Genomic DNA, 55,737 nt, shown 5'->3' with positions numbered 1-55,737 from the left:
TATGATAGCAAAGGAATGGCAAACTATGCACTAATCATTATGGTTTACCATACATTTAACATATTTGCATTACCAATCAACTAAAATCCTTTCTAGTGATTGACAATACGTATAGTCACATGATTGTCCCTTTTCCGGCCCCTTTACAACCTTTTCCCCTCTGAGGTTTTCTTTAGCCTCGTTGCTCAAAATCATTTTATTTCAATGTAGTAAAACCACAGAGATATAAACTAATTTTCATAGAACACTCTCAGAATATAAATACACATCATACAGCAATCACACAATGCATACACACAAAACACATATTTTCACTTTTGGAAAAGAAAGTTATTTCTAAAACTTCAAATGTAAACAAAGTCTAATACTCATAATCCTAATTAAACACAATGCACTTCACAAATAATTTCCTACTTCATAGTGAAATATAGTTACTTATGGTTTAATATGAGTTTTTTGCCCCATTCTTACAAAGTGGTAAGAACTTGTTTTTTTCTACAATCCCCAACCACACAAAGGCCACACATTGTCACACATCCTCCTAGATCCCTCTGCTCTACTGCGGAAATATTATACAATAAATTGCTCAAATGATAATTTCTGTGTGAGGAACTATGTTAAGTTGCAAGAGAAGACATGGAGCAGAGGTTTTTCAAAATACATAGGCCCCAAAGGAATAAAAAACATACACACACATAGGAGAACAGATGCTTGTTATAACATGGAGATGTTGATGTAAATAGGCATAGCTTTGTTTGCTTTGAAGCGGATATAACTGTCCAAGTTGTATTTGCTTTAGTTGGTTTTTGAGTATAGGTTATTGATTGGTTTCTTCTCAAGACATGAGCATCATGTGTCCTTCTTTATGGCACTTCTTTGAGCTGGGTGTGTTATAAATGTTTATGGTTGTCTATATTGAGTCGTGGCCACCAAGGCTAGATAATAGTCTGTGATCTGGTTTGTGCTGTGTAATTGTATTCATGTTGAGATAAGGGATAAGGCATAGGTGATGTTTGTGTGACCTTTGTATAAGGGTGGTTTCTTATGTTTATAGAAAACGGAGAAAAGTAACTCTGTTTTGATAATCTTCCATTTGCTGTGTGGAATGCTATTAGTGAGGAGGCTTACATTCTATTCTATTCGTCCAGAGATAGAAGGGGGAGGTTGTAACTAAACTAGACCCGAGCTCGGGAAGAATTTTACTTCGGAGTCACGTGAGTGACTACGTGAAGACCCCGCTCGTCCGCATGCACGTCATTATCGTCGCTCGCATGGCGAAGCACCGGACTGGCAGGCATGTCGCTCCTGCCAGCAGTAAGTTTAAACTACAGGTAAGTTTACTATTTTTCACCTGCTTTTGATTCCCTGCAGGAAGCTCTTTTTCAGAGGTTTCCTGTCGGTACTTCGCGAAGGTCAACGGGAAACCAGCTACGGGCTGTGGGGAGACCCCGGTTCCAACGCGGAAGCGGGTAGCTGGCGAATGTTGGGTTCACGATCCCAGTCACTGACAAGACGATCAGTGACTTCCAGACGCTGTGGTTCCCGGGTGGGGACATCCAGCAGCAATGCGGTGCCCAGACCTCAGTGGGCCCCAGGATATGGGGTAAAACTGACCAGAACAGTCCAGCCTTAGTGCCGGGAGGGTTCACCTCCGGTAATGTCGAAAAGTTTGCAGGTTTGGCCAGGATGGAGCTCCTTATGGAGAGGATGCTCCATCTAGATACACTAGCAGGAGTTGTTTCAGCGTGGGCCTATGGGAGAGCTCATGCCAGCAGCAACCATGTGGACTTAGGCTGCTTCATGTTGATCCTAGTCTATGGCAGCGCGCGGCGCGATGGGAGAAGCCCGCACCAGCAGCGCCTTGCACGGCTGCTTAATGTTCAATGCAAGTCTGTGGCGGCGCCGCCTATGCAGGAGCCCGCGCAAGCAGCGCCTTGGACAGGGCTGCTTAATGTTGATGCCTAGTCTATGGCAGCGCCGGCCTATGGGAGAGCCCGCGCCAGCAGCACCTTGGACAGGGCTGCTTAATGTCTCCCTCTTGGAGGAGGAGAGCATGCCGGTCAGTGGTAAATCTGACGCCGAGTCTGAGCGTATAGCCGTGGATCTACACAAGGGATGAAGGGTACGAGTCAGAGGTACCATTCCTGGCAGCAAGGTTTGCCATCCCAACACAAGCAGTGAACACCGCTATCAGGGGGACATTGGAGCCAGCCGCAGAATCTTCTATTCAGGTAAGACCTATTCAACAGGCAATACCTGGAGAACGAAGCACAAGCTATTGGACCAATCAAGGCCAACAACGAGCAAAGCTTCATTGTTTCGGCAGCAATGCACCCCACGTCTTCATCAGCAGTAAGCGGTTCGCTGAAGCTGGTGGCAGCATGAAAGCTGGCCAGAGGTTCCACGTACTCTACCAGTTCTATTCTACAACTAAGGGACCACTTACAAGTGATAATATTTACACTTGGTTGTACAATACACAAATGATTAAGACATTATATTTACATAGAGGCATCTAACCATGAAATGGACAATACTAGCATTCCAAGCAGGTTGGAATTGGGCCAGAAATTGTGTTTTGAGGCAGGCTCAGTAATTTTGGCCAGGATTGCCTTCGAGACAGGCTCAGAGTTGTCTTTCGAGGCAGGCTCAGAATTGTGGCCAGAATTGTCTTTCGAGACAGGCTCAGAATTATGGCCAGAGTTGTCTTTTAAGACAGGTCAGAATTATCAGATAGGCTCAGTATTATGGCCAGGATTGTCTTGCAAGACAGGCTCTGAAATCGGGCCAGAGTTGTCGTGCAGGCACGAATGATGGCAGGTGTGGCCTGTTCGTTATGAAAAATGGCTGATTGACAACTGGTTTCATAAGGTGTTCCCGTTACAGTGATCATCAGAGATATTTGGAGGAGACAAATGCCTATGATGAGGCAATAATGTCAGTATGATGTCTTGTCTGAGTGATATTTTTAACGCTGTATTTGCTAAAATCCACTGTTTCAGTCTCAAACTATATTGAGAAATTGGGCTCCTCTATCCAGTTAAAATTAAGTTGTTACCAATAGACTTGGTCATTGGGATATACCTTTAGCTATTCATTGGCCTATGACTCTGCCCTGGGCAACAGATTGGAGTTAATAGAAACCTGTAACAGCGTTGGTGTTATAAAGCAGCCTTCTATTCATTAAGACTAATTGGCAATATAATGGCTGTGATTCAGCTGTGCAAGTGGGAGGAACTGACACCATGCCAAATGGCAAACTCTAAAGTGCCATGTACGTCATTGTACCTATGTACATACACACCTATGCTGTTACCAGCAGAAGCTACCAAGTCACAATGAATGACAAACCGTATTCAGCATTGGTCCAGTAGTTTGGTCAGTAAAAATTTCAGTTATATTGCAAACTGATGCTAATGGCCCTAACGTGGGAAATTGCAAATGTCATCACAATTTGGAGGTGGAGAAGATTTGCATGAGTTACCAATTCTTCAGTTATTGGTATCAACTATCCATAGACCCTACATGCATTCTATGGGTTAAAGAGTGATTGAGCGAATATGCATAATCTACATGCTCAACTTCAGGTTGATACACTATGATGGTGGCATATGTTAGTCACATGGGTGCAATCAAGTAAAAGTATCCTGTAATAGCTTATCTAATCTCATTTGCCACCGGCGTATCATCAAGTACAGCTCAATGACAACATAGAATGGGTGTTGGATCACACAGTATTTATGAAATTCTGGCTCAATGGAACACCGAATAGCGATATGTTGGTTTTCATACTTATTCACAGGATGCAAAAATGTGTGGCATAAACAGTGGCGAAAGATACATTCTTGCTACAAGGAGAAGGAATGATCTTTTATGTCTTCCTCCATTTTGCCTCATCAGTCGGGTCTTCAAATAAAGTCATCAAGATCCTGTTTTAAGTTTTTCCTACTGTCTGGTTGGCCTATGCAGCTTTGAGTCTCAATTTGTCGGGAATAATAATACAACCTTATACGGTTATTCTAAACGTAAACTTTGCTGGTTCAGCCTGTGACTCAGAAAATCAGCTTGTGCTTGATAAAATCAATTTATGTTTGCAGATTCTGAATAGACTGCCCCTACAGCTTGGGTTGTCACACCTATCCTTGTATGTGTTCACTCCAGAGTGCTGTGATAGCACCAAAAAGCAGTACATTTCTTTTTCAGGAGATGGGAAGCATTTAGTTAATGCTCATGTTGCATTTAAAACGGTACAGATTACTGACGTCTTGGAGTTCATTTTAAATGGTCTTTTGACAATAATTGAGATATAGGGCCATTAATGTGCCAACGTGCCTTCCCATCATATTTGCTGCAGCAAACGAGACCCACTCTGTCGGCTTCACCCCGGATATCGAGTTTGTAAAGTATATCTTTAGCACAAGTTCTCCCAGGACAAGTACAATGCAGTATGGGATATTAACATTGTGTTAACACTATTTCACCAGCTACATTATTAGGTTTGGCCGTATCTCATCAGGTGGTTATCCTCCTGGCGCTGGTTTTGCGCAACAGGTTCAGTTCCTTTTATGCTTATAATCACTTAAGCAGTGCAGAAGGGGTGTCAGGTCTCAAAATAGTTCAAGACATACCCAGGGACCTTTGGTTATGTGAAGGCACACATATACAACAATACGTCAAGGTCACCAAGAGCCTTTGAGACTCTGAACTAGCATTGCTTGTTAGTTACAAAAAACGTTATAAGAACGTATCCGGTCAGACCATTTCCAGGTGATAATGCGGGGATTGATTTGTGCAGGGAGTAGATACTGATTTCCAGATCTCACTCCACCAGGGCTGCTATAACATCAGCAGCAAGGGTTATTTACGTTCCGCTGGACCACATCCTAGCGGCTGCAGCATGGTTAAATGAACTAATTCCAAACATTTTATAATAACCCATTGCCAGACCAGGTGTATTTGTCAACACTATTTTACGTTTTATTTATAGTTTCCACCCGGATGAGAGGTGTTACTATTATTATTACTTCAATTACAGCATCAGCATGTTTTAAATCTATGCCACGACTGTATACATTATGAATGTTTCCCTCATCTGTCAATGAAGCAGTTGAGGTTGTGTAGACTCGTTTCTCACGGCATGAAATCACAGAGCTTTGAAATCTCACGTAGTCGCTCACGTGACTCCGAAGTAAAATAATAAGAATAAACGAGAGCTTACCAGTTTGAAGTTTGATCTACATTTTATGAGTACTTACGATGAGAGATTACGTGCCCTCCGCTCCCAACCCTCAGTAAGGTAATCTGGTAGTTCTAGTCTTCTCTAATCTTACTATGTCACTTCAATTACTGTTATCTGTGATTTCACAACGCTGCTTTGAAGATTGACGCGCATGCGGACGAGCAGGGTCTTCACGTAATCCCTCATCGTAATTCCTCATAAAATAAAGATCAAACTTCAAACTAGTAAGTTCTCATTTAATCTTACTATTGTGACATTGTCAAGTGTGACAATGTGTGGCCTTTGTGTGGTTGGGGATTGTAGAAATAACATAAGTTCTTACCGCTTTGTAAGAATGGGGCAAAACTCATATTTAATCCATAAGCAATTGTATGGTAACTATGAAATAGGGAAATTATTTGTGAAGTGTATTGTGTTTAATTAGGATTGTGAGTATTAGACTTTGTTTAAATCTGAAGTTTTAGAAATAACTTTCTTTTCCAAAAGTGAAAATATATGTTTTGTGTGTATGTATTGACAAACCAATATGTGTGATTGCTGTCAGAATAAAGAATTAATTTTAGCAGCAATGGTTTTCTCGAATTGGACTTACAAAAGCACTTGTTTAAAACTACAACACTACCCAGAGGCCTACCCTTTAATGTGTAGGTCCTGCCCTTGTTCAACGTCCCAAAATGCCGCCCACAACCCACCTGGCCAATCGATCCAGATCCTGCTGCAATCGTTCACAACCAGAGAATTTATCCTCTTCTTCTGGCAGCTGAACCATATGTAAAACTTCCACTTTGCTGTTCAAACTGCTCTTCTTGATTGGGACATCTCTTGAAAAGATTAAAAATTATTTTAATGTGGTTACAGTTAAGAGCAGCGTTTGTCTCATGAAATACAAATGCACACATTTGATTACGAATCACTCGACTCATGGAATGTAAAGAAGTGGTATCGCCAATGGCCATGGGAACACTTCCTGAAACATGGTGGGTTTGGTAAATAGCAATGATCAGTCTTTTGGTTGTCTTATCAGCAGAAGTTGGATTATAATGGATGAACGAAGATTAATGCAGCGGATGTGGCGGAGTTGTTAGATTTGCTTACATCGTGGCTGACTGTTTTCCCCTTACTCCAAAGTAGAAACCTCGCCTCTCACCCACATAGAGTCATAGAGTGATACAGTGTGGAAACAGGCCCTTCGGCCCAACTTGCCCAAACCAGCCAACAATGTCCCAGCTACACTAGTCCCACTTGCCTGCACTTGGTCCATATCCCTCCAAACCTGTCCTATCCATGTACCTGTCTAACTGTCACTCAAACGATGGGACAGTCCCAGCCTCAATGACCTCCTCTGGAAGCTTGTGGGGATTGGACACACATGTACAAAGGGGGGGGGGGGGGGTCTGGAGACACAGGGAGCATAGTAGGGAACTGTGTGTGTTAGGTCATCCCCAAGACCTACAGAACAGAATGGGAATGACAGTGATTGTGGAGCCACATTTACAGATGAAGAAACCTAGTGGGTTCAAAGGGAGAAACAAGAAACTGCAGCCGGTGCTGGTTACAAAAAGGAAGACAAAAAGTGCCTGGAGTAACTCAGCGGATCAGGCAGCATCTCTGGAAAACATGGATAGGTGAAGATTCTGGTTGGGACCTTTCTTCAGACTGATTGTGGTTGGGATGGAGAAAGCTGGAGAGGTGGAGGGCAAAGCCTGGCGAGTGATAGGTGGATACATGTAAGGGGATGTTTGATAGGCAGATCACAGGGACCTTCCTGACCTTTCTGTCCTGGGCCTCCTCCATTGGCAGAGTGTGGCCACAAGTGATTTGGAGGAACAGCACCTGATATTTCGCTGGGATAGCTTACAACTCAGCAGCATGAACATTGATTGACTAATTTTTATGTTATCTTCTACATCCACTCCACTCCACTCCACTCCCCTCCCCTCCCCGTCTCCACTGGGGTGTAAGCTGCCCGAGCGAAATATGAGGTGCTCTTCCTCCAATTTGCGTTTGGCCCCACTCTGACAATGGAGGAGGCCCAGGACAGAAAGGTCAGCGTGGGAGTGGGAGGGGGATTTGTGCTGCACAGCTGCTGCATGGTTCCATGGATGTTGGTTCCTGCAAGATGGCAGCTCACTGGGAGGCCCTGCACTGCCTGGTTCTTACAGATGAGCATCATCAGTTCCCACTGCCCACCTCACCCCAGCTCCCGAGTGCAAAGGTGAGCCTCAGCCACACGGGGTCAAACATCTAATGCATGACCAGGGGATGTCAGTGTGTGAAAATGGAGTAGTGTGAGTGTGGTCTGCTTCACAGAGTGGGAACCATGGTGATGGTGGGGCCACATTTCCCCCAGTGTTTGTCAGGTGGGTGCCAGAGGGAAGCAGATGGAATAATGGGAGAGGGCGGTGGTGGTCTTGGGCACCGTGACCATGGTAGAGACCCCGGTCAATAAGGGGGAGGGAGCCTCCCTCTAACCCTATCCAATCCATGTACTTGTCTAAACGTTGCGATGGTACCTGCCTCAACTACCTCCATTCCACACAGCCACCACCCTTTGTGTAAAAAAGTTACCCCTCAAGTTCCTATTAAATATTTTCCTCCCTCTCCTTAAACCTATGTCCTCTGCTTCACGATTCCCCCACTCTGGGCATGAGACTCCATCTATCCCTCTCATGATATTGTACACCTCTATACGATCACCTCTCATCCTCCCATGCTCCAGGAAATAGGGGCCAAGCCTGAACCTCTCTCTTTAGATCTGACCCTAGAGCCCGGGCCAACATCTTCGTCAAACTTCTCTGCATCTTTTCCAGCTTGACAACATTTTTCGTATAACATGTAAACCGAAAACTGAACACAAAATTCTAAATGCGGCCTCACCAAATTCTTACACTACTTAGTTTAGTTCAGTTGAGAGATACAGCGGGGAAACAGGCTCTTCGGCCCACTGAGTCTGCGCCGACCAGCAATCCCCGCACACTAACACTATCCTACACACACTAGGGACAATTTACAATTATGCCAAGCTGATTAAGTGATAAACCTGTACTGAAATACAAATAAAGACTTTAAACCCAAGCACCCAGTGAATTAGAATTGATGAGTGAACATTAACATCCATCCGAAGAAGGGTCTCGACCCGAAACACTCCTTCGCTCCATAGATGCTGCCTCACCCACTGAGTTTTGCCAGCATTTTTGTCTACCTTCGATTTTTCCAGCATCTGTAGTTCTTTCTTAAACATCACCTCTTGATGATGGGAGAGGGAAGAATTCAATTCAATTCAACATTGAGTCAATAGAAGGGAGGTTGGTTTGTGTGATGGTCTGGGCAGCGTCCACAATTCTCCGCAAATTTCAGCAAATTCTCAGCCGATTGCAACGAGACCTGGATGTGCTTGTACATCAGTCACTGAAAGCAAGCAGGCAGTGAAGAAAGCTAATAGCATGTTGGCCTTCATTGCGAGTGGATTTGAGTTTAGGAGCAAGGGGGTCCTACTGCAGTTGTATGGGGCCCTGGTGAGATTGCACCTTGAATATTGTGTGCAATTTTGGTCTCCTAATTTGAGGAAGGACATTCTTGTTATTGAGGGAGTGCAGTGTTGGTTCACACGGTTAATTCCCGGGATGGCAGGACTGGCATGTGATAAAATAATGGGTTGACTGGGCTTCTATTCACTGGAATTCAGAAGGATGAGAGGATATCTTGTAGAAACATATAAAATTCTTAAAGGATTGGACAGGCTAGATGCAGGAACAATGTCCGTTGGTGCGAGGAGGAGTTACCTGGAGCTGTGAGTATAAAAACAGCGCGGGGCTTGCTTCTACAGAGGCCCGGGGAGCCGTTGGTGCGAGGAGGAGTTACCTGGAGCTGTAAGTTACCCAAATCTGCAACGTTCCATCTCACTTCCAGAGAAGGAGTCTGGTGGAAAGCTCTGATTGGTGGAAGAGGACCAGAGGAAGCAGCTGATTGGGTGCAACCCCGGGTTTACATTTTTACATTTCTGCCTTCAGGTTAAGCATTCTGGGAGTTAAGGATTCTGGGAGTTAAGGATTCTGGGTGTTAAGGATTCTGGGAGTTAAGGCCCAGGTGCCGTTACAGAGGGAGGAGCGACGATCGTGTGGTGAGTTCAAAAACCCATCGCGGGGCTTGTTTCAGCAGAGGCCCAGGAGCCATTACAGAGGGAGGAGCCAAAATCTGCAACGTTCCATTCGCAGATCACACTTCAAATTAAGGGGGCTGGGGGAACCCTCTGATTGGTCGAACGGACTAGAGGAAGCAGCTGATTGGCTTGTATCCCGGGTAAGGCTTTATAGTATTCGGATAAGGGGGAGAATGAGGTCCAGGGCACTTTACTGTTCTGGAAGTCAGATGTGGGAGGTCATGGAGTCTGAGTGCCCTCCAGACGTCCACATCTGCGCCAGGTGCGTCGAGATGGGGCTCCTAAGGGACCGTGTTAGGAACCTGGAACAGCAACTCGATGACCTCTGTCTGCTCAGGGAGAGCGAGGAGGTCATAGAAAGGAGTTACAGGGAGGTGGTCACTCCAAGACCACGGGAGACAGAAAACTGGGTCTACGTTAGGAAGGGCAACGGGCAGAGGCAAGGACTGGTGAGTACCCCGGTGGCTGTACACCTTGAAAATAAGTACTCATGCTTGAGTAAGGGTGGGGGAGACAGCCTACCTGGGGTCAGCGAGAGTGGCCGGGCCTCTGGCACAAAGACCGGTCCTGTTGCTCAGAAGGGTAAGGAAAAGAAGAGGAGGGCAATTGTAATAGGGGACTCTATAGTCAGGGGGTCGGATAGGCGATTCTGTGGACGCAGACAGGAGACCCGGATGGTAGTTTGCCTCCCTGGTGCCAGGGTCAGGGATGTGTCTGAACGTGTCCAAGAAATCCTGAAATGGGAGGGAGAGGAGCCTGAGGTTGTGGTACATATAGGTACCAATGACATATGTAAAAAAAGAGAAGAGGTCCTGAAAGAAGAATTTAGGGAGTTAGGTAGAGAGTTAAGGAGAAGGACTGCAAAGGTAACAATCTCAGGATTACTGCCTGTGCCACGCGACAGTGAGAGTAGGAATGGAGTGAGGTGGAGGATAAATGAGTGGATGAGGGACTGGTGCAGTGGGTATGGATTCAAGTTTCTGGATCATTGGGACCTCTTTTGGGGAAGGTGCGACCTGTACAGAAAGGACGGGTTGCACTTGAACTCGAGGGGGACCAATATCCTGGCGGGGAGATTTGCGAAGGCTACTGGGGAGACTTTAAACTAGTATGGTTGGGGGGAGGGACTCAAATTGAGAAAGCTAGCAGTCAGTGTGTGAGGCAGGAGGCTGAGAATGGTAGCACTCTGACCCAAAATGTAGGGGAGAGAGAAGAAAAAGACAATAAACAGAGAATAAGAGAGGGTGGGTTTCTTAAATGTGTATATTTTAATGCTAGGAGCATTGTAAAAAAGGTGGATGAACTTAGAGCCTGGATTGACACATGGAAGTATGATGTTGTGGCGATCAGTGAAACATGGTTGCAGGAGGGCTGTGATTGGAAACTAAATATTCCAGGATTTCGTTGCTTCAGGTGTGATAGAATTGGAGGGACAAGAGGTGGAGGTGTTGCATTGCTTATCAGGGAAGATATTACAGCAGTGCTTTGGCAGGATAGATTAGAGGGCTCGTCTAGGGAGGCTATTTGGGTGGAACTGAGAAATGGGAAAGGGGTAGCAACACTTATAGGGGTATATTATAGACGGCCTAATGGGGATCGAGAATTGGAAGAGCAAATATGTAAGGAGATTGCAGATATTAGTAGTAAGCACAAGGTAGTGATTGTGAGAGATTTCAATTTTCCACACATAGACTGGGAAACACATTCTGTAAATGGGCTGGATGGGCTGGAGTTTGTAAAATGCAGATATTAGTAGTAAGCACAAGGTAGTGATTGTGAGAGATTTCAATTTTCCACACATAGACTGGGAAACACATTCTGTAAATGGGCTGGATGGGCTGGAGTTTGTAAAATGTGTGCAAGATAGTTTTTTGCAGCAATACGTAAAAGTACCTACGAGAGAAGGGGCGGTGCTGGACCTCCTGTTAGGAAATGAGATGGGTCAGGTGGCAGAGGTATGCGTTGGGGAACAGTTCGGGACCAGTGATCACAATACCATTAGTTTCAATATAATTATGGAGAGGGTCAGAACTGGACCTAGGGTTGAGATTTTTGATTGGAGAAAGGCTAACTTTGAGGAGATGCGAAAGGATTTAAAAGGAGTAAATTGGGACAGTTTGTTTTATGGGAAAGATGTGGAAGAGAAATGGAGTACATTTAAAGGTGACATTTTAAGAGTACAGAATCTTTATGTCCCTGTTCAGTTGAAAGGAAATAGTGAAAATTGGAAAGAGTCATGGTTTTCAAGGGAAATTGGACACTTGTTTCGGAAAAAGAGAGAGATCTACAATAATTATAGGCAGCATGGAGTAAATGAGGTGCTTGAGGAGTATAAAGAATGTAAAAAGAATCTTAAGAAAGAAATTAGAAAAGCTAAAAGAAGATATGAGGTTGCTTTGGCAAGTAAGATGAAAGTAAATCCAAAGGGTTTCTACAGCTATATTAATAGCAAAAGGATAACGAGGGATAAAATTGGTCCATTAGAGAGTCAGAGTGGACAGCTATCTGCAGAGCCAAAAGAGATGGTGGAGATATTGAACAATTTATTTTCTTCGGTATTCACCAAGGAGAAGGATATTGAATTATGTGAGGTAAGGGAAACAAGTAGAGTAGCTATGGAAACTATGAGATACAAAGAAGAGGAAGTACTGACACTTTTGAGAAATATAAACGTGGATAAGTCTCCAGGTCCGGACAGGAGATTCCCTAGGACATTGAGGGAAGTTAGTGTAGAAATAGCAGGGGCTATGACAGAAATATTTCAAATGTCATTAGAAACGGGAATAGTACCGGAGGATTGGCGTACTGCGCATGTTGTTCCATTGTTTAAAAAGAGTAAACCTAGCAATTATAGACCTGTTAGTTTGACTCAGTGGTGGGCAAATTAATGGAAAGGATACTTAGAGATAATATATATAAGCATCTGGATAAACAGGGTCTGATTAGGAACAGTCAACATGGATTTGTGCCTGGAAGTTCATGTTTGACTAATCTTCTTGAATTTTTTGAAGAGGTTACTCGTGAAATTTATGAGGGTAAAGCAGTGGATGTTGTATATATGGACTTCAGCAAGGCCTTTGACAAGGTTCCTCATGGAAGGTTGGTTAAGAAAGTTCAATGGTTGGGTATTAATGGTGGAGTAGCAAGATGGATTCAACAGTGGCTGAATGGGAGATGCCAGAGAGTAATGGTGGATGGTTGTTTGTCAGGTTGGAGGCCAGTGACTAGTGGGGTGCCACAGGGATCTGTGTTGGGTCCACTGTTGTTTGTCATGTACATCAATGATCTGGATGATGTTGTGGTAAATTGGATTAGTAAGTATGCAGCTGATACTAAGATAGATGTGGTTGTGGTTAATGAAGTAGATTTTCAAAGTCTACAGAGAGATTTATGCCAGTTGGAAGAGTGGGCTGAAAGATGGCAGATGGAGTTTAATGCTGATAAGTGTGAGGTGCTACATCTTGGCAGGACATATCAAAATAGGACGTACATGGTAAATGGTAGGGAATTGAAGAATGCAGGTGAACAGAGGGATCTGGGAATAACTGTGCACAGTTTCCTGAAAGTGGAATCTCATGTAGATAGGGTGGTAAAGAAAGCTTTTGGTGTGCTGGCCTTTAGAAATCAGAGCATTGAGTATAGAAGTTGGGATGTAATGTTAAAATTGTACAAGGCATTGGCGAGGCCAATTCTGGAGTATGGTGTACAATTTTGGTCGCCTAATTATAGGAAGGATGTCAACAAAATAGAGAGAGTACAGAGGAGATTTATTAGAATGTTGCCTGGGTTTCAGCAACTAAGTTACAGAGAAAGGTTGAACAAGTTAGGGCTTTATTCTTTGGAGCGCAGAAGGTTAAGGGGGGGACTTGATAGAGGTCTTTCAAATGATGAGAGGGATAGACAGAGTTGACGTGGATAAGCTTTTCCCACTGAGAGTAGGGAAGCTTCAAACAAGGGGACATGACTTGAGAATTAAGGGACAGAAGTTTAGGGGTAACATGAGGGGGAACTTCTTTACTCAGAGAGTGGTGGCTGTGTGGAATGAGCTTCCAGTGAAGGTGGTGGAGGCAGGTTCGTTTTTATCATTTAAAAATAAATTGGATAGTTATATGGACGGGAAAGGAATGGAGGGTTATGGTCTGAGCGCAGGTATATGGGACTAGGGGAGAACACGTTTTCGGCACGGTCTAGAAGGGTCGAGATGGCCTGTTTCCGTGCTGTAATTGTTATATGGTTATGGTTTTGGGGGAAGTCCTGAACCAGAGGTCGCACTTTAAGAATAAGGGGTATGCCATTTAGGACTGAGAAGAGGAAAAAGTTTTTCACCCAGAGAGTTGGGAATCTGTGGAATTCCCAGCCACAGAAGACAGTGGAGGCCAATTCATTGGATGTTTTCAAGAGAGAGTTAGATTTAGGGCTAACAGAATCAAGGTTCCCGGAGGTTGCAGGTAGTGGAAGCAGGTAGGGAGACTGACAAAAACCTCCGGGAACCGCCCAGAAACCTTGGGTGGGGCACAAAGTCTCCAGAGGTTTCCGTTCAGGTTTCCTAAGTGGGACAGGGGCATTAGGCCCTTCGGCTCATCAAGTCCACTCCACCATTCAATCATTGCTGATCTATCTCTCCCTCCTCACCCAATACCTCTGTCCTCTCCCCGTAACCCCTGACACCTGTACTAATCTAGAATAAATCTATCTCTGCCTTAAAACTATCCACTGACTTGGTCTCCACAGCCTTCTGTGGCAATGAGTTCCACAGATTCACCACCCTCTGACTAAAGAAATTCCTCGTCAGCTACTTTCTAAAGGAACGTCCCTTAATTCTGAGGTTATGACCTCTCGTCCTAGACTCTCCCACTAGTGGAAAAATCCTCTCCAGATCCACTCTCTCCGGGCCAACTTGATGCCTGACATCTCCCACACCGTGTCCAACGGGAAGAGCCGGAAGCTGCCTGAAGCAGTGTGTTTTCGCCAGCCACCCCCCAGTCAAATTTGACTCCAGCTGTATCAACGGAAATTTAGCCTTTATCTTATCCACATTAACAGATGCCATGACGTGATCCAGAGGTCTGAACCTGGACGTTGATCGAGGCTGACTATAAAAAGCATGGGCTGAGCAATCATAGTATGTCTTCCAGGACTAGACACAGCAAAATAAGATGTTGGGGCTACTTCTGGTTCTTCTGCTCCCAGGTAACGAGTCTCTCCCCCGCCTCAGCCTTGCCTTGGATGTTGCTCGCTTGATGTTCTAACGTGTTTGTTTCTGTCAGGTTGCCTCCTCCCTGGTGTAGCCGGCGGTGACACTGAGTCCATTCAGCCCAGAAACCTCTTGCAGTTCAGCAAGTTGATTAAGTGCGCCATACCAGGGAGCCACCCACTTTTAACGTTCAACGGCTACGGCTGTTACTGCGGGCTTGGTGGACAGGGGACACCGGTGGATGAGCTGGACAGGTGGGTCGATGCAGAGGTCTGTCTGGAGCCGGGTCCCACACATTGCAGGCCAGGGCTGGCTCTGGCCCAGACAATTGTTCGCATCCATTTACTGAAGCTGCAGGATTGAACCTTCACTGCAGGCCGTTCATTCTTCACATTCAGAATATCCCAATAGATTTTCCCATGAGCTGTGAAATGTATGTTTTTGGGAATATTCTTGGGTGCCACTGACTTATATTGTGGCCTAGGGTTTGGAGCATTTAGCCCATCGGGTCCATGCCGACCATCGTTCACACTAGTCGACAGTCCCGGCAACAAGGGGTAATTTACAGAGCACAATTAACCTACAAACCCGCACGTCTTTGGGGTATGGGGGGGAAACTGGAGCACCTGAGTTTAGCACCTGAGGAAACTCATTGGGTCACAGGGAGAACGTGCAAACTCCACACAGATATGACCCGAGGTCTGGATTGAACCCGGGTAACTGGCGCTGTCAGGCAGCAACTCTACCGCTGCGCCACCGTGCCGCCCTCACTGTTCCTGCCTGACTTCAGGCAGCTCCTGGTTGCAAGCATTCCCATCTCACAATGAGTCTCCCACCCCATCGCCCACAGGTCCAATGTGGATCCCAAACCTACTCAGGCTGGTTCCGCTCTGATCACCTCGGGACTATTTTGCTGCAGGTGATGTTTGTGCTGCTGCAAACCATCAGTCAAAGTGTTGTGTTGGTTATGGTTGCAGTGTTTCCTACCTGACATGACCCATGATCTTGCAGGTGCTGTCAGACACACGACAATTGTTATGGCGCGGCTTCGAAAATGGGCTGCAAATTTCTCAAGAACCCCAAAGCTGTGGGCTACAAGTACACCTGTTCAAAAAAGACCGTGACTTGCGCCAGTGAGTATGGTCCAGGAGAAGCTTGGAAAATTATTTTCTTCACAATCCATGGGCAATATGTTCTAAATAATGCGTTCTGTTTCTTTTCAGGTAAAAATAAAAAATGTGCGAAGTTTGTCTGTGAATGTGATCGCAATGCGGCCGTTTGCTTCCGCGAAGCACAACCCACGTACAATAAAAAATACAAGGGTATGAAGAAATCCAGCTGTAAATAGGACCTCAACGTGTCCCTGCGTTTACGAGTCTCCTCGACTCTGTGGGGAATACTTGCCTTACAGGCTGCATCCTGCAGTTTGCTTCCAGCAACTCGAGGAACCATTGATCGATCTCCTTATTTGCTACGTTAATGTAATCAGTAATCTCATTTAAATCCAACACTCCTTATCCCGTTCTCACGGTCTTTCACTATCTGTGCCACTCATGATGCTAAAGACTGGATCGCTTCAATCTCCCTGCAGTGAAAGCTAATTCTGGTTTGTGACTCTCTTCCCATAACGTTCATAACCAAAATCTGCAATTATCCGTGTCCAATATCCTCACTCCCTCTCCAAAATATGAATGCAGCAGCATTTGGGAATCCTATTGAAAATCCAGGTTTACATCCTATTGGGATGTTCACACCCTCAGTCCAGGGCTTTCTTCTAATTAATGCTGTCACTACTAAATCCTGCAATGATCGTATCTAATGGTCATTCTTAATGACATTGTCTGTGGCTCAGTTAGCGAAGGTGGTGGTCGTGTATTTTCTATAATCTATTAAAATGATTTGAGCATGTTCAAGGTTGCATGGTGTCTCATTTCTTGTGTCTCACTCTTGTGTCAAACCACAAATGTCACAGCAAGAAACAACCGTCAAAGCAAGTATGGGCTGGGACTTCTCTTGGATCTTCTCCATTCAACTGGCTAACATAACCTGTACCTGACAGGACACCAAGCGCTGGAGTAACTCATTGGGTCGTTGCATCTCTGTGATAAGTGACATTTTGGGTCGGGATTCGTAGTTGAGTTAAGATTAGTTTAGTTTAGGTTAGACTCTACATATCAGGTCAATCTACATATAGATTGGGTGAATCAAATTGGCAGGGGTGCTGAGGAAGAGGATTTCTTGGAATGTATGCAGGATAGTTATCTAAACCATCATGTAGAAGAACCAACAAGAGAGCAGGCTATTCTAGACTGGGTATTGAGTAATGAGGAAGGGTTAGTTAGCAGTCTTGTTGCGCGTGGCCCCTTGGGCAAGAGTGACCATAATATGGTTGAGTTCTTCATTATGATGGAGAGTGAATTTGTTAATTCAGAAACAAGGGTCCTGAACTTAAAGAAAGGTGACTTTGAGGGTATGAGACGTGAATTGGCCAAGCTAGACTGGCAAAATAACTTTAACTCAATGTCTGCAGTATGCTATTTGCACTTTTCTATATTGCACCTTTTATTATTGCACCTTAATAACATACCTCAAAATTTTACTACACTCTGGCACACTGTGAATATTTTATATAATGTGTATGTCCATTGTCTATCTTTATTGGTATATAGTCTGTCTGTGTTATAAATATTACTTGCACATTGGAGTATGGGGAAACGCAATTTCAATCCTCTGTGTAACTACTTGTTGATTTATTTGAATTGACAATAAAGTTTACTTTACTTTACTTTACTTTACAAATGATTCTTAAAGGGTTGACGGTGGATATGCAATGGAAGGCATTTACAAACTGCATGGATGAACTACAACAAGTGTTCATCCCAGTTTGGCAAAAGAATAAATCAGGGAAGGTAGTGCATCCGTGGATAACAAGGGAAATCAGGGATAGTATCAAAACAAAAGATGAAGCGTACAAATTAGCCAGAACAAGCAGCCTACCAGGGGACTGGGAGAAATTCAGTCCAGCAGAGGAGGACAAAAGGCTTAATTAGGAAAGGGAAAATAGATTATGAAAGTAAACTGGCAGGGAACATAAAAACTGACTGCAAAAGTTTTTATAGATATGTGAAGAGGAAAAGATTAGTTAAAACAAATGTAGGTCCCTTGCAGTCAGAAACAGGCGAATTGATCATGGGGAACAAGGACATGGCAGACGAATTGAATAACTACTTTGGTTCTGTCTTCACTAAGGAAGATATAAATAATCTGCCGGAAATAGCAAGGGACCGGGGGTTAAATGAGATGGAGGAACTGAGTGAAATCCAGGTTAGACGGGAAGTGGTGTTAGGCAAATTGAATGGATTAAAGGCCGATAAATCCCCAGGGACAGATAAGTTACATCCCAGAGTACTTAAGGAAGTAGCCGCAGAAATAGTGGATGCATTAGTGATAATTTTTCAAAACTCTTTAGATTCTGGAGTAGTTCCTGAGGACTGGAGTGTAGCTAATGTAACCCCACTTTTTAAAAAGGGAGGAAGAGAGAAAACGGGGAATTACAGACCAGTTAGTCTAACATCGGTGGTGGGGAAAATTCTGGAGTCAATTATTAAAGATGGGATAGCAGCACATTTGGAAAGTGGTGAATTCATTGGACAAAGTCAGCATGGATTTATGAAAGGTAAATCATGTCTGACGAATCTTATAGAATTTTTCGAGGATGTTACTAGTAGAGTGGATAAGGGAGAACCAGTGGATGTGTTGTATCTGGACTTTCAGAAGGCTTTTGACAAGAACCCACATAAGAGATTAGTATACAAACTTAAAGCACACGGTATTGGGGGTTCAGTATTGATGTGGATAGAGAACTGGCTAGCAGACAGGAAGCAAAGAGTAGGAGTAAACGGGTCCTTTTCAGAATGGCAGGCAGTGACTAGTGGGGTACCGCAAGGCTCAGTGCTGGGACCCCAGCTATTTACAATATATACTAGACTAAGTGGGACCCATTGGGTCCCAGCATCACACAGGAGGGCTGGTCATCCAACGCAATATTCCACCTCTCCACTAATTCTAATATAGGTGGCCAGTTGGGGGGGGGGGGGGGGTTTCTGGAGCGCTAGTATGGGTGTTGTGGGCTGAAGGGACTGGTTTCCAGAGGGCTAGTATGCAAATTGTGCGCCAAATGGATTCTTGGGCTGGCGTCTCAGTAAATCAAGCCTGTTGTGCTGGCAACTCACTCACTCACGGCTGGTGGGCTGGCAGTTGACTCACGGCTAATCCTCGAAATTCTATTTCAAGCAGGGTATAAGGCCACCAAATTCAAGTGCAGTTTCTTACCACTTCTAGCAGGGTGCAAGGCCACCAAATTCAAGTGCAGTTTCATACCATTTGAAATAGGGTGCAAAGCTCCATCTTGCAGAGACTGAGCCACACCCACATTTCCGGGTTTTATATCCCCCTCCCCCCCCCCCCACCGGAAAAGGTGTGGCTTTCATGGAGTGATTGACAGGAGAGAGATTCTCAACATTTTAAAAAAAACTAATAACACTTTTATTTTTCATTGATGGGAAGAATTCTCTGCATCTGCTCAGCGGAGGGGGACTGAGTAAGATGGCCAAAAATCACAGCCGTAAGTGGTAGTGTTTTATCTAAAATCAATATACAGTGCAAACAGGAAGTAAGTGCATTTACAGTAGTACCTTTTAACTTCAAGCCAAACCACCCAAGCCACCATTTGCAGTAAGTAGTGCATTTCAACTTCAAGCCAATGCACCCACGCCACCATTTGCAGTAAGTAGTGGCTTTCAACTTCAAACCACACCCAAGCCACACCCAAGCCACCATTTGCAGTAAGTAGTGCCTTTCAACTTCAAGCCAATGCACCCACGCCACCATTTGCAGGAAGTAGTGGCTTTCAACTTCAAACCACACCCAAGCCACCATTAGCAGTAAGAGGTGCCTTTCAACTTCAAGTCAAAGCAACCATGCCACCATTTGCAGTATGTAGTGCCTTTCAACTTCAAGCCAATGCACCCAAGCCACCATTTGCAGTAAGTAGTGCCTGTCAACCTCATGCCACCATTTGCAGTAAGTAGTGCCTTTTCTACTTCAAGCCAAAGCTCCCAAGCCACCATTTGCAGTAAGTAGTGCCTTTCAACTTCAAGCCATTGCACGATACCACCATTTGCAGTAAGTAGTGCCTTTCAACTTCATGACAAATTAGGAGTATAAAGATGGAGTTGAAGGGGAAGTGAGTACAGGAACAGTTATAAAAGATTTCAGAAATAATGGGAAGGTAAGTTGGAGAAGAGATAAGAGAGTAAGGTCAGGGCCAATTGTGAGCGGTGTGAGCGGGGAGGTGAATACCGAGGTCAAAGTATTGTATATGAATGCGCGAAGTATAAGAAATAAAGTGGACGAGCTTGAGGCTCAGTTTGAAATTGGAAGTATGATGTTGTGGGAATTACAGAGACATGGCTGCAAGAGGGCCAAGGCTGGGAACTGAATATTCAAGGGTATACCTCCTATCGAAAAGACAGACAGGTGGGCAGAGGGGTTGGGGTAGCTGTTGGTGAGGAATGAAATGCAAGGGGTGACATTGAAACAGGAGATGTGGAGTCAGTATGGATAGAGCTAAGGAATTGTAAGGGTAAAAAGACCCTAATGGGACTTATCTACAGGCCCCCAAACAGTAGCCTGAATATAGGGTGCAAGTTGAATCAGGAGTTAAAATTGACATGTAGTAAAGGTAATGCTACAGTTGTTATGGGAGATTTCAACATGCAGATAGACTGCGAAAATCAGGTTGGTACTGGACCCCAAGAAAGGGAGTTTGTGGAGTGCCTCCATTATGGATCCTTAGAGCAACTTGTATTGGAGCGTGCCAGGGAGAAAGCAATCTGGATTTAATGTTATGTAATGAACCGGATTTGATAAAGGAACTTGAGGTTAAGGAGCCATTAGGAGGTAATGACCATAATATGATAAGTTTTAATCTACAATTGGAGTGGGAGAAGGGTAAATCGGAGGCGTCAGTGTTACAGTTGAATTAAGGGGACTAGGGAGCCATGAGAGAGGAGCTGACCAAAGTTGACTGGAAAGATACTCTAGCAGGGATGACAGTGGAACAACAACGGCCACCATTCAGATAATAGTCTACTTTCCTGTTTTTGCCACCAAAGTGGATAACCTCACATTTATCCACATTATACTGCATCTGCCGTGCATTTGCCCACTCACCCAACCTATCCAAGTCACCTTGCAGCCTCCAAGCATCCTCCTCACAGCTAACACTGCCCCCCAGCTTCGTGTCATCCGCAAACCTGGAGATGTTGCATTCAATTCCCTCATCCAGATCATTAATCTATATATTACTAAATGTCTGTTCTTGACCAGTTTTGGCCATCTATGCTGCGATTTCCGAGAGAACGGCAGGTATTTCTAGGAATAATACAGAAGGTCCAGGATCAGTTCATTCCAAAGAGGAAGAAAGATTCCAAGGGGAGTAAGGGGCGACCGTGGCTGACAATACCGATACCAGCGTATCGGTATTAGATACTAGACCAAGTGCCTACCCATTGGGTCTGTTCCCGCAACGCACGGTTGCAAGGGGGGGGCAGTCTGACGTCATCGCGTAACGCCACGCGCTAGGCGTACGCCATCAAGACGCTGCGTACGATGTCAAGACGCTGCGTACGACCTCAATGCACCTGCGTTGACGCGCGGGATTTTCGGACAGTACAAGCCCGCGAGGACGGAGAAAAGCAGCTGGGGACCAGCCGATCTGTGTCTTCTGCCAGCGTGACAGAGCCGGGCAGGTGGGGGGGGGGGGAGTGGGGGACCGTCGGGTGACAACAGCGAAAATCGGAAACGAAATAAGAAAAATGTTTTAGTAGGAGAGTCGGGCGGCAGCGGCCATTATGGTAGCTGGCCAGCAGGAGGCGACAAAATGAGTGATTGGGGGGGGGGAAGGATTTTATTTTAAATGTGTAGATTAAAACGCCGAAATTTAAAGAGGATTGATTTGCGAATGTAAAAGTGAAATATCTTGATTCTTTGGTCCGCCAAAACTACAGGCAAAAACTCCGAGATTTTTTTCATTTCACTAGCCATTTCACTTTTACATTCGCAAATCAATCCTCTTTAAATTTCGTAGTTTTAATCTACACATTTTTAATAAAATCCTTCCCCCCGCCCCGATTTTCGCTGCTGCCGCCCGGCGCTCCTCCACTCCCCCCCCCCCCTGGCCCGGCTCTCTCACGCTGGCTCAAGCCAAAGATCAGCTCTTACCCCGATGCTTATCGCCGTGCTCGGAAAAGCAGAGCCGACGCATTAACGGCCTGTCAGCCCGCAGGCGCATTGAGGGCGTACGTAGCGTCTCAACGTCATATGCATCGTCTCGACGTCGTACGCAGCGTTCTCCCCCCCCCCCGGCTGTGCTTGGAAAAGAAGTGGGGGAACAGCCGATCTTTGGCTTGAGCCAGCGTGACAGAGCCGGCGCGCTAACGGCCTGTCGGCCTGCAAGCGCATTGAGGGCATACGCAGCGTCTCGACGGGTGCACGCAGCGTCTTGCTAGGGTACGCCTGGCCGGCAGACTCACTCGCCATCACGCCTGCCCGCCCACTCCCCCATCCCGCGCGTCAACGGATTGTCGGCTCGCAGGCGCATTGAGGGCGTACGCAGCGTCTCAACATCGTACGCAGCGTCTTGACATCATACGCAGCATCTGGACGGCGTACGCCTAGCGCGTGGTGTTGCGTGATGACGCCAGCTCCTCCCTCATGGCTCCATAGTCCCCTTTATTCAACTGTAACACTGACACCTCCAATTTACCCTTCTCCCACTCCAATTGTAGATTAAAACTGACCATATTATGGTCATTACCTCCTAATGGCTCCTTAACCTCAAGTTCCTTTATCAAATCCAGTTCATTACATAACATTAAATCCAGATTGCTTTCTCCCTGGTTCGCTCCAATACAAGTTGCTCTAAGAATCCAACACGGAGGCACTCCACAAACTCCCTTTCTTGGGTAGAGTACCAACCTGATTTTCCCAGTCTATCTGCATGTTGGAATCTCCCATAACAACCGTGGTATTACCTTCACTACATGCCAATTTTAACTCCTGATTGAACTTGCACCCTATATTCAGGCTACGGTTTGGGGGCCTGTAGATAAGTCCCATTAGGGTCTTTTTACCCTTACAATTCCTTAGTTCTATCCATACAGACTCCACATCTCCTGTTTCAATGTCACCCCTTGCATTTCATTCCTCACCAACAGAGCTACCCCAACCCCTCTGCCCACCTGTCTGTCTTTTCGATAGGAGGTATACCCTTGAATATTCAGTTCTCAGCCTTGGCCCTCTTGCAGCCATGTCTCTGTAATTCCCACAACATCATACTAATTTCTAACTGAGCCTCAAGCTCGTCCACTTTATTTCTTATACTTCGCGCATTCATATTCAACACTTTGACCTCGGTATTCACCTCCCCGCTCACACCGCTTGCAATTGGTCCTGACCTTACTCTCTTATCCCTTCTCCAACTTACCTTCCCATTAATTCTGAAATCTTTTGTAACTATTCCTGTAATCACTTCCCCTTCAACTCCATCTTTATACTCCCAATTTGTCAGTCCCCCCCCCCAAGTCAGAGACCCATGTTTGATCCTGACCATGGGCACTGTCTGTAAGGAGTTTGTACGTTCTCCCTGTGACTGTGTGGAACTTCTCCTAGTGCTCCAGTTGATGTGCAGAGTCTTTAGGTTAATTGGCTTCTGTAATATTGTCCTTATGAGTGTAGGATAGAAATTGGCCATTGTATATTGAAGGAAAACACTGCAGATGCTGGCTTAGACCAGCTGGTTAATTGGCTTCTGTAAATTGCCCCTTGGGTGTGGGATAGTGTGCGGTGATCGCTGGTCAGCGTGGTCTTGGTGGGTTAAAGGACCTGTTTCCACGTTGTATCTCTAAATTTTAGAGTCTAACCTAAACTAAACAAATCTTAACTCAACTAAGAATCCCGACCCAAAATGTCACTTATCACAGAGAGGCAACGACACAATGAGTTACTCCAGCGCTTGGTGTCCTGTCAGGTACAGGTTATGTTTGCCAGTTGAATGGAGAAGATCCAAGAGAAGTCCCAGCCCATACTTGCTTTAACGGTTGTTTCTTGCTGTGACATTTGTGGTTTGACACAAGAGTGAGACACAAGAAATGAGACACCATGCAACCTTGAACATGCTCAAATCATTTTAATAGATTATAGAAAATACACGACCACCACCTTCGTTAACTGAGCCACAGACAATGTCATTAAGAATGATTATTAGATACGATCATTGCAGGATTTAGTAGTGACAGCATTAATTAGAAGAAAGCCCTGGACTGAGGGTGTGAACATCCCAATAGGATGTAAACCTGGATTTTCCATAGGATTCCCAAATGCTGCTGCATTCATATTTTGGAGAGGGAGTGAGGATATTGGACACGGATAATTGCAGATTTTGGTTATGAAAGAGAGTCACAAACCAGAATTAGCTTCCACTGCAGGGAGATTGAAGCGATCCAGTCTTTAGCATCATGAGTGGCACAGATAGTGAAAGACCGTGAGAGCGGGATAAGGAGTGTTGGATTTAAATGAGATTACTGATTACATTAACGTAGCAAATAAGGAGATCGATCAATGGTTCCTCGAGTTGCTGGAAGCAGACTGCAGGATGCAACCTGTAAGGCAAGTATTCCCCACAGAGTCGAGGAGACTCGTAAACGCAGGGACACGTTGAGGTCCTATTTACAACTGGATTTCTTCATACCCTTGTATTTTTTTTTGTACGTGGGATATGCTTTGGCGAAGCAAACGGCCGCTTTGCGATCACATTCACAGACAAACTTCGCACATTTATCATTTTTACCTGAAAAGAAACAGAACGCATTATTTAGAACATATTGCCCATGGATTGTGAAGAAAATAATTTTCCAAGCCTCTCCTGGACCATACTCACTGTCGCAAGTCAGGGTCTTTTTTGAACAGGTGTACTTGTAGCCCACAGCTTTGGGGTTATTAAAATTTTTGCAGCCCATTTTCTTAGCCCCATCATAACATTTGTCGTGTGTCTGACAGCACCTGCAAGAACATGGGTCATGTCAGGTAGGAAACACTGCAACCATAACCAACACAACACTTTGACTGATGGTTTGCAGCAGCACAAACATCACATGCAGCAAAATAGTCCCGAGGTGATCAGAGCGGAACCAGCCTGAGCAGGTTTGAGATCCACATTGGACCTGTGGGCGATGGGGTGGGAGACTCATTGTGGGATGGGAATGCTTGCAACCAGGAGCTGTCTGAAGTCAGGCAGGAACAGTGAGGGCGGCACGGTGGCGCAGCAGTAGAGTTGCTGCCTGACAGCGCCAGTTACCCGGGTTCAATCCAGGCCTCTGTCATATCTGTGTGGAGTTTGCACGTTCTCCCTGTGACCCAATGAGTTTCCTCAGGTGCTAAACTCAGGTGCTCCAGTTTCCCCCCCATACCCCAAAGACGTGCGGGTTTGTAGGTTAATTGTGCTCTGTAAATTACCCCTTGTTGCCGGGACTGTCGACTAGTGTGAATGATGGTTGGCATGGACACGATGGGCCAAATGGCCTGTTCCCATGCTGTATCTGTAAACTACAATGGCTCCAACCCCTAGGTGACAATACAAGTCAGTGGCACCCAAGAATACTCCCAAAAACATACATTTCACAGCTCATGGGAAAATCTATTGGGATATTCTGAATGTGAAGAATGAACGGCCTGCAGTGAAGGTTCAATCCTGCAGCTTCAGTAAATGGATGCGAACAATTGTCTGGGCCAGAGCCAGCCCTGGCCTGCAATGTGTGGGACCCGGCTCCAGACAGACCTCTGCATCGACCCACCTGTCCAGCTCATCCACCGGTTTCCCCTGTCCACCAATCCCGCAGTAACATCCGTAGTCGTTGAAGGTTAAAAGTGGGTGGCTCCCTGGTATGGCGCACTTAATCAAATTGCTGAACTGCAAGAGGTTTCTGGGCTGAATGGACTCAGTGTCACCGCCGGCTACACCAGGGGGGAGGCAACCTGACAGAAACAAACACGTTAGAACATCAAGTGAGCAACATCCAAGGCAAGGCTGAGGCGGGGGAGAGACTCGTTACCTGGGAGCAGAAGTACCAGAAGTAGCCCCAACATCTTAGTTTGCTGTGTCTAGTCCTGGAATCAATACTCTGAATGCTCAGCCCATGCTTTTTATAGTCAGCCTCGACCAACGTCCAGGTTCAGACCCCTGGACCACGTCATGGCATCTGTTAATGTGGATAAGATAAAGGCTAAACTTCCGTTGATACAGCTGGAGTCAAATTTGACGTGACGCTGTCCATAGTCAGATGGTCGTTAGTCAGTCTGGGCTTCCATGAAGGAGGCACTGGATTGGGCGGGTGGACGTGGATCTGTAGACAACCCTCAGAGAGAGAAGAATACCGCAGTTGTCTCTTTTCATTGGGCCTTCAATTTTTGAAGGTGGATTACCCCTTGTGTGCCGGGAGTGTCGACTAGCAACCAAACGACAGATATATGCATGTACACATTTATGAAAGTGGGGAGTTATTTTACAATTAGAACATTGCAAATAGAACATTGCAGGAGAATTGTTGCAAAGTTGAACAAACTTTCATCATGAAGCAACAACACTGGTGTTATTAGATATGATTAATTTGCAGGAGTGATCACTGGTGGAAGAGCAATATATTTTGCTGCACAGAAATTCAATGTGGGCTTATTTTCACTCAATAGCCACTAAAATGGATGTTAATGTTTAAGAAAGAACTGCAGATGCTGGAAAATTCGAAGGTAGGCAAAAATGCTCAGTGGGTGAGGCAGCATCTATGGAGCTAAGCGATGTTACGAGACCCTTCTTCAGATGGATGTTAATGTTCACTCATCAATTCTAATTCACTGGGTGCTTGGGTTTAAAGTCTTTATTTGTATTTCAGTACAAATTTGTCGCTTAATCAGCTTGGCATAATTGTAAGTTGGCCCTTGTGTGTGTAGGATAGTGTTAGTGTGCGGGAATTGCTGGTCTGCGCATCCAACATCCATGGAACCATGCAGCAGCTGTGAAGCACAAACTCCCCCCTCCCACTCCCATACTGACCTTTCTGTCCTGGGCCCCCTCCATTGTCAGAGTGGGGCCAAACGTAAATTGGAGGAACAGCACCTCATATTTCGCTCGGGCAGCTTACACCCCAGTGGGGACGGGGAGGGGAGGGGACCGGAGGGGAGGGGAGTGGAGGGGAGGGGAGTGGAGGTAAAAGATAACTTAAAATTAGTCAATCAATGTTCATGCTGCTGATTTGTAAGCTATCCCAGCGAAATATCAGGTGCTGTTCCTCCAAATCACTTGTGAACCCCGCTCTGCCAATGGAGGAGGCCCAGGATAGAAAGGTCAGGAAGGTCCCTGTAATCTGCCTATCAAACATCCCCTTACATGTATCCACCTATCGCTCGCCAGGCTTTGCCCTCCACCTCTCCAGCTTTCTCCCTCCCAACCACAATCAGTCTGAAGAAAGGTCCCAACCAGAATCTTCAGCTATCCGTGTTTTCCAGAGATGCTGCCTGATCCGCTGAGTTACTCCAGGCACTTTTTGTCTTCCTTTATGTAACCAGCACCGGCTGCAGTTTCTTGTTTCTCCCTTTGAACCCACTAGGTTCCTTCACCTGTAAATGTGGCTCCACAATCACTGTCATTCCCATTCTGTTCTGTAGGTCTTGGGGATGACCAAACTAACACTGTTCCCTACTATGCTCCCTGTGGCTCCCGACCCCCCCCCCCCCCCTTTGTACGTGTGTGTCCAATCCCCACAAGCTTCCAGAGGAGGTCGTTGAGGCTGGGACTGTCCCATCGTTTTAGTGACAGCTAGAAAGTTACATGGATAAGGTTTGGAGGGATATGGACCAAGCTCAGGCAAGTGGGACTAATGTAGCTGGGACATTGTTGGCTGGTTTGGGCAAGTTGGGCAACCCAGCAATTCAAATGACACAATGTTTCAGGAAGTGTTCCAATGGCCATTGGCGATACCACTTCTTTACATTCCATGAGTCGAGTGATTCATAACCAAATGTGTGCATTTGCATTTCATGAGACAAATGCTGCTCTTAACTGTAACCACATTAAAATAATTTTTAATCTTTTCAAGAGATGTCCCAATCAAGAAGAGCAGTTTGAACAGCAAAGTGGAAGTTTTACATATGGTTCAGATGCCCGAAGAAGAGGATAAGTTCTGTGGTTGTGAACGATTGCAGCAGGATCTGGATCGATTGGCCAGGTGGGCGGAGGAATGGTTGATGGAATTTAATACAGAGAAGTGTGAGGTGTTGCATTTTGGGACGTCGAACAAGGGCAGGACCTACACAGTAAAGGGGAGGCCTCTGGGTAGTGTTGTAGTGTTAAACTAAGTTATTTTGTCAGTCCAATTCAAGAAAACCATTGCTGCTAAAATCAATTCTTTATTCTGACAGCGCTGGAAACCTTTCAACACAGAGCTAGATCTCTGGGGCAGGTCGAAAGAACTACTGTTTTGACACAAACATAACACATTATATAGGTATTAGACAATTATGATACCAAAGGAATGGTAAACTATTAACTAATCATTATGGTTTACCATACATTTAACTTATTTGCATTAACCAATCAACTAAATCCTTTCTAGTGATCGACAATACGTATTGTCACATGATTTTCCCTTTTCCGGCCCCTTTACAACCTTTTTCCCCTCTGAGGTTTTCTTTAGCCTCGTTGCTCAAAATCATTTTATTTCAATGTAGTAAAACCACAGAGATAGAAAACTAATTATCATAGAACACCTCTCAGAATATAAAATACACATCATACAGAAATCACACAATGCATACACACAAAACACATATTTTCACTTTTGGAAAAGAAAGTTATTTCTAAAACTTCAAATGTAAACAAAGTCTAATACTCATAATCCTAATTAAACACAATGCACTTCACAAATAATTTCCCTACTTCATAATTGAAATATAGTTACTTATGGTTTAAATATGAGTTTTGCCCCATTCTTACAAAGTGGTAAGAACTTGTTATTTCTACAATCCCCAACCACACAAAGGCCACACATTGTCACACGTCCTCCTAGATCCCTCTGCTCTACTGCGGAAATATTATACAATAAAATTGCTCAAATTATAATTTCTGTGTGAGGAACTATGTTAAGTTGCAAGAGAAAGACATGGAGCAGAGGTTTTCAAAAATACATAGGCCCCAAAGGAATAAAGAACATACACACACATAGGAGAACAGATGGCTTGTTATAACATGGAGATGTTGATGTAAATAGGCATAGCTTTGTTTGCTTTGAAGCGGCTATAACTGTCAGAAGTTGTATTTGCTTTAGTTGGTGTTTGGAGTATAGGTTATTGATTGGTTTCTTCTCAAGACATGAGCATCATGTGTCCTTTCTTTATGGCACTTCTTTGAGCTTGGGTGTGTTATAAATGTTTATGGTTGTCTATATTGAGTCGTGGCCACCAAGGCTAGATAATAGTCTGTGATCTGGTTTGTGCTGTTTAAATGTATTTATGTTGAGATAAGGCATAGGTGATGTTTGTGTGACCTTTGTATAAGGGTGGTTTCTTATGTTTATAGAAAACGGAGAAAGTAACTCTGTTTTGATAATCTTCCATTTGCTGTGTGGAATGCTATTAGTGAGGAGGCCTTACATTCTATTCGTCCAGAGATAGAAGGGGGAGGTTGTAACTAAACTAGACCCGAGCTCGGGAAGAATTTTACTTCGGAGTCACGTGAGTGACTACGTGAAGACCCCGCTCGTCCGCATGCACGTCATTATCGTCGCTCGCATGGCGAAGCACCGGACTGGCAGGCACGTCGCTCCTGCCAGCAGTAAGTTTAAACTACAGGTAAGTTTACTATTTTTCACCTGCTTTTAATTCCCTGCAGGAAGCTCTTTTTTCAGAGGTTTCCTGTCGGTACTTCGCGAAGGCCAACGAGGAAACCAGCTACGGGCTGTGGGGAGACCCCGGTTCCAACCGCGGAAGCGGGTAGCTGGCAAATGTTGGGTTCACGATCCCAGTCACTGACAAGACGATCAGTGACTTCCAGACGCTGTGGTTCCCGGGGTGGGGACATCCAGCAGCAATGCGGTGCCCAGACCTCAGTGGGCCCCAGGATATGGGGTAAAACTGACCAGAACGGTCAGCCTTAGTGCCGGGAGGGTTCACCTCCGGTAATGTCGAAAAATTTGCAGGTTGGCCAGGATGGAGCTCCTTATGGAGAGGATGCTCCATCTAGATACACTAGCAGGAGTTGTTTCAGTGTGGGCCTATGGGAGAGCTTGCGCCAGCAGCACCTTGGACAGGGCTGCTTCATGTTGATGCCTAGTCTATGGCAGCGCCGGCCGATGGGAGAGCCCGCGCCAGCAGTGCCTTGGACAGGGCTGCTTCATGTTCATGCCAAGTCTGTGGCGGCGCCGGCCTATGCAGGAGCCCGCGCCAGCAGCGCCTTGGACAGGCTGCTTAATGTTGATGCCTAGTCTATGGCAGCGCCGGCCTATGGGAGAGCCCGCGCCAGCAGCACCTTGGACAGGGCTGCTTAATGTCTCCCTCTTGGAGGAGGAGAGCATGCCGGGTCAGTGTAAATCTGACGCCGAGTCTGAGGGTATAGCCGTGGAGCATACCCAAGGGATGAAGGGTACGAGTCAGAGGTACCATTCCTGGCAGCAACGTTTGCCATCCCAACACAAGCAGTGAACACCACTATCAGAGGGCCATTGGAGCCAGCCGCCGAATCTTCTATTCAGGTAAGACCTATTCAACAGGCAAAACCTGGAGGACGAAGCACAAGCTGTTCGACCAATCAAGGCCAACAACGAGCAAAGCTTCATCGTTTTTCGTGACAACGCACCCCATGTCTTCATCGGCAGTAAGCGGTTCACTGAAGCTGGTGGCAGCATGAAAGCTGGCCAGAGGTTCCACGCACTCTACCAATTCTATTCTACAACTAAGGGACCACTTACAAGTTGGTAATATTTACACTTAGTTGTACAAAACACAAATGATATTATCATCTACTTAGAGGCATTTAACCATGAAATGGACAATACTAGCATTCCAAGCAGGTTGGAATTGGGCCAGAATTGTGTTTTGAGGCAGGCTCAGTAATTTTGGCCAGGATTGCCTTCGAGCCAGGTTTGGAAATATGGGCAGAGTTGTCTTTCGAGACAAGCTCAGAATTGTGGCCAGAATTGTCTTTCGAGACAGGCTCAGAATTATGGCCAGTGTTGTCTTTTAAGACAGGTCAGAATTATCAGATAGGCTCAGTATTATGGCCAGGATTGTCTTGCAAGACAAGCTCTGAAATCGGGCCTGAGTTGTCGTTCAAATCAGGCACGAAATTATGGCAGGCGTGGCCTGTTCGTTATGAAAAATGGCTGATTAACAACTACGTTTCATAGGGTGTTCCCATTTACAGTGATCATCGGAGATATTTGGAGGAGGCAATTGCTATGATAAGGTAATAATAACAGTATGATGTCTTGTCTGGATGATATTTTAACACTGTATTTTGCTAAAAATCCACTGTTTCAGTCTCAAACTATATTTGAGAAGTTGGGCTCCTCTATCCAGTTAAAATTAAGTTGTTACCAAATAGACTTGTTGGTCATTGGGATTTATCTTTAGCTATCAATTGGCCTACGACTCCGCCCTGGGCAACAGATTGGAGTTAATAGAAACCTGTAACAGCGTTGGTGTTATAAAGCAGCCTTCTATTCATTAAGACTAATTGGCAATATAATGGCTGTGATTCAGCTGTGCAAGTGGGAGAACTGACACCATGCCAAATGGCAAACTCTAAAGTGCCACGTACGTCATTGTACCTATGTACATACACACCTATGCTGTTACCAGCAGAAGCTACCAAAGTCACAATGAATGACAAACAGTATTCAGCATTGGTCCAGTAGTTTGGTCAGTAAAAATTTCAGTTATATTGCAAACTGATGCTAATGGCCCTAACGTGGGAAATTGCAAATGTCATCACAAATTTGGAGGTGGAGAAGATTTGCATGAGTTACCAATTCTTCAGTTATTGGTATCAACTATCTATAGACCCTACGTGCATTCTATGAGTTAAAGAGTGATTGAGCGAATATGCATAATCTACATGCTCAACTTCAGGTTGATACACTATGATGGTGGCATATGTTAGTCACATGGGTGCAATCAAGTAAAAGTATCCTGTAATAGTTTACCTAATCTCATTTGCCACTGGCGTATCATCAAGTACAGCTCAATGACAACATAGAATGGGTGTTGGATCACACAGTATTTATGAAATTCTGGCTCAATGGAACACCGAATAGCGATATGTTGGTTTTCATACTTATTCACAGGATGCAAAAATGTGTGGCATAAACAGTGGCGAAAGATACATTCTTGCTACAAGGAGGAGGAATGATCTTTTATGTCTTCCTCCATTTTGCCTCATCAGTCGGGTCTTCAAATAAAGTCATCAAGATCCTGTTTTAAGTTTTTCCTACTGTCTGGTTGGCCTATGCAGCTTTGAGTCTCAATTTGTCGGGAATAATAATACAACCTTATACGGTTATTCTAAACGTAAACTTTGCTGGTTCAGCCTGTGACTCAGAAAATCAGCTTGTGCTTGATAAAATCAATTTATGTTTGCAGATTCTGAATAGACTGCCCCTACAGCTTGGGTTGTCACACCTATCCTTGTATGTGTTCACTCCAGAGTGCTGGGATAGCACCAAAAAGCAGTACATTTCTTTTTCAGGAGATGGGAAGCATTTAGTTAATGCTCATGTTGCATTTAAAACGGTACAGATTACTGACGCCTTGGAGTTCATTTTGAATGGGCTTTTGACAATAATTGAGATATAGGGCCATTACCTGTGCCAACGTGCCTTCCCATCATATTTGCTGCAGCAAACGAGACCCCACTCTGTTGGCTTCACCCCGGATATCGAGTTTGTAAAGTATATCTTTAGCACAAGTTCTCCCAGGACAAGTACAATGCAGTATGGGATATTGACATTGTGTTAACACTATTTCACCAGCTACATTCTTAGGTTTGGCCAGATCTCATCAGGTGGTTATCCTCCTGGTGCTGGTTTTGCGCAACAGGTTCAGTCGCCGCATAATTGCGACTGGACGGGAGGATTACATCTGTAAATAATATAAATCATATTTTATGCTTATAATTACTTAAGCAGGGCAGAAGGGGTGTCAGGTCTCAAAATAGTTCAAGACATACCCAGGGACCTTTGGTTATGTGAAGGCACACATATACAACAGTACGTCAATGTCACCAAGAGCCTTCGAGACTCTGAACTAGCATTGCTTGTTAGTTACAAAAAAAGTTATAAGAACGTATCCGGTCAGATCATTTCCAGGTGATAAAGCGGGGATTGATTTGTGCAGGAGTAGATACTGATTTCCAGATCTCACTCCACCAGGGCTGCTATAACATCAGCAGCAAGGGTTATTTACGTTCCGCTGGACCACATCCTAGCGGCTGAAGCATGGTTAAATGAACTAATTTCCAAACATTTTATAATAACCCATTGCCAGACCAGGGGTATTTGTCAACACTATTTTACGTTTTATTTATAGTTTCCACCCAGATGAGAGGTGTTACTATTATTATTACTTCATTTAACAGCAGCAGCATGTTTTAAATCTATGTCACGATTTTATACATTATGAATGTTTCACTCATCTGTCAATGAAGCAGTTGTGGATGTGTAGACTCGTTTCTCACGGCATGAAATCACAGAGCATTGAAATCTTCACATAGTCGCTCACGTGACTCCGAAGTAAAATAATAAGAATAAATGAGAGCTTACCAGTTTGAAGTTTGATCTTTATTTTATGAGGAGTTACGATGAGAGATTACGTGCCCTCCACTCCCAACCTTCATTGGTAGTTCTAGTCTTCTCTAATCTTACTATGTCACTTCAATTACTGTTATCTGTGATTTCGCAACACTGCTTTGAAGATTGACGCGCATGCGGACGAGCGGGCTCTTCACGTAATCCTTCATCGTAACTCCTCATAACATAAAGATCAAACTTCAAACTGGTAAGTTCTCATTTAATCTTACTATTAATCAAGTGTGACAATGTGTGGCCTTTGTGTGGTTGGGGGTTGTAGAAATAACTTAAGTTCTTACCACTTTGTAAGAATGGGGCAAAACTCATATTTAATCCATAAGTAACTGTATTGTAACTATGAAATAGGGAAATTATGGTGGTAATTAAAGTGGTATTGCCAATGGCCATTGGAACACTTACTGAAACATGGTGTCATTTGAATTGTTGGGTTTGGTAAATAGCAATAATCAGTCTTTTGGTTGTCTTATCAGCAGAAATTGGATTTTAATGGATGAACGAAGATTAATGCAGCGGATGTGGCGGAGTTGTTAGATTTCCTTACATCGTAGCTGACTGTTTACCCCTTGCTCCAAAGTAGAAACCTCGCCTCTCACCCACATAGAGTCACAGAGTGATACAGTGTGGAAACAGGCCCTTCGGCCCAACTTGCCCAAACCAGCCAACAATGTCCCAGCTACACTAGTCCCACTTGCCTGCGCTTGGTCCATATCCCTCCAAACCTGTCCTATCCATGTACCTGTCTAACTGTCACTTAAACGATGGGACAGTCCCAGCCTCAACGACCTCCTCTGGCAGCTTGTGAGGGTCGGACATACGTACAAAGGGGGGGGGGGGGTCTGGAGACACAGGGAGCGTAGTAAGGAACAGTGTGAGTTTGGTCATCCCCAAGACCTACAGAACAGAATGGGAACGACAGTGATTGTGGAGCCACATTTACAGATGAAGAAACCTAGTGGGTTCAAAGGGAGAAACAAGAAACTGCAGCCGGTGCTGGTTACAAAAAAGAAGACTAAAAGTGCCTGGAGTAACTCAGCGGATCAGGCAGCATCTCTGGAAAACATGGATAGGTGAAGATTCTGGTTGGGACCTTTCTTCAGACTGATTGTGGTTGGGAGGGAGAAAGCTGGAGAGGTGGAGGGCAAAGCCTGGCGAGTGATAGGTGGATACATGTAAGGGGATGTTTGATAGGCAGATTACAGGGACCTTCCTGACCTTTCTGTCCTGGGCCTCCTCCATTGGCAGAGTGGGGCCACAAGTGATTTGGAGGAACAGCACCTGATCTTCTCCGCACCTTTTCCAGCTTGACAACATTTTTCGTTTAACATGTAAACCGAAAACTGAACACAAAATTCTAAATGCGGCCTCACCAAATTCTTACACTACTTAGTTTAGTTCGGTTGAGAGATACAGCGGGGAAACAGGCTCTTCGGCCCACTGAGTCTGCGCCGACCAGCAATCCCTTCACACTAACACTATCCTACACACACTAGGGACAATTTACAATTATGCCTAGCTGATTAAGCGACAAATCTGTACTGAAATACAAATAAAGACTTTAAACCCAAGCACCCAGTGAATTAGAATTGATGAGTGAACATTAACATCCATCCGAAGAAGGGTCTCGACCCGAAACATTCCATCACTCCAAAGATACTGCCTGACCCACTGAGTTTCGCCAGCATTTTTGTTTACCTTTTATTTTTCCAGCATCTGCAGTTCTTTCTTAAAAATTAACATCCATTTTAGTGGCTATTGAGTGAAAATAAGCCCACATTGAATTTCTGTGCAGCAAAATATATTGCTCTTCCACCAGTGACCACTCCTGCAAATTAATCATCTATCTATCTATCTTCTATATATTTTAAAAACTCTGTGTGTCTGTCTTTATTTGTTTGTGTCTTTATTTGTTTGTGTCTTTATTTGTTTGTGGGTGTCAGATTTGGCCTTTGATTCCTTGGTCCGCCAAATCTACACGCAAAAAACTCCGAGATTTTTTCCATTTCACTAGACATTTCATTTTTACATTCGCAAATCCAATCCTCATTAAATTTTTTTGTTTTATTCTACACATTTTTAATAAAATCCTTCCCCCCCCCACTCACTCATTTTGTCGCCTCCTGCTGGCCAGCCACCATAACGGCTGCTGCCGCCCGGCTCTCCTCCAAAAACGCCGACATTTTTCAAATTTCGCTAGCGATTTTCGCTGTTGTCGCCTGACGCTCACCCCTTGCATTTCATTCCTCACCAACAGAGCTACCCCAACCCCTCTGCCCACCTGTCTGTCTTTTCGATAGGAGGTATACCCTTGAATATTCAGTTCCCAGCCTTGACCCTTTTGCAGCCATGTCTCTGTAATTCCCACAACATCATACTTCCAATTTCTAACTGAGCCTCAAGCTCGTCCACTTTATTTCTTATACTTCGCGCATTAATATACAACAATTTGACCTCGCTATTCACCTCCCCTCTCACACCGCTCGCAATTGGCCCTGACCTTACTCTCTTATCCCTTCTCCAACTTACCTTCCCATTAATTCTGGAATCTTTTGTAACTGTTTCTGTACTCACTTCCCCTTCAACTCCATCTTTATACTCCCAATTTGTCAATTCTCCCCCCCCCCCCCCTCCAACTATTTAGTTTCAACCCGCACGTGTAGCACTAACAAACCTGCCTGCCAGAACGTTGGTCCCTCTCCAGTTAAGGTGTAACCCGTCCCTTTTGTACAGGTCATCCCTACCTCAGAAGAGATCCCAGTGGTCTATCAATCTAGCCAGTGACCCATGTTTGATCCTGACCATGGGCGCTGTCTGTAAGGAGTTTGTACGTTCTCCCTGTGACTGTGTGGGACTTCTCCTGGTGCTCCAGTTGATGTGCAGATTCTTTAGGTTAATTGGTATCTGTAATATTGTCCTAATGAGTGTAGGATAGAAATTTGCCATTGTACATTGAAGGAAGAAACTGCAGATGCTGGTTTAGACTTAATTTAGACTTTAGGTTAATTGGCTTCCGTAAATTGCCCCTTGGGTGTGGGATAGTGTGCGGTGATCACTGGTCAGCGTGGACTTGGTGGGTTAAAGGGCCTGTTTCCACGTTGTATCTCTAAAGTTTAGAGTCTAACCTAAACTAAACTAATCTCAACTCAACTAAGAATCCCGACCCAAAATGTCACTTATCACAGAGATGCAATGACCCAATGAGTTACTCCAGCGCTTGGTGTCCTGTCAGGTACAGGTTATGTTTGCCAGTTGAATGGAGAAGATCCAAGAGAAGTCCCAGCCCATACTTGCTTTGACGGTTGTTTCTTGCCATGACATTTGTGGTTTGACACAAGAGTGAGACACAAGAAATCAGACACCATGCAACCTTGAACATGCTCAAATCATTTTAATAGAATATAGAAAATACACGACCACCACCTTCGTTAACTGAGCCACAGACAATGTCATTAAGAATGACCATTAGATACGATCATTGCAGGATTTAGTAGTGACAGCATAAATTAGAAGAAAGCCCTGGACTGGGGGTGTGAACATCCCAATAGGATGTAAACCTGGATTTTCAATAGGATTCCCAAATGCTGCTGCATTCATATTTTGGAGAGGGAGTGAGGATATTGGACACGGATAATTGCAGATTTGGTTATGAACATTATGGGAAGAGAGTCACAAACCAGAATTAGTTTTCACTGCAGGGAGATTGAAGCGATCCAGTCTTTAACTTCATGAGTGGCACAGATAGTGAAAGATGGTGAGAACGGGATAAGGAGTGTTGGATTTAAATGAGATTACTGATTACATTAACGTAGCAAATAAGGAGATCGATCAATGGTTCCTCGAGTTGCTGGAAGCAAACTGCAGGATGCAACCTGTAAGGCAAGTATTCCCCACAGAGTCGAGGAGACTCGTAAACGCAGGGACATATTGAGGCCCTATTTACAAAGGGATTGATCCATATTCCAGTATTCGTTTTTGTACGTGGGATATGCTTTGGCGAAGCAAACGGCCGCTTTGCGATCACATTCACAGATAGTCATCGCACATTTATAATTTTTACCTGAAAAGAAACAGAACGCATTATTTAGAACATATTGCCGATGGGTTGTGAAGAAAATAATTTTCCAAGCCTCTCCTGGACCATACTCACTGTCGCAAGTCACGGTCTTTTCTGAACAGGTGTACTTGTAGAGCACAAGTGCGGGACCTTTGCTAGATGTGCAGCCCATTTCATCAACCGTGCCATAACATTCGTCGTGTGTCTGACAGCACCTGCAAGAACATGGGTCATGTCAGGTAGGAAACACTGCAACCATAACCAACACAACACTTTGACTGATGGTTTGCAGCAGCACAAACATCACATGCAGCAAAATAGTCCCGAGGTGATCAGAGTAGGGACCAGCCTGAGCAGGTTTGAGATCCACATTGGACCTGTGGGCGATAGGGTGGGAGACTCATTGTGGGATGGGAATGCTTGCAACCAGGAGCTGCCTGAAGTCAGGCAGGAACAGTGAGGGCGGCACGGTGGCGCAGCGGTAGAGTTGCTGCCTGACAGCGCCAGTTACCCGGGTTCAATCCAAACCTCGGGTCATATCTGTGTGGAGTTTGCACGTTCTCCCTGTGACCCAATGAGTTTCCTCAGGTGCTAAACTCAGGTGCTCCAGTTTCCCCCCCATACCCCAAAGACGTGCGGGTTTGTACGTGAATTGCGCTCTGTAAATTACCCCTTGTTGCCTGGACTGTCGACTAGTGTGAATGATGGATGGCATGGACCCGATGGGCCAAATGGCCTGTTTCCATGCTGTATCTATAAACTAAAATGGCTCCAAACCCAAGTCGACAATACAAGTCAGTGGCACCCAAGAATATTCCCAAAAACATACATTTCACAGTTCATGGGAAAATCTATTGGGAAATTCTGAATGTGAAGAATGAACGGCCTGCAGTGAAGGTTCAATCCTGCAGCTTCAGTAAATGGATGCGACCAATTCTCTGGGCCAGAGCCTGCAATGTGTGGGACCCGGCTCCAGAGCCCTCTGCATCGACCCACCTGTCCAGATCATCCACCGGTGTCCCCTGTCCACCAGGCCCGCAGTAACAGCCGTAGTCCGTTAAGGTTAAAAGTGGGTGGCTCCCTGGTATGGCGCACCGAATAATCTCGCTGAACTGCGCGTAGTTTCTGCGCTGAATGGACTCAGTGTCACCGCCGGCTACACCAGGGGGGAGGCAACCTGACAGAAACAAACACGTTAGAACATCAAGCGAGCAACATCCAAGGCAAGGCTAAGGCGGGGGAGAGACTCGTTACCTGGGAGCAGAAGTACCAGAAGTAGCCCCAACATCTTAGTTTGCTGTGTCTAGTCCTGGAATCAATACTCTGAATGCTCAGCCCATGCTTTTTATAGTCAGCCTCGACCAACGTCCAGGTTCAGACCCCTGGATCACGTCATGGCATCTGTTAATGTGGATAAGATAAAGGCTAAACTTCCGTTGATACAGCTGGAGTCAAATTTGACTGGGGGGAGGGTGAACTTGACTTAGACTGGGCTGGACAAAACAAACTGCTCCGGACAGCTTGGAAACGACGTGGTGCAGGTCAGGCTACACCTTGGCCGTGACGCTGTCCATAGTCAGATGGTCGTTAGTCAGTCTGGGCTTCCATGAAGGAGGCACTGGATTGGGCGGGTGGACGTGGATCTGTAGACAACCCTCAGAGAGAGAAGAATACCGCAGTTGTCTCTTTTCATTGGGCCTTCAATTTTTGAAGGTGGATTACTCCTTGTGTGCCGGCAGTGTCGACTAGCAACCAAACGACAGATATATGCATGCACACATTTATGAAAGTGGGGAGTTATTTTACAATTAGAACATTGCAAATAGAACATTGCAGGAGAATTATTGCAAAGCTGAACAAACTTTCATCATGAAGCAACAACACTGGTTTTATTAGATATGATTAATTTGCAGGAGTGATCACTGGTGGAAGAGCAATATATTTTGCTGCACAGAAATTCAATGTGGGCTTATTTTCACTCAATAGCCACTAAAATGGATGTTAATGTTTAAGAAAGAACTGCAGATGCTGGAAAATTCGAAGGTAGACAAAAATGCTGGCGAAACGCAGTAAGTGAGGCAGTATCTATGGAGCTAAGCGATGTTTCGGGTCGAGACCCTTCTTCAGATGGATGTTAATGTTCACTCATCAATTCTAATTCACTGGGTGCTTGGGTTTAAAGTCTTTATTTGTATTTCAGTACAAATTTGTCGCTTAAATCATCTTGACATATTTGTAAATTGGCTATCGTGTGTGTAGGATAGTGTTAGTGTGCGGGGATTGCTGGTTGGCGCATCCAACATCCATGGAACCATGCAGCAGCTGTGAAGCACAAACTCCCCCCTCCCACTCCCACACTGACCTTTCTGTCCTGGGCCTCCTCCATTGTCAGAGTGGGGCCAAACGAAAATTGGAGGAACAGCACCTCATAATTCACTCGGGCAGCTTACACCCCAGTGGGGAGGGGACGGGAGTGGAGGGGACGGGGAGTGGAGGTAGAAGATAACTTAAAATTAGTCAATCAATGTTCATGCTGCTGAGTTGTAAGCTATCCCAGTGAAATATCAGGTGCTGTTCCTCCAAATCACTTGTGGCCCCACTCTGCCAATGGAGGAGGCCCAGAACAGAAAGGTCAGGAAGGTCCCTGTAATCTGAAGCGATACCACTTCTTTACATTCCATGAGTCGAATGATTCGTAACCAAATGTGTGCATTTGTATTTCATGAGACAAAGGCTGCTCTTAACTGTAACCACATTAAAATAATTTTTAATCTTTTCAAGAGATGTCCCAATCAAGAAGAGCAGTTTGAACAGCAAAGTGGAAGTTTTACATATGGGTCAGCTGCCGGAAGAAGAGGATAAGTTCTGTGGTTGTGAACGATTGCAGCAGGATCTGGATCGATTGGCCAGGTGGGCGGAGGAATGGTTGATGGAATTTAATGCAGAGAAGTGTGAGGTGTTGCATTTTGGGACGTCGAACAAGGGCAGGACCTACACAGTAAAGGGTAGGCCTCTGGGTAGTGTTGTAGTTTTAAACTAAGTGGTTTTGTCAGGCCAATTCAAGAAAACCATTGCTGCTAAAATCAATTCTTTATTCTGACAGCGCTGGAAACCTTCCAACACAGAGCTAGATCTCTGGGGCAGGTCGAAAGAACTACTGTTTTGACACAAACATAACACATTATATAGGTGTGGGGAGACCCCGGTTCCGACCGCGGAAGCGGGTAGCTGGCGAATGTTGGGTTCACGATCCCAGTCACTGACAAGACGGTCAGTGACTCCCAGACGCTGTGGTTCCCGGGGAGGGGACATCCAGCAGCAATGTGGCGCACAGACCGCAGTGGTCCCCAGGATATGGGGTAAAACCGACCAGAACGGTCAGCCCTAGTGCCGGGAGGGTTCCCCTCCGGTAATGTCAATAAATTTGCAGGTTGGCCAGGATGGAGCTCCTTATGGAGAGGATGCTGCATCTAGATACACTAGCAGGAGTTGTTTCAGCGTGGGCCTATGGGAGAGCTCGCGCCAGCAGCGCCTTGGACACGGCTGCTTAATGTGGATGCCTAGTCTATGGCAGCGCCGGCCTATGGGAGAGCCCGCGCCAGCAGCACCTTGGACAGCGCTGCTTAATGCCTCCCTCTTGGAGGAGGAGAGCATGCCGGGTCAGCGTAAATCTGACGCCGAGTCTGAGGGTATAGCCGTGGAGCATACACAAGGGATGAAGGGTACGAGTCAGAGGTACCATTCCTGGCAGCAAGGTTTGCCATCCCAACACAAGCAGTGAACACCACTATCAGGGGGATATTGGAGCCAGCCGCCGAATCTTCTATTCAGGTAAGACCTATTCAACAGGCAAAACCTGGAGGACGAAGCACAAGTTGTTGGACCAATCAAGGCCAACAACGAGCAAAGCTTCATCGTTTTTTGCGAAAACGCACCCCACATCTTCATCGGCAGTAAGCGGTTCACTGAAGCTGGTGGCAACATGAAAGCTGGCCAGAGGTTCCACGCACTCTACCAGTTCTATTCTACAACTAAGGGACCACTTACAAGTTGATAATATTTACATTTAGTTGTACAATACACAAATGATATTATCAACTACTTAGAGGCATTCAACCATGAAATGGACAATACTAACATTCCAAGCAGGTTGGAATTGGGCCAGAATTGTGTCTTGAGACAGGCTCAGAGTTATGGCCAGAGTTGTCTTTTAAGACAGGTCAGAATTATCAGATAGGCTCAGTATTATGGCCAGGATTGTCTTGCAAGACAAGCTCGGAAATCGGGCCTGAGTTGTCGTTCAAGGCAGGCACCAAATTATGGCAGGCGTGGCCTGTTCGTTATGAAAAATGGCTGATTAACAACTAGGTTTCATAGGGTGTTCCCATTTACAGTGATCATCGGAGATATTTGGAGGAGGCAATTGCTATGATAAGGTAATAATAACAGTATGATGTCTTGTCTGGATGATATTTTAACAATGTATTTTGCTAAAATCCACTGTTTCAGTCTCAAACTATATTTGAGAAGTTGGGCTCCTCTATCCAGTTAAAATTAAGTTGTTACCAAATAGACTTGTTGGTCATTGGGATTTACCTTTAGCTATCAATTGGCCTATGACTCCGCCCTGGGCAACAGATTGGAGTTTATAGAAACCTGTAACAGCGTTGGTGTTATAAAGCAGCCTTCTATTCATTAAGACTAATTGGCAATATAATGGCTGTGATTCAGCTGTGCAAGTGGAAGAACTGACACCATGCCAAATGGCAAACCCTAAAGTGCCATGTACGTCATTGTTAACACACCTATGCTATTACCAGCAGAAGCTACCAAAGTCACAATGATTGACAAACAGTATTCAGCATTGGTCCAGTAGTTTGGTCAGTAAAAATTTCAGTTATATTGCAAATGGCCCTAACGCGGGAAATTGCGATTGTCATCTCTAGTTTGGAGGTGGAGAAGATTTGCATGAGTTACCAATTCTTCAGTTATTGGTATCAACTATCTATAGACCCTATGTGCATTCTATGGGTTAAAGAATGATTGAGTGAATATGCATAATCTACATACACAACTTCAGGTTGATACACTATGATAGTGGCATATATTAGTCACATGGGTGCAATCAAGTAAAAGTATCCTGTAATAGTTTACCTAATCTCATTTGCCACTGGCGTATCATCAAGTACAGATCAATGACAACACAGAATGGGTGTTGGATCACACAGTATTTATGAAATTCTGGTTCAATGGAACACCAAATATCGATATGTTGGTTTTCATGCTTATTCACAGGTTACAAAAATATGTGGCATAAACAGTGGCAAAAGATACATTCTTGCTACAAGGAGGAGGAATGGTCTTTTATGTCTTCCTCCATTTTGCCTCATCAGTCGGGTCTTCAAATAAAGTCATCAAGATCCTGTTTTAAGTTTTTCCTACTTTCTGGTTGGTCTATGCAGCTTTGAGTCTCAATTTGTCGAGAATAATAATTCAACCTTATACGGTTATTCTAAACGTAAACGTTGCTGGTTCAGCCTATGGCTCGGAAAATCAGTCTGTGCTTGATAAAATCAATTTATGTTTGCAGATTCTGAATAGACTGCCCCCACAGCTTGGGTTGTCACACCTATCCTTGTATGTGTTCACTCCAGAGTGCTGGGATAGCACCAAAAAGCAGTACATTTCTTTTTCAGGAGATGGGAAGCATTTAGTTAATGCTCATGTTGCATTTAAAATGGTACAGATTACTGACGTCTTGGAGTTCATTTTAAATGGTCTTTTGACAATAATTGAGTTATAGGGCCATTAAATGTGCCAACGTGCCTTCCCATCATATTTGCGGCAGCAAACGAGACCCACTCTGTCGGCTTCACCCCGGATATCGAGTTTGTAAAGTATATCTTTAGCACAAGTTCTCCCAGGATAAGTACAAGGCAGTATGGGATATTGACATTGTGTTAACACTATTTCACCAGGGGGCTCCAGCTACATTCTTAGGTTTGGCCAGATTTCATTAGGTGGTTATCCTCCTGGCGCTGGTTTTGAGCAACAGGTTCAATCGCCGCATAATTGCGACGAGACGGGAGGATTATATCTGTAAATAATATATATCATATTTTATGTTTATAATTACTTAAGCAGAGCAGAAGGGGTGTCAGGTCTCAATAGTTCAAGACCTACCCAGGGACCTTTGGTTATGTGAAGGCACACCATTACAACAATACGTCAAGGTCACCAAGAGCCTTTGAGACTCTGAACTAGCATTGCTTGTTAGTTACAAAAAACTTTATAAGAACGTATCCGGTCAGAACATTTCCAGGTGATAAAGCGGGGTTTGATTTGTGCAGGAGTAGATGCTGATTTCCACATCTCACTCCACCAGGGCTGCTATAACATCAGCAGAAAGGGTTATTTACGTTTTGCTGGACCACATCCTAGCGGCTGCAGCATGGTCAAATTAACTAATTTCCAAACATTTTATAATAACCCATTGCCAGACCAGGGGTATTTGTCAACACTATTTTACGTTTTATTTATAGTTTCCACCCGGATGAGAGGTGTCACTATTATTATTACTTCATTTAACAGCATCAGCATCTTTTAAATCTATGTCATGACTGTATGCATTATGAATGTTTCCCTCATCTATCAATGAAGCAGTTGTGGTTGTGTAGACTCGTTTCTCACGGCATGAAATCACAGAACTTTGAAATCTTCACGTAGTCGCTCATGTGACACCAAAGTAAAATAGTAAAAATAATCGAGAGCTTACCAGTTTGAGGTTTGATCTTTATTTTATGAGGAGTTACGATGAGAGATTACGTGCCCTCCACTCCCAACACAATATCAAACTTCAAACTGGTAAGTTCTCATTTAATCTTACTATTAATCAAGTGTGACAATGTGTGGCCTTTGTGTGGTTGGGGATTGCAGAAATAACTTAAGTTCTTACCACTTTGTAAGAATGGGGCAAAACTCATATTTAATCCATAAGTAACTGTATTGTAACTATGAAATAGGGAAATTATTTGTGAAGTGTATTTTGTTTAATTAGGATTGTGAGTATTAGACTTTGTTTAAATCTGAAGTTTTAGAAATAACTTTTATTTCCAAAAGTGAAAATATATGTTTTCTGTGTGATTGCTGCCAGAATAAAGAAATGTTTTTTAGCAGCAATGGTTTTCTTGAATTGGACTGACAAAAGCACTTAGTTTAAAACACTAAACAACACTACCCAGAGGCCTACCCTTTACTGTGTAGGTCCTGCCCTTGTTCAACGTCCCAAAATGCAACACCTCACACTTCTCTGTATTAAATTCCATCAACCATTCCACCGCCCGCTGGCCAATCGATCCAGATCCTGCTGCAATCGTTCACAACCACAGAACTTATCCTCTTCTTCCGGCAGCTGAACTATATGTAAAACTTCCACTTTGCTGTTCAAACTGCTCTTCTTGATTGGGACATCTCTTGAAAAGATTAAAATTTATTTTAATGTGGTTACAGTTAAGAGCAGCCTTTGTCTCATGAAATACAAACGCACACATTTGGTTACGAATCATTCGACTCATGGAATGTAAAGAAGTGGTATCGCCAATGGCCATGGGAACACTTCCTGAAACATGGTGTCATTTGAATTGCTGGGTTTGGTAAATAGCAATAATCAGTCTTTTGGTTGTCTTATCAGCAGAAGTTGGATTATAATGGATGAACGAAGATGAATGCAGCGGATGTGGCGGAGTTGTTAGATTTCCTTACATCGTAGCTGACTGTTTTCCCCTTACTCCAAAGTAGAAACCTCGCCTCTCACCCACATAAAGTCATAGAGTGATACAGTGTGGAAACAGGCCCTTCGGCCCAACTTGCCCAAACCAGCCAACAATGTCCCAGCTACACTAGTCCCACTTGCCTGTGTTTGGTCCATATCCCTCCAAACCTGTCCTATCCATGTACCTGTCTAACTGTCACTAATACGATGGGACAGTCCCAGCCTCAACGACCTCCTCTGGCAGCTTGTGGGGATTGGACTCACACGTACAAAGGGGGGGGGGGTCTGGAGACACAGGGAGCGTAGCAGGGAACAGTGTGAGTTTGGTCATCCCCAAGACCTACAGAACAGAATGGGAATGACAGTGATTGTGGAGCCACATTTACAGATGAAGAAACCTAGTGGGTTCAAAGGGAGAAACAAGAAACTGCAGCCGATGCTGGTTACAAAAAGGAAGACAAAAAGTAACTCAGCGGATCAGGCAGCATCTCTGGAAAACATGGATAGGTGAAGATTCTGGTTGGGACCTTTCTTCAGACTGATTGTGGTTGAGAGGGAGAAAGCTGGAGAGGTGGAGGGCAAAGCCTGGCGAGTGATAGGTGGATACATGTAAGGTGATGTTTGATAGGCAGATCACAGGGACCTTCCTGACCTTTCTGTCCTGGGCCTCCTCCATTGGCAGAGTGGGGCCACAAGTGATTTGGAGGAACAGCACCTGATATTTCGCTGGGATAGCTTACAAATCAGCAGCATGAACATTGATTGACTAATTTTAAGTTATCTTCCACCTCCACTCCCCTCCCCTCCCCGTCCCCACTGGGGTGTAAGCTGCCCGAGCGAAATATGAGGTGCTGTTCCTCCACTCTGCGTTTGGCCCCACTCTGACAATGGAGGAGGCCTAGGACAGAAAGGTAAGTGTGGGAGTGGGAGGGGGGAGTTTGTGCTTCACAGCTGCTGCATGGCTCCATGGATGTTGGATGCGCCGACCAGCAATCCACGCACACTAACACTATCCTACACACACTATGGCCAATTTACAAATATGCCAAGATGATTAAGCGACAAATTTGTACTGAAATACAAATAAAGACTTTAAACCCAAGCACCCAGTGAATTAGAATTGATGAGTGAACATTAACATCCATCTGAAGAAGGGTCTCGACCCTTAACATCGCTTAGCTCCATAGATACTGCCTCACTTACTGTGTTTCGCCAGCATTTTTGTCTACCTTCGATTTTTCCAGCATCTAACCATATAACCATATAACAATTACAGCACGGAAACAGGCCATCTCGGCCCTACAAGTCCGTGCCGAACACCTTTTTTCCCTTAGTCCCACCTGCCTGCACTCATACCATAACCCTCCATTCCCTTCTCATCCATATGCCTATCCAATTTATTTTTAAATGATACCAACGAACCTGCCTCCACTACTTCCACTGGAAGCTCATTCCACACCGCTACCACTCTCTGAGTAAAGAAGTTCCCCCTCATGTTACCCCTAAACTTCTGTCCCTTAATTCTGAAGTCATGTCCTCTTGTTTGAATCTTCCCTATTCTCAAAGGGAAAAGCTGATCCACATCAACTCTGTCTATCCCTCTCATCATTTTAAAGACCTCTATCAAGTCCCCCCTTAACCTTCTGCGCTCCAGAGAATAAAGACCTAACTTATTCAACCTTTCTCTGTAACTTAGTTGTTGAAATCCAGGCAACATTCTAGTAAATCTCCTCTGTACTCTCTCTATTTTGTTGACATCCTTCCTATAATTGGGCGACCAAAATTGTACACCATACTCCAGATTTGGTCTCACCAATGCCTTGTACAATTTTAACATTACATCCCAGCTTCTATACTCAATGCTCTGATTTATAAAGGCTAGCATACCAAAAGCTTTCTTTACCACCCTATCTATATGAGATTCCACCTTCAAGGAACTATGCACGGTTATTCCCAGATCCCTCTGTTCAACTGTATTCTTCAATTCCCTACCATTTACCATGTACGTCCTATTTTGATTTGTCCTGCCAAGGTGTAACACCTCACATTTATCAGCATTAAACTCCATCTGCCATCTTTCAGCCCATTCTTCCAAATGGCCTAAATCACTCTGTAGACTTTGGAAATCCTCTTCATTATCCACAATACCCCCTATCTTGGTATCATCTGCATACTTACTAATCCAATTTACCACACCTTCATCCAGATCATTGATGTACATGACAAACAACAAAGGACCCAACACCGATCCCTGAGGCACCCCACCAGTCACCTGCCTCCAACCCGACAAACAACCATTCACCATTACCCTCTGGCTTCTCCCATTCAGCCACTGTTGAATCCATCTTGCTACTCCAGCATTTATACCCAACAGTTGAACCTTCTTAACCAACCTTCCATGAGGAACCTTGTCAAAGGCCTTACTAAAGTCCATATAGACAACATCCACTGCTTTACCCTCGTCAATAACCCTAGTAACCTCTTCAAAAAATTCAAGAAGATTAGTCAAACATGACCTTCCAGGCTCAAATCCATGCTGACTGTTCCTAATCAGACCCTGTTTATCCAGATGCTTATATATATTATCTCTAAGTATCTTTTCCATTAATCTGCCCACCACTGAAGTCAAACTAACAGGCCTATAATTGCTAGGTTTACTCTTAGAACCCTTTTTAAACAATGGAACCACATGCGCAGTACGCCAATCCTCGGGGACTATTCCCGTTTCTAATGACATTTGAAATATTTCTGTCATAGCCCCGGCTATTTCCACACTAACTTCCCTCAATGTCCTAGGGAATATCCTGTCCGGACCTGGAGACTTATCCACTTTTATATTTTTCAAAAGTGTCAGTACTTCTTTTACTTTGAAACTCATAGTATCCATAGCTACTCTACTAGTTTCCATTACCTCACATAATTCAAAATCCTTCTCCTTGGTGAATACCGACGAAAATAAATTGTTCAATATCTCCCCCATCTCTTTTGGCTCTGCAGATAGCTGTCCACTCTGTCTCTCCAATGGACCAATTTTATCCCTCGTTATCCTTTTGCTATTAATATAGCTGTAGAAACCCTTTGGATTTACTTTCACGTTACTTGCCAAAGCAACCTCATGTCTTCTTTTAGCTTTTCTAATTTATTTCTTAAGATTCTTTTTACATTCCTTATACTCCTCAAGCACCTCATTTACTTCATGCTGCCTATAATTATTGTAGATCTCCCTCTTTTTCCGAACAAGATGTCCAATTTCCCTTGAAAACCAGGGCTCTTTCCAATTTTTACTGTTTCCTTTCAATCGAACAGGAACATAAAGATTCTGTACTCTTAAAATTTCCCCTTTAAATTTCCTCCATTTCTCTTCTACATCCTTCCCATAAAACAAAATGTCCCAGTTCACTCCTTTTAAATCATTTCGCATCTCATCAAAGTTAGCCTTTCTCCAATCAAAAATCTCAACCCTAGGTCCAGTTCTGACCCTCTCCATAATTATATTGAAACTAATGGTATTGTGATCACTGGACCCGAAGTGCTCCCCAACGCATACCTCCGCCACCTGTCCCGTCTCATTTCCTAACAGGAGGTCCAACACTGCCCCTCCTCTAGTAGGTACCTCTATGTATTGCTGCAAAAAACTATCCTGCACACATTTTACAAACTCCAAACCATCCAGCCCATTTACCGAATGTGTTTCCCAGTCTATGTGTGGAAAGTTGAAATCTCCCACAATCACTACTTTGTGCTTACTACTAATATCTGCTATCTCCTTACATATTTGCTCTTCCAATTCTCGATCCCCATTTGGCGGTCTATAATACACCCCTATAAGTGTTGCTACCCATTTCCCACTTCTCAGTTCCACCCAAATAGCCTCCCTAGATGAGCCCTCCAATCTATCCTGCCAAAGCACTGCTGTAATATCTTCCCTGACTAGTAATGCAACACCTCCACCTCTTGCCCCTCCAATTCTATCACACCTGAAGCAACGAAATCTGGGAACATTTAGTTTCCAATCACAGCCCTCCTGCAACCATGTTTCACTGATCGCCACAACATCATACTTCCAGGTGTCTATCCAGACTCTAAGCTCATCCACCTTTCTTACAATGCTCCTAGCATTAAAATATGCACATTTAAGAAACCCTCCGCCTCTTATTCTCTGTTTATTTCCTTTTTTTTCTTTCTCTTCTTGTGCCCGAGTGCTTCCCTTTTCTGCTTCCTGCCTCTCATTCTGTCTACTAGCTTTCTCTATTTGAGTCCCTCGCCCCAACCATTCTAGTTTAAAGTCTCCCCAGTAGCCTTTGCAAATTTCCCCGCCAGGATATTGGTCCCCCTCGGGTTCAAGTGCAACCCATCCTTTCTGTACAGGTCCCACCTTCCCCAAAAGAAGTCCCAATGATCCAGAAACTTGAATCCCTGCCCTCTGCACCAGTCTTTCAGCCACGTTTTTATCCTCCACCTCGCTTCATTCCTACTCTCACTGTCGCGTGGCACACGCAGTAATCCTGAGATTGTTACCTTTTTGGTCCTTTTCCTTAACTCTCCTCCCAACTCCCTAAATCCTCCCTTCAGGACCTCTTCCCTTTTTTTACCTATGTCATTGGTACCTATATGTACCACAACCTCGGGCTCCTCTCCCTCTGATTTCAGGATATCTTGGACGCGTTGAGACACGTCCGAGACCTTGGCACCAGGGAGGCAGACCACCATCCTGGTCTCCCGACTGCGTCCACAGAATCGCCTATCCGACCCCCTAACAATAGTCCCCAATTACTATTGCCCTCTTCTTTTTGTCCCTACCTTCAGGAGTAACAGGGCCGGTCTCTGTGCTGGAGGCCCGTCTGCTCTCGCTACCCCCGGGCAGGCTGTCATCCCCATCCGTACCCAAACAGGATCTGCAGTTCTTTCTTAAACATTAACATCCATTTTCGTGGCTATTGAGTGAAAATAAGCCCAAATTGATTTTCTGTGCAGCAAAATATATTGCTTTTCCACCAGTGATCACTCCTGCAAATTAATCATCTATCTATATTTAAAACTGTATGTGTGTGTGTGTGTGTCTGCCTGACTTGTGGATGCCAGCCTTTAAATCGCTGCTACGCCAACACCAGACGCAGAATCGCCGAGATTTTTTCCATTTCGATAGAGATTTCACTTTTCATTCCAAGTATCCACTCCTGATTAAATTTCGTCGTGTTTATGTACACATTTTTAATAAAATTCTTCTCCCCCCCAAAAATTTTAAAAGAAAACTGCTTCTCACCCATAGATTGTTAGTGAACGTTCCATCGTGTGATGTCACAATGCCCAATGCTCACAGATGTCCAATCGGAATGGATCCATTTACATATGCCTTTGCAGCAGCCCCAGCCCCTCCCACCCACCCCCGCAGCCTGTGTCGAAGCGCGTCATCACGTGTGGGAATAGAGAAAGAGGATTGGGGGTGATAGGGAATGGGGAACAGATGGACTGTCCCTACCCCTCCCCCTTCCACTCTCCATCCCGCACTATTTCCCCTCTCTCCCCCCACCCCTCTCCCCCTCCCTCCACACTTTTCCCCCTCCCTCCCCTGCCCCATCTCCCTCCCCCCCTCCGCCACACCTCTCTCCCCCTCCCCCATCCCTCTCTCCCCCTCCCCTTCCCTCTCGCCCCCTCCCCATCCCTCTCTCCTCCCCTTCTCCATCTCCCTCTCCTCACCCCTCTACCTCTCCTCCCCCTTCTCCTCCCATCCCCATCCCTCTCTCCCCCACCCCCTTCCCTCTCCCCCTTCCCTCCCCACCCCCTTCCCTCTCTCCCGTACCCTCTTCCCCCACCACTCCTCCCCCTCCATCCACACTCTTACCCCTCTACCCCCTACCGTCGGGGCCCTTGTGGCTAAGGGGATCAGAGGGTATGGAGAGAAGGCAGGTACGGGATACTGAGTTGGATGATCAGCCATGATCATATTGAATGGCGGTGCAGGCTCGAAGGGCCGAATGGCCTACTCCTGCACCTAATTTCTATGTTTCTACCTCCCTCCCCTCTCCCCCACCCCTCTCCCTCTCCATCCCCCACCGCTCCCTCTCCCCCTCCCTCCCCTCTCCCACCCACCCCTTCCCCTACCCCTTCCCCTCTGTCCCTCTTCCACCATCCCTCCTACCCCTCTCCCCCTCCCTCCCACTTTTCTCCCCCACTCTCCCTCCACACTATTTCCCCTCTGTCCCCCCACCCTCTCCCTCCACGATCTTCCCCTCCCCTCCCCTACTCCATCTCCCTCCTCCCCTCCCTCCCTGTCCCACCCCCCACCCCCCACACCTCTCTCCCCCTCCCCATCGCTCTCTCCTCCCCTCCCCATCTCGCTCTCCGCAGCCCTCTCCCTCTCCTCCCCTCCTCCTCCCACCCCCATCCCTCTCTCCCCCACCCCCCTTCTCCCTCCCCACACTTCCCCCTCCGTCCACACTCTTCCCCCTCTCTCCCCTACCCCATCTCCCTCCTCCCCTCCCTCCCTCCTCCCCATACATCTCTCCCCCTCCCCTCTCTCTTCCCCTCCCTCCCCCACCCCTCTCCCCCCCCCCTCCCCTTTCCATCTCCCTTCCATTCTTGCCATACAGGGAGTACAGAGAAGGTTCACCAGACTGATTCCTGGGATGTCAGGACTTTCATATGAAGAAAGACTTGATAGACTCGGTTTGTACTCACTAGAATTTAGAAGATTGAGGGGGGATCTTATAGAAACTTACAAAATTCTTAAGGGGTTGGACAGGCTAGATGCAGGAAGATTGTTCCCGATGTTGGGGAAGTCCAGAACAAGGGGTCACAGTTTAAGGATACGGGGGAAATCTTTTAGGACCGAGATGAGAAAGACATTTTTCACACAGATAGTGGTGAATCTCTGGAATTCTCTGCCACAGAAGGTAGTTGAGGCCAGTTAATTGGCTATATTTAAGAGGGAGTTAGATGTGGCCCTTGTGGCTAAAGGGGTGAGGGAGTATGGAGAGAAGGCAGGTACAGGATACTGAGTTGGATGATCGGCCATGATCATGTTGAATGGCGGTGCAGGCTCGAAGGGCCGAAAGGCCTACTCCTGCACTTAATTTCTATGCTTCTATGTTTCCCTCTCCTCAACCCTCTCCCTCTCCCACCCATCCCTCTCTCCCCCACCCCCCTTCACTCTCTACCCCAACCCTTCCCTCTCTCCCCCGCCCCCTTCCCCTCTGTCCCTGTTCCACCACTCCTCCTACCCCTCCCTCCCCACTCTTCAACTCTCCCTCACCCCACCACTCTCCCCCCCCCCACCCCTCTCTCACCCTCTCACGTCACCCCGCCCTCCCCTCTCTCCCACCACAACCGGCCCCCTACCCCGCTGTCCCTAGTCTATCAAGCCCCCTACCACTCCCATACCCCACGCTTCCAGCGCTCCACCCCCCCTTCCCCCTACCCCTCTGTCCCTCTTCTATCACTCCCCCTACCACTCCCTCCCCACTCTTCCACTCCCCCCCCCTCCCTCCCCACTATTTGCCCTCTCTCCCCCACCCCTCTCCCCTTCCCTCCCTGGTTAGTGTGGTTAGTGTGAGTGTGATGCCGCAGCCTCCCCCCCCCCCCCCCCCGCAAACGCCGTTGGGGAAACAGACCCAACGGGTCTGCACTTGGTCTAGTATCTAATATGCTTCATGATGAAAGTTTGTTCAACTTTGCAATAATTCTCCTGCAATGTTCTATTTGCAATGTTCTAATTGTACAATAACTCCCCACTTTCATAAATGTGTGCATGCATATATCTGTCGTTTGGTTGCTAGTCGACACTCCCAGCACACAAGGGGTAATCCACCTTCAAAAATTGAAGGCCCAATGAAATGAGACAACTGCGGTATTCTTCTCTCTCTGAGGGTTGTCGACAGATCCACGTCCACCCGCCCAATCCAGTGCCTCCTTCATGGAAGCCCAGACTGACTAACGACCATCTGACTATGGACAGCGTCACGGCCAAGGTGTAGCCTGACCTGCACCACGCCGTTCCCAAGCTGTCCGGAGCAGTTTGTTTTCTCCAGCCCAGTCTAACTCGTCAAGTCAAGTTCACCCCCCCCCCCCCAGTCAAATTTGACTTCAGCTGTATCAACGGAAGTTTTGCCTTTATCTTATCCACATTAACAGATGCCATGACGTGATCCAGGGGTCTGAACCTGGACGTTGGTCGAGGCTGACTATAAAAAGCATGGGCTGAGCATTCAGAGTATTGATTCCAGGACTAGACACAGCAAACTAAGATGTTGGGGCTACTTCTGGTACTTCTGCTCCCAGGTAACGAGTCTCTCCCCCGCCTCAGCTTTGCCTTGGATGTTGCTCGCTTGATGTTCTAACGTGTTTGTTTCTGTCAGGTTGCCTCCCCCCTGGTGTAGCCGGCGGTGACACTGAGTCCATTCAGCCCAGAAACCTCTTGCAGTTCCGCAAGTTGATTAAATGCACCATCCCCGGCAGCAAACCGACGCGGACGTTCAACAACTACGGATGTTACTGCGGGCTTGGTGGACAGGGGAAACCGGTGGATGATCTGGACAGGTGGGTCGATGCAGAGGTCGGTCTGGAGCCGGGTCCCACACATTGCAGGCCAGGGCTGGCTCTGGCCCAGACAATTGTTCGTCTCCATTTACTGAAGCTGCAGGATTGAACCTTCACTGTAGGCCGTTCATTCTTCACATTCAGAATATCCCAATAGATTTTCCCATGAGCTGTGAAATGTATGTTTTTGGGAATATTCTTGGGTGCCACTGACTTGTATTGTCGCCTAGGGGTTGGAGCCATGTTAGTTTATAGATACAGCATGGAAACAGGCCATTTGGCCCATCGGGTCCATGCCAACCATCGTTCACACTAGTCGACAGTCCCGGCACACAAGGGGTAATTTACAGAGCACAATTAACCTACAAACCCGCACATCTTTGGGGTATGGGGGGGAAACTGGAGCACCTGAGTTTAGCACCTGAGGACATTGGGTTACAGGGAGAACATGCAAACTCCACACAGATATGACCCGAGGTCTGGATTGAACCCGGGTAACAGCAACTCTACCGCTGCGCCACCGTGCCGCCCTCACTGTTCCTGCCTGACTTCAGGCAGCTCCTGGTTGCAAGCATTCCCATCCCACAATGAGTATCCCACCGCATCGCCCACAGGTCCAATGTGGATCTCAAACCTACTCAGGCTGGTTCCGCTCTGATCACCTCGGGACTATTTTGCTGCATGTGATGTTTGTGCTGCTGCAAACCATCAGTCAAAGTGTTGTGTTGGTTATGGTTGCAGTGTTTCCTACCTGACATGACCCATGTTCTTGCAGGTGCTGTCAGACACACGACGAATGTTATGGCGCGGCTAAGAACAAGCACTGCATATTGCACAGGAACCCCAAAGTTGTGGGCTACAAGTTCACCTGTTCAAAAAATACCGTGACTTGCGACAGTGAGTATGGTCCAGGATAGGCTTGGAAAATTATTTTCTTCACAATCCATGGGCAATATGTTCTAAATAATGCGTTCTGTTTCTTTTCAGGTAAAAATAAAAAATGTGCGAAGATTGCCTGTGAATGTGATCGCAAAGCGGCCGTTTGCTTTGCCAAAGCACAACCCACGTACAATGAAGAATACAAGGATATGGATAAATCCAGCTGTAAATAGGGCCTCAATATGTTCCTGCGTTTACGAGTCTCCTCGACTCTGTGGGGAATACTTGCCTTACAGGTTGCATCCTGCAGTTTGCTTCCAGCAACTCGAGGAACCATTGATCGATCTCCTTATTTGCTACGTTAATGTAATCAGTAATCTCATTTAAATCCAACACTCCTTATACCGTTCTCACGGTCTTTCACTATCTGTGCCACTCATGATGCTAAAGACTGGATCGCTTCAATCTCCCTGCAGTGGAAGCTAATTCTGGTTTGTGACTCTCTTTCATAACCAAAATCTGCAATTATCCGTGTCCAATATCCTCACTCCCTCTCCAAAATATGAATGCAGCAGCATTTGGGAATCCTATTGAAAATCCAGGTTTACATCCTATTGGGATGTTCACACCCTCAGTCCAGGGCTTTCTTCTAATTAATGCTGTCACTACTAAATCCTGCAATGATCGTATCTAATGGTCATTCTTAATGACATTGTCTGTGGCTCAGTTAACGAAGGTGGTGGTCGTGTATTTTCTATCATCTATTAAAATGATTTGAGCATGTTCAAGGTTGCATGGTGTTTCATTTCTTGTGTCTCACTCTTGTGTCAAACCACAAATGTCACAGCAAGAAACAACCGTCAAAGCAAGTATGGGCTGGGACTTCTCTTGGATCTTCTCCATTCAACTGGCAAACATAACCTGTACCTGACAGGACA

The 55,737-nt window shown here is 45.4% G+C and overlaps 4 protein-coding genes and 1 long non-coding RNA gene across 5 annotated transcripts; 3 read left to right on the top strand and 2 right to left on the bottom strand.

Annotated features, from left to right (window-relative positions):
• The first annotated feature begins 2,304 nt into the window (after positions 1-2,304).
• On the top strand, positions 2,305-13,106 carry LOC116987208. Its single transcript, XR_004415670.1, has 3 exons — positions 2,305-2,448; positions 4,122-4,126; positions 13,096-13,106. It is a non-coding gene; the product is annotated as an uncharacterized LOC116987208 (long non-coding RNA).
• A 1,448-nt stretch (positions 13,107-14,554) lies between these two features.
• LOC116987179 (phospholipase A2-like) lies at positions 14,555-15,940 on the top strand. Its single transcript, XM_033043056.1, has 3 exons — positions 14,555-14,588; positions 14,666-14,846; positions 15,604-15,940. The coding sequence occupies exons 1-3, from the start codon at positions 14,555-14,557 to the stop codon at positions 15,938-15,940; spliced, it is 552 nt and encodes a 183-aa protein (XP_032898947.1).
• Positions 15,941-24,201: 8,261 nt separating this feature from the next.
• LOC116987536 (phospholipase A2-like) lies at positions 24,202-25,871 on the bottom strand. Its single transcript, XM_033043648.1, has 4 exons — positions 25,764-25,871; positions 25,506-25,686; positions 24,593-24,714; positions 24,202-24,502 (listed from the first exon to the last, which is right to left on the bottom strand). Exons 1-4 carry the CDS (start codon positions 25,795-25,797, stop codon positions 24,378-24,380), a joined length of 462 nt encoding a protein of 153 aa, XP_032899539.1. The 5' UTR covers positions 25,798-25,871; the 3' UTR covers positions 24,202-24,377.
• Positions 25,872-37,492: 11,621 nt separating this feature from the next.
• LOC116987178 (basic phospholipase A2 pseudexin B chain-like) lies at positions 37,493-38,738 on the bottom strand (the record flags this gene model as incomplete). The annotated part of the gene is made up of 3 exons (XM_033043055.1): positions 37,493-37,617; positions 37,708-37,829; positions 38,611-38,738. Coding segments are annotated over 3 exons (375 nt in total), but the record flags the coding sequence as incomplete, so codon positions are not given.
• A 14,783-nt stretch (positions 38,739-53,521) lies between these two features.
• LOC116987177 (phospholipase A2, minor isoenzyme-like) lies at positions 53,522-55,032 on the top strand. The gene is made up of 4 exons (XM_033043054.1): positions 53,522-53,662; positions 53,740-53,920; positions 54,696-54,817; positions 54,908-55,032. Exons 1-4 carry the CDS (start codon positions 53,629-53,631, stop codon positions 55,030-55,032), a joined length of 462 nt encoding a protein of 153 aa, XP_032898945.1. The 5' UTR covers positions 53,522-53,628.
• The last annotated feature ends 705 nt before the right edge of the window (positions 55,033-55,737 follow it).

The sequence above is a fragment of the Amblyraja radiata genome, chromosome 25 (assembly GCF_010909765.2).
Source record: "Amblyraja radiata isolate CabotCenter1 chromosome 25, sAmbRad1.1.pri, whole genome shotgun sequence".
NCBI lineage: Eukaryota > Metazoa > Chordata > Chondrichthyes > Rajiformes > Rajidae > Amblyraja > Amblyraja radiata.
Note: the sequence above shows the minus strand (reverse complement) of the source record. Positions and strands in the feature narration are given on the sequence as shown.

Bases quoted from the DNA above. Each gene is read 5' to 3' on its own strand.
- LOC116987536 (XM_033043648.1), bottom strand. From the start codon at position 25,797: ATGTTGGGGCTACTTCTGGTACTTCTGCTCCCAG. The intron at 25,687-25,763 runs GTAACGAGTCTC...TGTTTCTGTCAG, and splicing joins TCTGGTACTTCTGCTCCCAG to GTTGCCTCCCCCCTGGTGTA. The intron at 24,503-24,592 runs GTGAGTATGGTC...GTTTCTTTTCAG, and splicing joins AAAGACCCTGACTTGCGACA to GTAAAAATGATAAATGTGCG.
- LOC116987177 (XM_033043054.1), top strand. From the start codon at position 53,629: ATGTTGGGGCTACTTCTGGTACTTCTGCTCCCAG. The intron at 53,663-53,739 runs GTAACGAGTCTC...TGTTTCTGTCAG, and splicing joins TCTGGTACTTCTGCTCCCAG to GTTGCCTCCCCCCTGGTGTA. The intron at 54,818-54,907 runs GTGAGTATGGTC...GTTTCTTTTCAG, and splicing joins AAATACCGTGACTTGCGACA to GTAAAAATAAAAAATGTGCG.
- LOC116987179 (XM_033043056.1), top strand. From the start codon at position 14,555: ATGTTGGGGCTACTTCTGGTTCTTCTGCTCCCAG. The intron at 14,589-14,665 runs GTAACGAGTCTC...TGTTTCTGTCAG, and splicing joins TCTGGTTCTTCTGCTCCCAG to GTTGCCTCCTCCCTGGTGTA. The intron at 14,847-15,603 runs GTGGGTCGATGC...ATGATCTTGCAG, and splicing joins CCGGTGGATGAGCTGGACAG to GTGCTGTCAGACACACGACA.